Below are 72,089 nucleotides of genomic sequence, written 5' to 3' on the forward strand. Positions count from 1 at the left end.
GTTCCTGGCTAAGCTCTGAGAAGGTTTGAGAAATTCCCCTGTTAACTGAGAGTCAGTTCATGACAGTCCTGGAGAGCTATCCTCTGGACATCCCCTTTGAACTTTTTTTTTTTTGCCCTTTAAAGGGGTTCTTGCAAGGAACTGTGATTCATAGAATATTCTTTCCCAAAAAGAAAGCATCCCCATGGACCACTTGAAAATTTCCAGTAGCAAGAACCTTATTGGCATTCATTTCTAGTCATTTCTAATGAGGAAGCCATGAAAAATGTGAACCACCTACGGGGCCAGGGCCCGAGAATCCGTTGGTCTCGCTGAACCCCCCACCTCATGAACTCCTGGGAAAACCTGGGAACTGTCTTCCTTCCTTTTCTCTTTCCTTTTTTTATTTTATTAATTTTTTTCAATTGCAGTTGACATTCGATATTATACTAGTTTCAGGTATACAGCACTGTGCTTAGACATTACAGTACAAAAAAATAGGATATCGTAGGCAAAAACAGGAGGGAACAGGACACAGGGTGAGCTGCAGCAGGTGCCTCTCTGGATGCGATTTCTGTCTGAAAACCCGTATTTTAGGTCTGCATCACAAACATGACCCAAGATGGTACAAAAGTGTGAACAGACAGGCTGACGGCAGCCCGAGGAAGGACGACCTGTGTCCGTGGACTGCCTGCAGCGCTCAGTCACCGGGTTATCAGGTAAATCATCAGGGGAAGTAGGAACCACTCCCCAGTAAGCACAGAAAACGATTTTAATATCTCAAGGTGGCTTCTGAGAGCAGCAGCAGTTTGGGGCGTCCTGGCTCCATCGGAGACCGATCACAGAGATTTTCATTAATGTCTGAAATGCTGATGACATCCACACCCTCTGTGCAGTCCTCACAGGGCAGTTGCTCATCTGTGAAGCAGATGCCGGAGCCTCCTCGGTGCATCTGCAGTTTCTGTTTTTCATGTGGTCAGCGGCAGCACTGCAGGCCCTTTGGCAATGGAAAATGTTGACAAACGTTCTGTGCAAGTGCCCTTTACCACCAGTTTTCTTGAGAAACTGAAATAACCCAATTTTTTCATTAAACATAAACTCTGTTAGCTTATTACTGCTGAGTTTTGTTGCAAAATAAAAAATTTTAAAAAAATACTTGTGTTTATACTGTATGATGAATGCAAAGTTAAACCCTTTGGCAAAAGCATTCAGATGACCTTCTATATATGTATGTTCTTTGGCAGGATTTCTCAACTTCTATTTTCTGGCTGGGTGTCACGTGCCACTAACTTTCCATTCCCCACATTTTCCAACGACTTCACCAACGTGAGTTCTTGCAGTTCCTTAGATCTCACAAGCATGATAGAGGCCAGGGCAGGGCACGAATGGCTGGCGGGTGCAAAAAGCCACCAGCTGGGAACAGACCTGCCAACACCTCTCCTGCTGCTATCCAAACCCAGAGGAATGCAGCTATGTCAGCTACGGCCTGCGTCTGCTACTCCTGATAAGATGTAGGAAGAAGGGACAGCTGCGTTATCACTGACTGCTTTTCAGATGTGCCCGTGTGCTGAAGCACAAAAACTCTCTTTGCTGCCATGTGACTCACACACCCTTAGACGAGATCAGGAGAGGCTGGGGATATAAGCTAAAAGGTCACCAAATCCCCCTTGTTTCGTTTCAGTGCAACAATGAGTAAGGATATTTTATGAAAAAGTGAAAAGACGTGGGAAAATGCTAAATCCGTGGGGATGACTGGGCCTAAACATAAATATGGAACATGAACCAGAGCTAGTTAAGTAAACCAGTAATGAAGGTGGGAAAAGATATCAGAGAATTAGTATGGGCATGAATCACAAGTGAAGTCGTATGAAAGGAGGTGATTAAGACTCTGCGTGTGTGTTTTCTTATTTCTGAAAATGAGACTTTAGTTTCTAGACCAGTTTTGGGTTAGAAGCATCAATGACCAAGCAGCATGACCTCTCCTGGGTAAAACAGCAACAGGAACAACCTGAACCACTCTGCCTGCCTTTCAGCGTGTGCACGGCGTCCTGAAGAACCGCCTCAAACAGAACTGACGAGAGCAGCATCCCAACCCTCAGACGTTCCCTGGAGAAGTAGAAACAGCACTCTCTCCCGACCCCCTCTTTCACCGTGAAACGCTGACTGTCTCCCTGTTCCTCAGAAGCCTTCAGATCGCTTCCTAGTGACTAAATGTTTTCACCAAAAGAAGAAAGAAATAAGTAAGAAGCTTCTAACCTGCTCCTGTCGCTGCCCTACTTACAGTTCATCAGAAACCAGGAGCCTCCCTCGAGGCGGCTGGCAGCAGCCAGGCCTGGGGGCGCTGGGCGAGGAAGCCGCGGTTTGCTCTGAGCTCTGAGGGCCTGGAGCCCTGAGATTCACCAACACACACACACACACACACACACACACACACGCATGCACACACACGCACACGCGCGCACACACACACGCACGCACGCACACGCACGAGGGCTTTCCCCTCAGGCTTTGCAATTCCTCCAGCCAGCCCTTCAAGGTCCTTGGACCCACAGAACTCAGCGTCCACTTTCGTAATAAATAGCTAAGCAAATCCCCTTTTAAGAGGAGCTTGGAGGGTCCAGACATGGAGAACTGCTCAGAGTAAGCCCTGCTGGGGGCTGATTCTGCTCCAAAGTGATGACCCGGCCCTAAGGTATGTCCCCTTTAACCTTACTGATTAACACACACAGGGGAAAAGTGTCTTTATATAAAGTTACCCAGGAGAGGAAGGAAAGCACAGTGAAGAGGGCAGGAAAAGGGGCCCAGAAGGAGGCCGTGTGTGTGCAGGGAGGGGGATTACAAGTCAATTCCTATTTAATTCATAATTGTATCTATGATATATGTTGGGTTTTTCAGCCTGTATTTTCAAGGTTCGTGTTTTCTGTAGCATTTGCTCCGCAGCTAAAAAGACATGCCTCCCAGGCAGGCACTAGCTTACGCACCAGGCCGCCCGTCTGCAGCCACAGCTGTTCTCAAGAACGGCCCGTGCGCCGGGTGAGGTCTGCTCCCGGGGCACTCAGCCGAGGTTTCCACCCTGCAGCCCCAGCACCGGGCGGAGCACGTTCGGATGCAGGTAAAAGAGCTGAGGTCTCTCTGGAGCGAGGGGCGGATGACTAGTGGTGGTCACTAGCTTTCACATCGACATTTTCCCAAGAGTCGGAGCCACTGCTTTAGTTGGAGGTGGGATGCCCTGAGTTGCCACCCTCCTGAAAGAGAACCTGTGGAAATGTCAGCTGACACACTTCCCCGTATCAGATGTCACGGGGGAAGTTCGAGAGTGAGACTGAGAAGGAGAAAGACCCCTGGAGACGGGGCCGTGGATTCAGGACGTGTCTGACCTCCTACTCGCAGCTCTGAAGTTGGCTGCGGGGAAGTGTGGCCTCAACGTACAGGGTGGTCGTCCCGGATGACCCGCCTCCACCTCTCTCGCAGGTTTCTGTGCTAACTCAACACAAGGCTCTTCCAAGGACATCGGGTACATGCTTAAAGGGAAGGGAAGTGCCTTGGAGAAGTTTTATTATAATTATGATGGGTACTTATTTATGGTCACAATAGCAAGAGGTCACTCTCCCAGGCATCCTTTTATCTTCTTTTTTTTAATTTCTTTATTATTTTATTTTTTTAATCTTCAAGGAGGACGTGCTTAGAAGAGAGAGAGAAAGAGACAGGAACATCGATGTGAAAGAGAAACATCGACTGGTTGCCTTCCATAGGTGCCCCGACTGGGAATCGAACCGGCAACCTTTCTACTCAACCAAATGAGCCACTCCGGCTGGGCCAGGGCACCCTTTTAGATAAGAGGCTTTTCCAATCGTTCATATTGAGCTACTAAAACACTCTCAGTCAAGAATATGTCTCAGGGGCAGATGTTTCTGCAATTTTCCTCTTATGAGCAATAAATAAATCATGCCAAAAAATTAATTTTGGTTGTGGAACTGTTGCTAACTCTATGCATCCACTTGTTGAAACTTCTACACCAATTAAATTCTTGTACTTATGAAACTGGTACATCTTAGAGTGGGTACTCCACCGACCAAAAAGTCAGTGGCCCTGGGTGTGTGTCCTTGCTCTGTCCCGATGGAGTCATGGGCCAAGGAAAGGAAATGTGGCCGAGCAGAGAGCCATTGGGTATCAGACACCCAGTAAGAATCCCAGCCCTAAAACTGGCTCACAGTATAAACTCAGGCTCGTTGCTCAACCTCCCAAAAGTATAGTCGCCTCATCTGCCAAATGGAAATTAAGTTGTCCCTTCCCCCTGGGGTCACTGTGAAGACTGACGAACATTCAGAAAACAGAGCACATAGCAAGTTCTCGTCTCGACATGTGTATTTCTTGTTAGATCTGTGACCTTAAGCAGATTTTTTAAAAATCTCTGAGACTAGGCTTTCCACTGTGAAATATAATAATAATAATATCAATTTCATAGTATTGTAGTATAAAGATGAACTGATACATGTGAGGGGAAAAAAGGTGTTTATGCTCTAAAGATCTGTAAGTCGATAGTTTCGATTTTAAACCAAGGCGCCCTTCTAGCAAAGACCTTTTGAGATTCTTTCAGAGAAGTGTAAAATATCGGAAGGGACATGTAAGCCAAGTGAATTATCTTGAAATGTTTGTTGAATGATCTGCCAAAAGAGAACCATGAGAAAGAATAACATTCAGGTACACGCGTCTGCGCGTCGGCCTCAAAGGTAAACACAAGGACCTGTGACTTCACCAGGGAAGATGCCCGAGAATCTGCCTAAATGCGGGGACCCTCCCGACACTGTGTTTTAATAATCAGCCACTGGTTCCTGGAAATGGCCACATTAGTATAAACGAGTATACAGAGCGTCCTGCAAAGCTATTTTATATCTTTTTCATCTTTATCTTTTTTGAACCTATTTCCTGTGCTGAAAAAAAAAAAACAAAAAAACAAAAAAAAAAAAACTGACACAGGATGCTTATGAAATGAGATTTAATTTTTCAGTCCAGATCTGTTACAGCTAAACACCAGAAAGCCCCTAGAGTTCACAGAACTACATTTTAGTATTTTTTCTAATGGAAACCCCCATCGCCTGCAGGGTTCGCGTGAACTGCTTTGGAACCCTATTATTAAAGCCGGTCTCTTCCTTTTCACCTAGCTTATTGCCATCAAAATGTCTTTTTGCATTTTCATTTGGTACAAAATAGGGTCCCACCAGTGATCTCGAAATGTTAACTCTGAAAAACAACGCCCTCTGTAAGGAACCCTCCTTCCCTATGCAACAATTTACAAGGCACACTCCAAGTAGCTATGTCATAGATGGACTGCAAACCCCCCAAAAGAGGGATTTTTCATCAGGGATGTTCAATGAGCCAGTTCCTAAAAAATCTGGTAAGATGACACACTGCCGTTCTAATTTTGAAGCGAAAGAGCTAGTTTCTGAATCATGTGAGCATCAGGTAAAGGTCTTAATACACTGCTGCTCCTTCACGCACTGATGGGAATGTCTGGGAGGAAAACCGCCTAGGAAAAGAAAGCAGCCAACGAGGCTGACTAAGCGAGCCGGGAAGATGCTCTCAGCCACGGAAGATGCGTTGATCGCGAGCTGCGGGTCCCACACATGGGGGATAAGTCCCGAACCAGATGCCACCTTGGGAAAGACACAAGTAAAAAGAGAAGCTACAGGCGTATAGGCCTCAGGGCCACCCACGGAGGGGGGGACCGATGCGGATTGAAAGGTTCCCTCTTTGTGGTGCTGAGAGAGTCTTCAGGGCGCACCGGGCTCCTCCCCTTAAGGGAAGTGGCTCCTCCAAGCACTGACCACTTCAGTCATCCCTAAGCAGCAACTTTGAGAAGCAGCTTAGGCCCATGAAACAAGCATGAACTTGGAGGTCACGCTTCAAGGCTACCCCGAGCTTGAGACATTTAGAAAAGGTCCTGTCTTGGAACTCTGCTGTCTGATTTGTCAAAAGTAAATGGGGGAGTATGTCTTCAAGCGGAATGGAAAAGACTGGATCAAGCAGACCTCAGTGTCGAGGTGGCACTACACCCGAAACCTCACTTCACTATCAGCTGCCTTATTCCTTTCCTGAGCCGTGCAAAATTACTTCTAAGCCCAACCTGAAGGGGGGAAAAAGTGGCGTGAGGGTCGCCTGGGGTACTATACGCTATATCACGAGTGTGTGTAACAAATGAAAAATCGACAGAGTTGGACCACACGAGAAGCCTCCTGATAACCGGCAGGTTCTAGACCTCGGGACCCCTAACTTTACCCCCTTCCTGATCACACCACCAAAGGATCTCTCCATGAAGCCAGTCCCTTGAGTGTGGTTTTCGTTGTCAGACGCCTGGACTACCCCAACCTTGCTGTGACGGGTCGAACTGCTGCGAATACCACGGGTTACCTCTGGCACAAGGACAGAACCAGGTGTGTGTGCTCATTATGCGAATGAACTCCTAGCTCTGCCCGGGACACATCCGAGCCTGAGAGTCACCGTTTGACCGAAGGACCCTTAACAACAAGCGCGGTGCTTCCTGAACCGTGTTCAGGGTTTCAGTGATGGAAGTGTGGTCTAGAGGTTTGGACCAGTGGTTGGAGTCACGCTGCCGGGAGCTGGCCCTGGCTCCGCGTGTGACGCACACAGTGGTTGTCCTCAGACCAGTCATTGGACCAGCATGACACAGTTTGTGCATTTACATTTCTCCTCCCAAGCTTCAAACAGCATCCTCTAGAGGCACAAATCCGACTTCCCGAGATGGAAGCTAAAGTACACAAAGTGAAAAACACACTGTGTGGAATAGAATCACATTAGACAGTTAAGACAAAACCTCAGAGGAGAAAATGGAGTGTGTGTCTGCGTGTCCCATTCAGCCCAACTCCAGAAAAAAATTACAGGCAGAGCCTCCAGAGAGGAAAACCTAAGATTTTACAGAGGAACAAAAAAGCCTTGACTGGGATTTAAAATGTCCTGAGACCAAAAAAAAGAATAAAAAATGTTTTAGATGAGAGGTGTGTGTGTGGTGTGCATGTGTGCGCCCGTGTGTGCGTGCATGTGAGATGTCTGTGCATGTGTGTGCTTACGGGAGACGTGTGCAGGAGAAGTGTCTGAGTCTGTGCTGCTTTCCCCTCCAAAGGGGAAGGGGTAGAAGATGCGGTGGGGCTCAGGGAAATGAGAGGTCTGCCCCGGTCAGGAGCGTCCTCACCGGGGCAGGGCCGGAGGCACTGAGCAGACGACCAGCGAGGGGAAGGAAGACTGTGTCTCGAGAGAGCGAGTCCTTGGCTCCGAGGACAGGTCCAGACAGGGCCTGGGGCCGGGGGTGAGGGCAGGTTCTCGGTCCCTCTCTGTCAGCCACCGAGCATCAGCCGTGTGACCTTGAACAGGTCACTGAATCCCCTTGAGCACCCGCATCGTGCCCTAAAACGGGCGTAATTACAGACACCTCGTGAACGGCTTTAGATATTCCTGCACTTCTCCTATTCAGGCGGCTCAGTACGATCTGTCTTCTGAGGTGGGGCGGGGAGGGCAGAGGGAAAGGTGAGCTGTGACCACCAGCCACGCCAGACGCGGGTCCCGGCACGTGGAGGGAACAGTGAGCGCAGGCCGACGCTCAGGCTGGCTTCTGTAACCCTTGCTCAGCCCCTTTTCTAGGTCCGTTCTCTTGAAGCCTGACGACGTCGCCTTTCCGCATTTCTTTAGACACTGCAAGTGCTACGATAGCAGAGAGAGCGATTCTTTTAAAACACCGTTGGCGCGGGAAAGGCGGTTTCGCCAACCAGAGCCGTGAGGCCGATCCGAGAGGCGAGGCAGCTCCGCCGAACCCCCCAGTCCGCGCCCACGGGCTCTCTGAACCCCCGGGCCTCAGACGCCTTTCCGAGGAGAGCAGAACAGGCCGGGCTCCTGACACAACACTGAGGAAAACAGAACCGACAGATGCTCCAAACATCATTTCCTGTAAGCGCTTCTTAAAAGATTCACGGTGTAAGTGCTTCGTTTCTCCCGCGCCCCAGCTTTCCCGAGACGCAACTGACATACTGAGGCATTAGTTTTCGGGGCGCACACGGGGATCCGCTGTGTGCACACATCACAGACTGACCACGACAAGCTCCGTCAACGTCCATCACCTCGCAGTTACAGATTTTTTTTCTTGTGATAAGAACTTTTAAGATCTCTCTCAGCGCGTTTCAAATGCGCAACACAGTGCCGTCAGTTACGACGGGCGCCTCGCTGCGCGCCCCGGGCGCGCTTATCCTGCGGCTGGGAGCTCACGCCTCTGACCTCCTTCGCCCGTTTCCCCCACACCCCTCAGCAACCACCAAGCTGTTCTCTGCATCTCTGAGTCTGGTTTTCATAGATTCTATATGTAAGGTTACACAGCATTCGTCTTTTTCGGTCTGACTTATTTCACTTACGCCTAAAGCCATCAAGATTCATCCGCGTTGTTGCCAACAGCAGAATCGCCTTCTTCTCTGCGGCTGAATAATATTCGTGTGTATATATGTACGTGTATACGTTTCCTTTATTCACCCATCAGTGGACACTTAGGCTGCTTCCATGGCTCGGCCGTTGTAAACACATCTGCAGTAATCATGGGGACGCAGATATCCTTCCAAGACAGTGATTCTGAGAATTAAAAAATCACATTTTTAAGATAGGCCAACTGCATAACTCAGAGTAACGCACACCACTCAGGACAATACAAGATGAGCTGTGTTAATATAAAGCTGCTGTTCTAAAGATAATCCCTAGGACAGAAACGCAAACCTTCGAACTCATCGGGGGGAACACAAACCCCAAGCTGAAACAGCGGCAGCGAGCCGTCGTGGGAAATAACGGGGACAGGGTGACGTGCCGTGGCGAGACCACTCCGTGGGATCTGTCCTCCTGCTCAGGGGGGAGGTGCTGGGGTCTGCTGGCCAGGCTGGGGCGGCGTCTCCGTGATTGCGTCAGGGCTCAGATCCTTCCCTGTTCCTTTTGACCACCCTGAGGCCCAGGCTGTCACCCTCTGAAACCTCATGGTAGCAAGAAGGTTTCTCAAGCCCATGGAAAAAAAGGGGAAGGGCGAAGGTCAAAGGGCAAAGGGCACAGGCCAGTTCAGCCTGCCCTCTCTCAAAGGCGTAACTGGCACCCGATAAGTATTACTTGTTGAGTGGATTAGATGAATCCATTTTTCACGACCCCGATCGTGGGTTAGGTGCCACGTAACATCCTACAGGAACACCCTAGGCTTAACCCTACGTGGCACGCTGGCCACACGGCTTGAAATTTCCCACTCATTTGTCTCTCTCCGGTATAAGATTTGTCTCCAGAGTCCCGAACGCCTAGCGGAGTGACAAGAATACATTAAGCCCTCAATAAATATTCGCCGAGTAACTGAACACGTGAGTGTGGTCTCCAGTCCCCAACCCCTTACTCAACAAGCTGGGGTTTTTGTTTAGTACCTCACATGTGCCAGGCACTGCTCTGGACATTTCATTCTTAAACTCACGCAGAAAAGTGTGTTTAAGAGAAATGGGCTTTGCATGTAGAGTAGGAGTAAAAAACAAAAACAAAAAAACCGACAGATTCTACTGGTGCGCAGGAGGCAGAGCTCACGGAATCCCTGAGCTCTCAGTGACCAGGGACTTGGACGCTCCGAGGCCAATGACGTGAGACGAGGGGAGGGGAGGGGAGGGGAGGGGAGGGGAGGGGAGGGTGCGGAGGGAGCCAAACCTCAAGGGTTTTAACAGAGAAAAATAAAAAAAAAAAATAAAACAAGATATTTTAAACAAAATATTTTAAACAAAAATTAAAAATAAAATAAAAAGAAAGCTGGATAGTGCCCTGCTTATTACATAATGCGGGCACAATTCTAATCACTGTTTAGCATCAGTGATTGAGGCCGGGCCAGGCTGCGGTTAGAACAGGCTTTAATTTGATGTCATCTGGGTGCTGTGAGCTTCCTACGAGGAAACACCTGGGTGGCATCGCCATCCAGGCAGCTGTGCACAGCCAGCCTGGCCCTCAGCTTCGCCCACCGCCGCCCAGGCCTCCCTCCTCGGAGTGAGTCCCTGATGCTCCACCTGATGGTCGGGTGTGGCTTCTGCCATAAAAAAACAAAACAAAAAACAAAAAAAACAAAAAACAAAAAACCCAAAACTAAAAAATATAAAACAAAAACAAAACAAAACAACACCCTCAACATTTCAAGCCTCTTTCATAGTTAGTTCTGAAGTGATATGCTGTAAAAAACTACTTTTCTCATAAAAAGGGAAGTGAGACGGTGACCTTCTCCCTGACATTACTCCTTTGTCTCTGAAACTGTCCCAAATCGGGGGAAATTCTGTGTAAGGAGGGGAAAAATCCTAAAGCACTCGATCATTTTTAGGTTTTCTCAGAAGCCCTTCATTTTCTGCGCCTGGGGACGGCGTTATATTTAAAGATGCAGAAGTTGAGCTATAAAATGCCACTGTGCACAAGGCACTTGTTGTAAAGGATACAATACCCGGGGCCGAGTAGGGTCGTTATGATGCTCGATGCAAGTGCCCTGCTCTAGAGAGGCGGCCGTTTCCTCAGCAATCAATTGCCGTTGCCTCGTGGGTGGTGAAGGGACACAGGGACAGATCAGGTTCAGAGTCATCACGGACAACGCCAGCGGCACCGTGCCGCGGGAAATCCCTACCCATTCCAGCCTGGCTCCCCTGCTTTCTTGCACCCGTCCGACCTCCTGCTGTAACTCAGTGCAGCCTCACTTTGGGGGAGGCCTTACTTAAACCAAACGTGAGAAAGCAAACCCCAGGCTGGCTGGATGGAACAAACTCCCACACACACACCAGGCTGCTTCGACTATTTCTGTGCACTGCCTTGGATGTGTTAAGATCTTACTGCCTCAATAAAGAGCCTCGTCAAAACAGAATCACCGGGGGGGGGGGGGGGGGGGGGGAGCCAAAGAGTCTTAAATAAGACAGCAAATCAAGATGAAATAGGGCTTAAAACTTTACAGTGACAAAAAAACACACAAAACACACAAAATAAATCAAGCCTCGTTGAAAAGGCCAGAGCAGGCACAGGAAACAGGTACATCACAGGCCACGTGGGCCCCCAAAAACAGCAGAATCGCCCTAATAGTGACCACTCACTAGTGACCTGAAGGTGCCAAACTACAAGGAAGAGTATGACTTGCATCTAGAGTGTGAATTTTATTTTATTTTTACTTTTTAACCCTCACCCGAGGATATTTTTTCCATTGCTTTCAGAGAGTGTGGGAGAGAGAGAGAGAAACATGGATGTGAGAGACACATCCATAGGTTGCCTCCCGCACGGGCCCCAACCGAGGCCGGGGATCACCCCAGGCGCGTGCCCTTGGCTGGAACTGAACCCAGGACCCTTCAGTCTGCCGGCCGAAGCTCTAACCACTGAGCGAAACCGGCCAGGCCTAGAATGTAACTCTTATTATGAAGTCAGTGTCCAGTAGCTCTGACACCAACACGGGATTAAAAACATAAATATGTAAATAAACACAAAAGCAAAACATCAGAAGAGATGGAGAGAAAAGCACCGTCGGAGTCATCATGAGAAATAAGCGCCATGGCTTTGGGAAAAAACAAAGCGTGTCAGGCAACCTTGATGGATTTTTCTAGGAAAATCACAGGATGGGGAGGGAAAAACAAGCAAAGAGGCCACTGCTGTTAACCACTCTGATGTCCAGGAAAAACAAAGGCAAGTCGCTGGAATCGTGTTCCAGCTACGCCCTGCTTTTCAAAAGCCGGCTTTATAAAAGATGTTCATTAGCACCTGTTTTCTCTAATGGACAGAAATTGAAGAGGAATTTCACTCTTCGTAGAAAGAAAATAAAGGGAGACGCGTGTCCAGCGTCTGTTTTGCAGCGAGCCGTTGTAAGGGCAGTGAGGCTGGCCCAGCCAAAGTCCTTCCCTGACAACTACACTCGGCGTCTCCGCATCCAGCCCTGTGGCTTTGAACTGTGCCTGTGGACATCTGTGCTTTCTCTCGGTTTATTTCGTGCATCTGTTAGCAAGATGTGTCCTGAGAAGCTTCCTTGGCTTTGGACTATTTTGACTTCCCAGAGGTTTCACTGAATGCTCTAATTCCAGATAGCAGGGGAGCCTTAAGTTGTTCCCTGGCAATCCAAATATACTTTCCTGCCCTGGCTGGTGTGGCTCAGTCGGCTGAGCATCGCCCTGTGCACCAGAACACTGCTGGTTCCATTCCCGGTCAGGGCACGTGCCCGGGGTACGGGCGTGATCTCCTGCAGGGGACGTGCAGGAGGCAGCCAATGGATGTTTCACTCTCACATTGATGTTTCTCTATCTTCCTCTCTCTCTAAAAAAAGCAATAAAAAATTATTTTAAATATATATATATACACACACACACATAACACTTCCTTTACAAATTGCCTCTCCATGCTGACCTTCGAGTATCTTTGCTTTTCCATGTTTGCCCTGTGCTTTGTAACAGAACATCCCAGCCCAACTGCAGACAGTGTGTCCATGTTCTCATAGGAGACTTTTCCATTTCTCAGCTTGGGCACGAGACGCTTGCTTTAGGACTTGCTACATTTCGTTTGCAAAGCACAGTCAAATGGAGCCTGACATGACTACTCCCCCTTGTTGAAATGATAACAAATCATAAAGTCATCATAAATGAAAATCATTCCAGTAGGGAGGGAGTGTGTGAGAGGTGCTACTGATCAAAGACGTCCTCAGCGCTTTCAACAAGGACCTCGCGGTGCACCCACTCACGGGAAAGGTACTGGTTAAGACAGGATCTGTGAGGGTGATAGAATCACAGGAACTCAGTTCACTGAAGGTTGGCTTTCCTATAACCTCTTAAATTACAGAAAGGGAGGCCCTGGTGTTGACTATAGGTACAATATCACAGGATGAGACAAGGAAACCAGATTCTTATCTTGTTCAGCCTCCGTCAACCGAGGCCATTGCACTTCACTGAGCTGCAAATCTCTTCTCTTACTAAAGCCTATCAGCTGACTCGTTCGCTGAGAAAAATAAAGTCGTAAAAGCAAGCCTGAAATGCTTAATCCTTTTATTCATAAATAATATAAAGTCAGCATCAATGCCCCCACCAACACTCTCCCTGGACAGAGAGAAAAGTTCTTCTAAATTCACCTCTGTTGAAGCTTTTCAAATAAACTCTACAGAATGTGGCTGAAAAACACTATTGGTGGCCCCACCTATAGGCCTGGAGCTTGCAGGAGCCAAAAAAAAAGACCCTTAATTCCCTAACTGTAGAGCAGTTATGCTAACTTAACAGTCTTTCAGCAGAGCCTCTTTTAAACGCTGCAAAGCTTCATGTTTATATACAGGATCCATTCTTCCACAATTTTTATGCATGTTAAGAGGTGTCGACCTGCTCAAGACCCATTTCTCTTATTGCGGTGTTTTGTACTTTCCAAGGGGAGTTGACTTCAAATGCAGAAACAGGCAGGGAAGAGATCAATGTTGATTTTCTAGCAAATGACAACAGGACTTCTGTCTCACAAGAAGATGTGGCACATATATACTATGGAATACTACTCAGCCATAAAAAAGATAAAATATTGTCATTTGCAACACCATGAGTGGATCTTAGAGTATTATGCTACGTGAAATATGTCAAATGGAAAATGACAGGACCATACAATTTCACTGACATATGGGATATAGAAGAGAAAGTAACAATTTGAACAGATCATACAAACAAACAAAAAGCAAACTCAGAGACACAGACAACAGAATGGTGATTACCAGAGGGGACAGGGTCGAGGGAATGACAAGGAGAGTAAAGGGGTCTAATACATGGTGATGGAAGGAGTCTAAACTTCAGGTGGTGAGCACACAACAGAGCATCCGGGTGTCGTATTATAAAGTTGTACACCTGTAATTTAATGTTAACCAATGTTTCTCCAATAAATCAAATATAAAATAAAAATGCAAGCCAATACTTTTTTTTTAAAGATATAATTTTGTATTCATTATTGTCGTTGTTCCAAAAATTCCTAATGCCCACAACAAAACTTCAGCAGTATTATGAAGGTTCAACATCTTTTTAATCAACATTAAGCATGAAAATGCCATTCAGGCTCAGTGGTTGAGCATCGACCTATGAACCAGAAGATGGTGGTTCAATTCCCAATCAGGGCACATGCTCAGGCTGCAGGCTCAATCCCTAGTGGGGGGTGTGCAGGAGGCAGCCGATCAATGACTCTCTCATCACTGATGTTTCTCTCTCCCTCTCCCATCCTCTCTCTGAAATCAATAAAGATTTTTTTTTTTTAAATGCCATTCAGCAAAGCTCTCCCTCCTAGGATTCAGGCCTTTGGTGTGATTAGAATCAAAATACAAAATCAACTCAGCAACTCTTTTCTTCATGAACGTCACACAGAGGAGCCAGGAGGGGACGTTCTGTATGCAACTGAAAGGAAACTTTTACCGCCCTGCCATGGACTCATGCACCCTTGCAAATACGACTTCCCCAAATTTGCCTAGTTCTAGCACATACAGCTTTGCATGTGCCAGCAAACCGCCCCTGAGAGAACAGCTATAGTGTTGTACCACTGAGGCGGCTTCATCGGCCCACTGTGACCCAGGGGTTTCAGATGCACCTGCTCTATGCGGGGTTCAATTCTCTACCTGGGCTTCGAAGCAGGCGACTGTAATGACTTGCAAATGCCTGCGCTCGAAGGTTTATGCTGAGGTAGCAAGACGGAAAGGAATTAGGGGTGAACATTTATCTCTGTGTCAGACCAGAGTTTCCCAATGTGTCAAGGGGAAATTATTTCTGCAAACTATTTTCCCCACCTAATGAGGGTTCACGTCTCAGAAATGTTAGGAAACCGCTGCATATCCTACCCTCCTTTGGGCATTGACAAAGGCGCATTCACATACTGAACGCTCTCGGTAGACCTGCCTTGATCAACTGAAGAGCCTTATTTACCTCTGACCCTGTATTTCCCAAATTTGTGTGGCCACGTAGCCTTTGCTGCTGCTGCTATTTCAGTCCTTGTCATGCTTACTAACAACCAATCATTGGTGTTGCAGAAACGTCCTTTGGAAATCACCAGTCCATATGGATGGTAACAATAGTGGACCATTCAAAATGAACGTTCATTTTTTTCCTCTAACGTAAATGACCCACAGTTATCTAGGGGAATGAAAAGTTACTGATAAACAAACATGAACAACGCCAGAGATTTTAACAGAAAGCTTAAGTATGGCCCGAACCACAAGAAACACAAACAAATGCCTTCGTGCCTTCTGCCGCTGGGCCCCATCGGTCCTGTTTGGGTCACAATGTGGTCAGTTCGTGTCACCAGTTTACTTTCTTAACGCACCGTGATGTTATCTTTCCAACATCAAATAACGCTACGTACAATGAATGCTCAGTGGCTGTGAAGGAAGTGAATGATGAAATGTTATAAACGTGATTCCTTCACATATTTTTTTATCCTGACGATACAATCAAGTTGGGGGGGGGAACGCCCTGTTGCCTTTTGTCAGTTTTACCTAATAAAGCCAGCTGATGCCTCTATAAGTCAGATTTGTTCTGTCTTTTCAGGGGCAAAACCCAAAGGAGGTTTAAGTTAAACTGGGCACTCGATAAATAAACGCAGTCTATATATAAACTCTTTAAGAGCTTACAGTGTCCTCTGCGGTGACCAGTGATCAGTCATCTAATTCCTTGGGATTTTTAAAAAATCCTTAATCTTAATTGAAGCTAGATTTTCATCTGCAGAGATACTGCCAAAACGTGGAAGATGTACACATTACTGGCCGGTCCAAGTACACTCTTGTTTTACCATGAGCAGCTTCCTCTGAGACTATGCGATTTTTACTATCGGTAAATACGTACATAACATGCCGTATTTTTGTGTTGACTGTGCTTTCACTTGGTCATAGTTTTTTTTAATTTTATTATTCATAGCCTAAGCAGCAATATATTAAAAAATCTGTATGATAGGTTATGTATGTTCCTAATAAATATATGAAAACCCATGCACCCCTTACAATTATCCTGTGACTCAGCAGGAGAAAGTCTCGCACCCACCTGGGAAAACATTTCTTGCCATGAAAATAGGGGATGAGAGTTGGAGCAAGGAAACATTAAGGGAACCCCTCGTAACTCTCCTTCCTACCAGATCCATGCACAAATAATCAAAGATGTGTTTACTTTATACTGCTTCCTGAAAGAAATAAAAAAAGAAGTCTTTACAATGCTGTGGTCGGGAGCCTTTTATAGCCGAGGACTAGCCAAAGCACCAGGGGAATGCATCTCTGCTGCTGAGTTTCTACGTGATTCGATACATGCACCACACAAGACATCTTACAGAACAAGGCAGCTTTACGAAGACACAAGTGTCCCCTGGAACCAGAATGCTGATCACTGCTAGTGCTTCAGGCATGTGGCCTCCGTGTGTTCGATTTTCTTTCATTCTAATCAAGTGACCTGTTCTCACTTGGTTAAGTTTCAACCACAAGACATCACTGTGTGCTTTTTTTTTTTTTCAAGATCCACGTCACAACCCGGCGAGAAAGGAGGAACTTGCAGCGCCTGTGGTAACACCGCTTGATAAACAGACTTGCTGAGCAGCGCGGGCCTGTCTGCCTTCACTATATAAAGCGGCGGGGACCGGGACAGACAGACACTCGCCCCATGGGACCATGCGAGCAGCAGCCATCTCCACGCCGAGGTTACACAAGATGCCAAGGATCTTCTCCGCGGCCCCAAAGGAACTGAAAGACTCGGATCACTCGCTTCTAGACGACAAAACGCAGAAGAGGCGGCCAAAGACCTTGTAAGTCCCTTCAGCGTCTCCCTTGGGGACCTTTGTCTTAGTTTATCTCCAACGGCAGAAGGAGTGAGAATGGGTGGGAGCGGCACGAGCGCCCGTTTAGCGAGCTCAGGGAGACTACCCGTTGCGCGTTCTAAGCACATGCCGCTGCATGAAAAAGCGAGCCATGATTGGGAGTCACATCGGGGGGGATTTTTCTGGACTTAAATTGGCTCGACCTTAACCTAACAGCATGTTGTGTCAGCTGCTGTTGTTCCAGCCTTACTCCTTGGAGGGTTTATTTCAGGCTCTTCGCTTTTTATCAATGACACGCATTCTACCGAGGAGACAGGGTTATTCATGTTCGTGTCTTTTGTAGTGGGATGGACGTGAAAGCGTACCTGAGATCCATGATCCCACATCTGGAATCCGGGATGAAGCCTTCCAAGTCCAAGGACATGTACGTACACTGATACACTGAACTAACATCGTAAAAGTGGTCTGTGCACTGACTGTATTCCAGCAAGAGACTGACACTGTGCATAATGGACTTCGTTTACTTTATGTAACAGCCTAAGGAGATTAGCCACTAGTAATAATGTAAATGGAAAGCTAACGTGTGTGCATATATCTGCTATTTACCTCACTGTTGCAGGATATGCACTTGGATTTTTTTGCACATTTTATTGGCAGATATTTTTCATACAGCGATTCTCTGTGAAATTTCATTTCAACAGTAATTCTAAGGGGAATTTTGTTTTCTTATACATTTTAATAAAATGTATTAAGACTAGAGTCTTAGTCTGTGAAGTTATCAAAAGGCAGCAGCCATTCTGATTTCATGTGTGCTTAGGAAAAATATGTTTTACTAACGTATGCAAATCTTGTCCCCTGCAGACTGTCTGCTGATGAAGTGATGCAATGGTCTCAGTCCCTGGAAAAACTTCTTGCCAACCGAAGTAAGTGTAGATTAACTACCGAATGTGTCTGGGGTTAGCCCAATACCCTAACAGACTAAATGGCTTAATTAGAATACAGGGCTCTGGACGGGAGAGTGTGTGAAAAGGTGTATTCCATTTCTCTGCAGTCACTGACAGCCCAGCATGTTGTGCCTCATTGCTGTGTGAGGATCCCTTAGCACTAAATTCTGCCACTGACAAATTTCCCAAGACAATCAGACGTGTCCACAGATGGATCATTACAGGAGCAAAATTAACAATGATGCTGGGGTTCTGAGGTTTAAAGTTTTTAAAGGCCAACCAAAGCTCTCAACATGCAAAGGGCTGCTCTAAAAGCTACCTAGAGAATGTAGTTTTTGCGAGTAGGAGCCAGTCAATTAATCATTTTATCATTCAGACATTCACTAACTCACTCCGTCAGCCCTCCTGCCTGTGGCAAGCACTTTAGAAGAGCCATGATTCAAAAACAAAGACACAGGATATAACTGCATTATGTATAATATGATACATGTAACAACACAGATATGATCAGAACAATTTTCAAACACAGAGTCTTGTGGGGCATTTCTGATGAGAGGAGGTAAAGAATGAAATCAGCTCCCTTACACTCATCCTGGCCACTGCAGTTCTGCTGGGGTTCGGACCTGGCAGAGAGAGGTGGAGATGAGACAGGTGCCGCTGTCCAGAGTGTGAGCTCACCCCCTTGTCCCCACAAACACCTTAAGGAGACTTACCCCTAACGTAGCTCAACTGGGTTCATCCATCTCTTTACCTGATAAGTCAAACAAATAAACCATATAGAAGTGGCCCATTTGAAAGTCTCCGTAACACTCGCAAAAACAATCAGTACACACACAGGTGACGTACAGGCCTCACACTTTCTGACTCCTATGAACTGGATGGGGAATTATACTTGTTAATAATTAACATGATATGAATATCCTTTGTCAATGTTTGCTTCCCTAAGATACTCTATGTAAGAAAAGAGATTGCTTTGTAACCAGGAGAGCAGAATTCTCAATTAATCAGCAGACAGAAGCAAAGTACAGTAGTTTTGTAGCTACCACTAAGCAGCTATGTGGCCATGGACAAGTGGGTCTGGTCCCAGATAAGCCATAAATGAAGGAGTCTCTAGGGCCGTTCCATCTCCACGAACCATGACGCAGCTGCTTCAGCAGCCATTTCTCATCACAGTACACAGAGAACCCAGCAGTATTTTCTAGCAAATTTCTTCTTCAAGTTATTCCCTTACAGGCTCTTGGTTAATAAAAGTATCTCGCCTCTCTTTCATTTTAGCTGGTCAGGATGTTTTTGGAAGTTTCCTAAAGTCCGAGTTCAGCGAGGAGAATATTGAGTTCTGGCTGGCTTGTGAAGACTATAAAAAAACAGAGTCTGATCTTCTGCATGGCAAAGCAGAGAAAATATACAGAGCATTTGTGCACTCGGACGCCGCTAAACAAGTGAGTATCCAGTTCGTTATCACCAGTGTATGTGAGGAACTTAGATACAGAAATATCACTCGGCACACGGAGCAAGGCTAAGTCCTTTCTGAGGGTGAGGGTTTCACGGCTATATATTGAGGGGATATCATACAGTTCAGTGCAATGATCATCTAATTTTATGTATCTGTGGAAAGATTGGATGGAAGATTCGTTTTGCAAAACTAGCTAACGGGATGGGGCTGGGGAAGGGAGCGCTGGGTTACTGGCCAGAGCTCAAGTTCTTAATGAGCCAGCTCATCTTGGAGGAAAACAAAACACAGATTAGTGTAAAACGTATGATGCAGCAGCAAAAACATTTCCAGTTAGCAGTGGTGCCCACCTTCCAGTTAAACATGTTTGCTGCAAGCAAAAAAACAAAAAAAATAGCTGCACAAAGAGCCCTCTCCCCGTGTAAATCTTAAATGTCCACCCGGCTGTTGTTGACGTGTGTCTCACCTTGCATGGACATTTAAGTTTTCCATGTCTGCCTTGTCTGCATCGCTCAACTATATGATAACTTGGAGAAGAGGCCTTCTCGTGATATTTCTTTTTAATTTCTCCACACCTAGGGTAGGTCTGGTCTAGAACAGGTATTCAAGAGATATTTGAACTGATTTAAATGAGGGCTTAGAGCCATTATCTTGAGGTGCTTCCAAAAATATATATATATATACAGTAATGTCATAAACGATGCAATAAATAGGAAATGCCTATTAACTAATGAGACTCTCCCTTTCAGATCAACATTGACTTCCGCACTCGAGAGTCTACAGCCAAGAAGATCAAATCTCCAACCCCCACGTGTTTTGATGAAGCCCAAAAAATCGTATATATGCTCATGGAGAAGGACTCCTACCCCAGGTTCCTCAAATCAAACATTTACTTAAATCTTCTCAACAACCTTCAGGCGAATAGCCTGAAGTGACCGCTTCCTGGCCGGAGGGATTGCACATGCTATCAAGTGCAGAAGGAACGTTCCCGGGTGGCTCCCTGGCTGAGCAGCTTCGCCTTTTTTTGGGCGACTGGACAGGCCCAGAGAAAGACCCAAGGATTCACAATGGATTAACGTGGACGTTATCCCGGTGCCGGGTGGGGGACGCTGTAGGTGAAAATCGACGGACAGTGGCAGGAAGGGCAAACTCTGGGACTGTCATAAAATAGAGTGGACCCAAGGACTAGAAAACCCCTCGGCACCGACAAGGCCCCGTAGTTCTAGTGACACAGAAACTGTGAATACGGGTTTGAAACTGATTAAGAATTAAGACATGCTATAAGCTTCAAGGTCAACTGACGTCTATGCTGCATATTATTACACGGAGACTGTCCTGAGCTGCTGAAGTCTCTTTCACTGGGACGACTCTGAACAGTGTGTGTGGTTGCTCTTGTGACACACAGTGGTTTTGGTGGTGTTTTGTCGTTTGGTTGCTTTGGGCCTGAAAGAGATAAAGACAGAAACAATGTATTTAACTTAAGCTATTGCTCTTAAAACAGGGAAGTTGGAATATATTTGTAATTTAAATTATCAAGCATCTATAATAAAATGTGAGTTTTGTATTAAAATACACAGAAGCAGTTTCTGTTTAATTTTCCTTTATATATATATATATATATATTTTTTTTTTTTTTTTTTTTTTTTTTCACTCGCGTTTCTTGATTCCTCAGTTTTCACAAAAATTCAAGCAAGGGTCTTCTACTTTCTATCATTTCTCCAACATCTACAACTACCGTCCAATTCATTCTGGGCCATCTAAAATGATACGACCCAAACGGTTCCTGAAAATATTTACAATCCCAGTTAGGAATTTGATGCACTTCATTGGGTCCATTCACCTTTGGATAACCTAAAAAGTTTACTTAGTAAGTATTCAGGAAAAGATTTCATGGGCATATTAAACTATTAAGGGAACAAACAGTTAACATATTTTTATATGTACGTGGCTGTTTTAAAGTTGCAATTAAGCATTAGTTATTAAAAAATAAATTTAATAAAATAAAACTATCATCCAATTAATCCTATATTATGTGTCTGTATTAGACAGAATTTATTAGTTTTATTTTTGCTATCAGAAAGCATAAAATAAACAAACATAATATGCTCTCAGATAGCAAGCTTCAAACTGATGACAAATTTAAGAACTCTTTTAAAAAGGAACAAAAAAAGTTATTTCAAGAAGTAACCTAATTCACGACTGACTTTTTATGGTGGTTGAAAGTTTATAAAACCCAGATGTATTTTCTCATTTAATGCTCATAGCAATCCTGTGAAAGCTGAGACGCAGGAAGATTAAATCACTACTTTCCAAATTTAGCTAACCTTCAAAATTACCTAGAATGTGAACAAAAAACAAACAAACACCCTTTTTCAGGGCCTTCTCCCAGAGGGCTCATATATAAGGATCTATATAGGGTGTCCCAAAAAAATGTACACACACACTTTGAATAATTATAAAGGCAATGTTATTAAAACACATTTCACTCTCAAAACTGAGCTGTCAGCTGTTAAAGTGTGTGCCCACTTTTTGGGACACCCTGTATTTTAAAAGAACACCCCAGGTGAGTCTGAGGATGACATGGCACAAATCTCCGACTTCACAATCTGGGCTCCTTCTACGATGGGACACTGCCCCCTACTGCCCGGAGGCCTTTCCTAAGTCACTCAGGTCTGCAGCAGTCCTGTCACCTACGTCCAGCAGAATAAGACCACTCTGCGGGCGTCACCTACAGAGAGCAGGAAAACAATCCAGACGATGCAGAGTCCAGCTCAGCCTGTAGAGCTACGATTAAATAATCAGCCACCCGCACGCCATGCTGAAATACTGCAGGTGTCCTCCGTACGGGCTTGTCCCGTCACCTGGCACACAGGAGGACACGGGCAATGTGTAGGTCAGATTTAAAAAGTGTTGCTCTTGAGTGTCCATGGGACGTAAGCTTTATTCTGTGGCTGAGCAGGTCATGTTACAACAGAGGCTTGGGAAGGGAGGCCTGTCTCTTCGCCGTCACCATCATCATCATCAGGCATTTCCTCCCCCGTTCATTCCATCACCAATGTACCACCTGGGTGTGGGTGTGGGTGTTTCTATTTCTCCGGCCCTAACAGAGGTGGTCACTCCTGGAAGCTCGTGTTCCTTGCTTCCCCCCCTCTTCGGCCTCGTCTCTCAGTCCGTCCTCTGAGCGGCCACAGGCACCACCTTCTCAAACACAGATCTGGACGTGTCATTTTCCATGACATACAAATTCCTCCTTCTGGAACTCAAAACACTCCCATTACTCCCTTCTGGGTATCTTTCCTACCTTGAGGTCACGCTGGATTAATTACTGTTTCTTTTCTTTTTAAAAAAATATGTTTTTGTTGATTTTAGAGAGAGAGGAAGGGGGGGAGAGAGAGAAACTTCGATGAGAGGGAAACGTCAACACTGATCAGCTGCCTCCTGCGCGCCCCCTACCGGGGATCCAGCCTGTGACCCCAGCATGTGCCCTGACTGGGACTCGAGCCAGCGACCTCTTGGTGCCTGGGTCGATGCTCAACCACTGAGCCTCACGAGCCGGGCTCATTACCTTTTCTTGAACAAGACCTGGTCATCACTCTCTCCAGGACTTTGGTTAATCTCTACCTAAAATTCCTTTTCCTGCCTCCTTCCAGGTTCCAAAGTCCAATAATTCAAGGCCCAGGAAGAATAACTCTTCCATAAAAGCTTTCTCACACCTTATGCCACTATTTTCCATGTCTACTGGAGGTGAGCTGAGTCCATATAAACACGAGATACTCTGGTCCTATTTCTAGTCCTACTGTCACGTTAAATAATCCAGGCCCTTCGGACTGTGCGGCGTGAGGAGTCCAGCACACACACTGGTCATAAAATGAACGTTCTGGTCTTTGTCTTGATAAGATGCCATGTTCGAGAGCCATACAACTTTTGGACAGATGGTCAAAGCAAACATTTAAGACACCTCTTCATTTTCAGAAAGGAAAATATTATCATAGGCGAACAGATCCAAGATGTTCCACGATAATACATGAAGAGATCGTTTCTTTTCATCGGCACTGTTTGTTACCGTGTGGCTGTTTTACAAGAAATGCGACTAGCTCTGGGGACATCTGCCGTTTAAAGGAATCTGATCCAACGCTGGAGCTGAGGTTCTTGTTCAGGGGCTGGGTTCTGTTATTACACTAAAGCTGGGCAACTGATCATATGGATGATTTAAAACTCGTTTGTTTGGGGGGAAGGGGAGGGAGTTGGAGGAGGGTAATGGGGGATAAATGATGACAGAAGGAGACCTGACGGGGTGGTGAACGCACAATACAGTCGGCGTACACGGCTAGAAGCACAAGACCCTGACAGTGTAAAGCCACGTGAGGGAATGACTCCCACGCTCAGGACAGTCATGAGGCCCAAACAGGCGTCTGTGTGAGTGGAAAAATAAAAGCTGCTGAGATTCAGGGGTTGTTTGTTACAGTCACTAGGGAGTTTTGTCCTGATGAATGCAAAGATACCAATGTGTGTATTTAAGTTTCCCACAAAAAAGGAACGATTCCTTATTTCATCTCCGAAGACAAATATGGAGCCATCCTGGAAAAAAACAGGGCGACCTCTGCCCTGGCGGGTTTTGCTCAGTGGCTAGAGCGTCGGCCTGCAGACTCCTATCGATGTTTCTCTCTCTCTCCCCCACCTTCCATGCTCTCTGAAAAGCAATGGAAAAAATGTCCTCGGGTGACGATAAAAAACAAACAAACAAGACAAAAACCAGGGCGACTTCTCCTTCGGTACGTGGCGTCCTCCAGTCCCGCACACACGAGGCCCGAGGTTATCTCCCTGACCTGGCGATGTCCTCTGAGACAGAGCTGCCTGGAAGGGGGGATGCGAGCTACGCCACGGACAGTATGTGAGCAGCTTATTTCAGATGCAACGGAGGATCAGAAATGCCAAAAGCAACACAGACAAGGGGCGGCGAGGGCTCAGAAGCCGGAGAGGAGAAAGCGTTGGCAAGTTCTGCGACTGATAAAAAACACTAAGGGAACACAAGTCGGCCCAGTCGCCCTGACTCAGTGCAGGGCCGGGTACGGCGCCCACATAAACACGCTGAGGTGTACGTGGGCCGGCCGCCGCGCAGTCGCCGGGACAGCCAACCGACCGGGCGGGGGCCCCTGCAAAGCACGACTGAGGCTGAGGCGGGATTCAGGCAAAGCGCGAATTCAGTGCACACCGGGAAGCCCGAGGGCTGACCTCACCGGGGCCAGAGAACTGGTTATGAAATAAGTCGTCTCTAAAAAAAAAAGTCAATGGGAAAAAATATCCTCGCTCCTTGAAGATTAAAGAAAATACAAGGCGCGGAGCCCTGCCCCACGTGGCCTCGGCGCACTGACGAGACGCGGCCCAAACAGGCGGAACCAGACGCCTCCGCACCTAGAAGGAGGGGCAGGGCACCTCCGAAGATGCCGCCACCTCTGTGTCACACGGCCGTTGCTGAAAACACTGGCCGTACATCACGAAGGCTTTATTTCCACATGAAATAACTCTTCAGTATTCCAAATATTTAAAAATCGGAGTTATGTGGAATTTTTATAAAACAAAATGACAAAGTGTTGGCTACAGATGTAACACATACATAGGTGGGTGGGTGGATGGATGGATGGATGGATAGATGATAGATAGATAGATAGATAGATAGATAGATAGATAGATAGATAGATAGATACATAGATACATAGATAGATACATAGATAGATACATAGATAGATACATAAATAGATACATAGATAGATGATAGATAATTTATAGGGTATCAAAGCGACAGAAAAATTTTAGTGCCAAGTTTTCAATCATCTTCCAACATAAATTCTATTCTGTTGTTAGTGTTTACCTAGAAAATGTACATTAAATAGACTAAAGACAAACTGCAGAGGGTAAGCTATTAAACCCTATAACGCAACAAATTTTATAGGAACTGCTGAAGGTTACATTCAATCTTAAGAAATTACAGGAACTGTTCCAATATATGGTGTTGGAACTTTCTTATACACTAAAAAAAGTATTTAGCATCATATGGCCAAACTTGCTTCAAACTACATTTTAATATTTTTTTACAAATACGAAGAGTTAAAATTTGGTTTTGAAGGATTAACAGAAAGGAACCAGCATTACAGCACAAAATAAAATGAGACGGCCAGGCTGGATTTCTAGGACCCAGGATCTAGGATTCTGTGAAACACTAAATCATCTGCTGACAACAGATTCCTGACGTAACTTTCATTCAATAATAATGCAGACTGTGTGCAAAAAAAAAAAAAGTGGACCTGGATAATGCTTCCTGGTGGCTTTTTTAAGACTAGAGTCTTGATGATCAGATGACTAAATTAAGTCTGGGCTCCACCAACAGCGACGTGACCTTAGACAAGTCACTTAACCTCTCTGAGCTTATTCCCTCACTTATAACACACGGATAATGGAAATAATTTCCCTTTCTTCCTCAAGATGATATCATGAAAAACACATGCGATAATACGTATGAAAGTGCTGCACAAATAGTGAAGTTTCATATAACATCTGATTATTACTTTATGAATGAACACAACCGCCTAAAAGCTAAATCCTTCAAGATAATATTCATTCAACTTGAAATAACTAACATGTTGTATTAACGTCAGAAGACGTCTTCCTGCGTTGGTTGCTGGTCAGTGGCCAAGCTTGTTGCTGTAAATAGATGGGCAACTAGGATGTTTCTAAAAAATACATGTGGCTCAAGGTTAGACTTGTTCCGCTTTGTGGTCTCACATGTCTGACCACAGCAACTATTTTTAATCCCGGCCTATGCTTTTTAGTGACATCTAACTCCACACAGAGGAGTCATCCTTCTCGAGACGTAGAGATACATGACGTGTTTGACTACGAGTCCTCTGTTATCTGTTTGTTTGGTTTTTTGGTTTTTGCTTTCTGTTTTCTTTACCCTTTCAGCATGTGTTTCTGCTTTGGTGATTTTGAAAATACTCCAGTTACCTCACAATATGGACACAGGCATAGGCCGCCGGTTCTTCAAGTCTAGAAAAAGGACAGCTGCTCTCGACCTGACGCATTTAACCACTAAATATGTTTCCAAAGAAAGTTCATAAAATGACAACAAGTTGCCACTATCTTCAACTCTGAATTTTAAAAAGCCACCAAGGCCGAACGATCGTATTTCAGCAACTACGAGGAGTCCCAGCTTGGGTTGGGCTTCTCGCGTTAACGCGTGATGGGTGCTCTTTGCCTCATCAACTGCTCACAGTCTTGTTGGAGAAGACATGGCAAAGGCTCATGGACCTGTGGTCAGCTGGATGGGCTAAAACATCATTAATGTTATAAAATGATGAGTTTTGTATAGTGTTTGAAAACAAAGGGTTTACACATGGTCCTGAACTGAGCACCGACATGGAAGTTCAAACCCAATCATCCTACCTCCCAGCCCCAAGAACTCAGGCAACGTAATTATCTGTAAACAGGAGATAATATTTACCATGAAAGATTGTGTTAAAGCGTCAGCAAAAGCTAAGTTAAGATACTTGTAGTAGTAGCTGGCATAGTAATAAAATGTTATTTTCCCTTCTTCCTGTTATCTGTAGAAATTAGGAGCTTAAAAAGGGAGGCATCCTGATTAACCTCATTTATAACAAGACTCAAAGTTTTATGATGCTCTCAATGTCCTGCTGGTTGTAACCAGAAAGGGGACAAGAGTCTAAGTCTCCCAGACCAAGCCCAGGGCTCTTGACAATACATCAAAATGCTAATCTGTTTTTCTTGAGCTGATTTTGTCATCGGAAATCATTTAGCCTCTGCCCCCAAAATACTACCAGTCACTGTAAACTCTACGTCACTGTAATCTCTATGTGTGGCTCAAAACCATGAGAGGCAATGGCTGTTATGTTCGGGTGTGGGTAGAGATATAATGTAAATGGTTATGCTATAAATTTAAATAATGTAACACGTTATCTCTCCATGTATCCTGTTTCTAAGAACTGATACAGAAGCTGCGTCTCTAGTTTACTATGACTGAATGAAGATGCAAGACAATGACACCCATTAGAAATAAACACATCAGAGGCCAAAGCTGTTAAAGCCTCAAAAAAAAACCTTTCCCGTTAAGAGTTTTTACAATGTGTAAAAGCATCTGTTATAAAACTTCATGACTAGGAGCCATATTAAACTTCCTGCTAAAATACCTGTGAAGGTAGGTCACAGGAATGGATGTCACACACGCTGAATCACGCAGCCTTTTTTTGAACTCCATCAACTATTACAGAGAAAATTGTTTTGACAAAATTCTCTGGGATGTCCAGAAAGAATCTATGACCCCAAATAAAACTCCTGCAATCAGACTCAGGTCCCCAACATATGCAGGGCCATCTGCTTCTGCCGTTATATGTGCATTCGGAAACCACTGCTCCCGGAACACCAAGGTCGTAGGAGAGCTGAGCATTCGTGTTCCTGCATGAAAGACAGTCCCCTGGCTACAGGTGCTGTAACTTGTGTGCAGAATGAAGAAAGCACACGGCACTTAAACAACTGCACGCCATGGCCTCTAATGGCAGAAACCGCTCCCTGTCACTAAACACACACACGCCCCATCGCCACCACCATCCATCACCATTATATCCGGCTCACCACTGACTGCAAAGAGGAAATCTATGATGATCTGGTAAGAGAGAGCGGCAGGCCTCATTCTATCACAATACAGGCATCGATGTTTTTGTGTCTTAGAATATGGAAGTATATAATTCGGCATTCTTTGTAAAAAAAAAGACAAAACATAAACCTCATGAAGCACAAAAGGAATGTATGTAGGAGGAGGCGCTCGGAGGCCAAGAGGTTGGAAACTCCACCCAAAACCCTGCTGCAAAGCCGTCCCACAGATTGGTCATCCCCCCCACCTCCAACCCAGGGAACATGCGCTGCTTTCGGTGCCCACGCTCTGAGCACCAGGCACCACGGCGGGCACCGGATCCCACAAAACTGCTCCCCCTCACCACTCTCACTGGAAGGATTCTGAGGTTCCCCTTTTTGGGGTGACTCACTTCTGATTCAAGTTATGGCGCAGACCCATCTGACAGGCAGCTGCTGTGTGACCGGTACCCAGCCCCTGCCTACAAGAGAGGCTGGAATATTTTTAAGTTTTATTGTATCAGTGGGGGATGGGCTCTAGCTTACCAAGCAAGGGATTCTACAAGGGGGCTCGAATATTGGGAAGTCAAACAGAATGACAAATATCAACCACAGATATGGCAGAGATGAAGAGAAACCAAAACATCATTTCCTATCCTTATTTCCTGTTCTGAAACAAGGAACTTCTAAAGAAAGAAGTCCACGATGGACTTGACAGACCCATTCTGAAATCTCCTTAACACCTTCATTCTCAGCCAAGAGTCAGTGAGTATTTTACTTAAAGAAAGACGACTTTCACATGCAGGTAGAGTGTAGCACTGAGTACTGGTGCACAGGAGAGGAGATGTCCTGCTGGCTCCGAGGCACCCAGTCACCCAGGCCCACTAATGTGACCTCAGCACCAATGACACCCTTGTAATTAGCTAGTTATTAATAACAGGAAAGTAGCAAAGGGAAGGCTAGACATCGTAGGCATGTCGGTTTGGGCAGCTTCACCAGGAAGCTGCAATGTCACACTCCCCAGGGAACCACACAGGCAAGAGAGATGCATGTCCGGCAAAGTTGGGGTGAGATACTTGCCTGTCAATCACACCTGGGGACAGATATGGTTGGCCAGAATGGGAGTGGCGACTGCAAACATGCAAACATTTTGGAATATATAATCCCCTAAACAAAGCTGTTCGCTCTCCTGTTGTCCATGTGGCCCTTGACTCCTGGCTCTCTTATGTTCACCCACATGACCCACGGCCATGTGGACCCCACAGAGTGGACTGATGGACTGCAGGTAGCCTGATGCTGGACTGGACCCGGCTCCAACATGGAAAGAAAACTCTGGACACTGGCTCTGATTTCACCTCTACTGAAGCCCCAGCTACACATCTTCTATGACCGGACTAAGGGAAATGAAACTTTGGAAACCCAGGGGTGTCATTCCATGGAAATAAATCTTCTACCCCACCTCATCCTCCCGTGGGGGCCCCCAGAAATTATTATTCCAGCGGTACCCCAGGAACCCCACTGCCACTAGCGACCGGGGAGACGAGCCCCTCTCCTCTCTTGACACCGAGGCTGCACTTGGCAGAACCACCGGTGAGACTGTTCCTTCCTGGCAGCCCCCCAGAGAACCAGTCCTGAACAAGAGCAGACCAGTGAAATCCAAGACGTAACGAGTGTCATCACCGCTTCACCTGGATAAGAACACCATGTTTCGTTCACTAAAATCCTCAGTATTACAACTATTCCTCGTTTGTGAAAATAACTACATAAAATCTATTCCATCTGTCCGCCTAAGGCTTTGATATAGAATCACAAGGGTGAAAAAAAATAGGGCTGGGCGTCCAGCTCCATAAAAACGTAGCTTCGTGTTTCGGCAAAAGGGTTGCTGTTGACGTCCTGAAAAATCACCAGGCTGGCTTTTAATTACAGTGGCTCTGGTGACACCTAGTGGCTAAGAGGCACACTTTGAAATCTCCCGTTTGATCAAATTATCAATTTTCTTTCTTTCTGGTTTTTGGTGTTCCCCCCACACACACAAATTCAGTCATAGTGTTTCCATTTAAGAATTCTGGCACATTTAAAGAAGTTACAGTCTTGCATAAATGTTTCCTAACTGTTAGCTATCAAATAAAGTGATGTTACCTTTTTAATGTTTCCTCAACTTGCTTCACTAAAATGAGCAAGGGACAAACCCCTGACATCCTTTACTTAATATTTAATAAACAGACCTAAAATTAGACTGTGGTGATGGCTGCGTAACTGTACACATGTACTAAAATCACTGAATTTTACAATCAAAAATGAAGGAAGGTCACAGCACACAAATTATTCCTTAATGAGGTTGTTGAAAATAATAATGATCCTTTTAAATACAGATGCATCTCTATACTACTTGTATTTTCATAGCCAGCAACACACAGCTGTAGAAGAAGCTTCGGGTTGTAAAAAAAACCAACCAAATAAACGAAAAAAGCTGTTGCCATAATACAGCTAATTAACATCTTTAACATCCATCTACTTTCCTTCTGTTACCAAAAGCACCTCTGGCCATCTCGCCATGGAAACACTCCTGGTGTTCGATTACGTGTGTCACATTAATATGTTTTACAATCTGTATGTAAGAAAAAGCCAGCCAACCCCAGAGAGGGACTGATTGCCTAGTATTTATACAGCACCCACTCTATTTAACATCCAAGGTATTGCTTTGAGAAAAGAGCATTTACTGTGACAAACCTTAAGTGGGAAATGAAAGAAAATTTAACTGGAAAGAATGTTTCTCGGCCAGAGTCATACGCGCGTTGCAAGAGGGAAAACAAATTTCCCTTTAAAGTGGTTTTAATTACGCAGAGCCTCTGACGTGATTTCAGTATAATCCAACCCAAATGCTGCCTGAGTCTCGCCACCAGTTCCGATGCGCAGTGCGGCGACACACCCCGCCGTCTGGGCAAGGCTCCTTTCCCTGTCCAGACATCGTGGATTCCACGCTCAGGGCTCCTGGTTCCTGTGCGAACGGAGTCACCAACTGGAGCGCGTTCCCTGGGCTTCCTACGCGTCTCTCAAGCCCCTTGAGCTTCCCTTTTAAGGCAAACTTTTAAGGACGAGATCAACACAGTCTGAAATCCCTGGCTCCTGGGCTGCCGGCCACCTGCACTGGAAACCTTTACTACTTCCCTGGAAGGACACAAGTCCCGCACGATCTTCTCAAGGTTACGTTGCATCATTTTTTTAAATACGTTTTTATTGATTTGAGAGAGAGGAAGGGAGAGGGAGAGAGAGATGGAAGCATCGGTGACGAGAGAGAGTCACTGATCAGCTGCCTCCTGCGTGACCCCTACTGGGGATCGAGCCCCAGACCCAGGGATGTGTCCTGACAGGAACTGAGCCAGCAGCCTTCTGGTGCACAGGGCAGTCAATGCTCAACCAACCGGCCGCACCGGCCAGGGCGCACCATTGCTTCTTCATTGCTCTCTCCAGTGCACTGTTCTCTGACCGAAAGCTCCAGGGGCCTTGGCTGTTCTTACAGAAAAAGACCACGTCTCTATTCATTTACAAACGTCCAACACACACACCATCAGATAGATTCCACCCATTCTCCCAAGAGCCACCCCACTGTGACCCCTTCCGGAGTACATTTCCATCACGAACCAGATATAGTCTTACTCTCTTTATATTCTCTCTCTCTGTTGCACCACTTTTCCTGTATTTATTGGGTGCATTTAACACACCCGTCACGTGGTCATCCGACTGCTCCTACGCTGCGTCCCGTAAGCTTCTGGCTGTAAGAGGTATAGTGTCCTATCCTGTGTTCTCCATCCTGCCCCGCCCTCAGTCTCACCCAGTATCATGCTCAGAATTAGAAAATGGTCAGTAACATCCTTTAGACCAAATGCTAATGTTTACATCACCCTACCTGTCACGACAACGCCTGTGGGTATCAGATCAGATGGCAGAAACAATGCACAAACATGCTTTATCAGGTTTGTCTGAGGAGCAACGTGCACTCAGTGGAAAGAACTTCTCTATGAAAACCTGAAGGGGCTCTCTCTCTACCAACGCCCCTCTGCCAAAGCACCTGCAGGCCTCCTGTCTCTCACGCTTTGCAAGTTTCCACCAGCATCGGGAGTGACCTTTCAATGCCTCTACCCTCTGATACACAGAGCAGCGTGGGGTGGCAGATACGGTGGACACCTTGCAGTCGCAGGGGCCCAGTGCCTAACTGCATGGCCGGGCCGGACGACCTGAGCGCCCTGCTTACCCCATCTGAGTTTCAGATTCCTTATCTGCAACGCGAAGACCACAAACACAACCACGTACGATTACTGTGAGGGTTACAGGAGAACATGTGCTAAGGCCCTCTCTTCAACGCCTGGAGTAGTAAACGTCCTGAAACACATCAAACCACAGGTACCAGCCAATCAGACAAATGTGGAGCGCCCGGTGAGGGTCAAGTGCGGATTTGTTCTGAGGACCTAACCGTGGACCAGAGCTGCCTGGGCTCTGATGTCAAAGAGCTGGGAGCCGAGTGGAGGAAACAGCTACCTGATCATGCAAACCCAGGACCTCGTGACAAGCCTGTAATTCAAAAATAAGCACAAAGTGCTTTCAGGGCACACAGGACAGGCACCTATGGAATCAGAACAGACTTTTTCCACTCTCCTGAAACATTCAAATCAGTACCTGTAAAGGGGAGTCATTATTAAGAATGAAATCTATGGACTGGTCCAGCTGGGGCCATAGTGCCAGGGGCCAGGTACCACAGAACCCGTTAGAGGATCCCCGTGCCCGCAGGACACGCTCATTCCTCCAGCGCAGTGTCGTGGAGGAACAGGCATCAAACCTGCCCACGAATCTCCACCCTTCAGACAGAAGGGCCCCGGGTAAAAGCACAATCGGTGCCCATGTCTTGCATTTGCATACTTTCCTATTTTGGGTAATAACTAAAACCCACTGTAGAGAGACAGGGACTGATGTGTCGTTTCTGCTGAGCAGATGCCCTGGTCATGCTTCTGAGGCTCTCTCTCTCCCTTTTCTAAAATAGCACGTTAATTTTAAAAAGGCAAAACAACAAAAGACATGCAGGGCGATGAATGGAAAAGTTGCAAAGCTCACAGGGCCAACTTCTCATTCTAAGCGGCCCCTGGGGAGCGGGGAGAAGCGTGGCCTGGGCTCCCCACACAGGAAGGAACCCATGAGGCTATTTTCCACTCGCTGTCGGCAGCAACCTCCGCCGAGCAAGAGCGTTATGGGGGAGAAACACCACGCGTTTAGGTAAATGAAGTCTAGTGGCTTCGCTGCTGAACACAAACGCCCCTGAACAGGGCGGCAAAGAGCTGCAGGAAGAGGGCACCCGCTCCCCAGACGCCCCTTAACTTGGCCCCCTCCTTTCTGCACCCAGACTAACTCTAAACGTCTTGGGCAAGAAGGAGCCTAGAGAAGATATATTTCCCTTTGTCTCCTTCCACGTCTGGTCGGCTCTGCTGAAACCAATCTCGAATATCGTCCTTTCGTATCATCAGAATACGGCACTTGACTACACCTCCCAGAAAGCTGACAAACATACACAAGGGACCATGGCTTTCCATAACGTGATGCCTCGGCGCGGCTCCTTTCCATGCCCGTTTCCTCACCTGCGTGCCTTGATCGAGTGAGCAGGTGCTCCTGCTGGGAGAGTCGGCCAGGAAGGGTAATTCGAATCTTCTATGTCATCAACTGGAAAAAAATAAGGAAATTAGATGTCCTGAGTGATGCAAATAGCAACAGGGCAGACGCCGTAAGGTAAACACCCCGCCCTCCCTGCCCGGCAGCGAAGGGGAGATGGAAGAGCTCCCGCCGCTCGGGCGTCGGCTCACAGGGGGACAGCTGCCCGAAGCCCCTGGAAGGCAGGCGAGGTGCTAAAATCCATCTCATCACGAGCTGTAGGATACTGAATCCCAGCTCCCTCTGAGCACCACGCGAGTCAAACGCGATGAATCTCCCCAAATCCCACCCGCTCCCTGGGCCCTCTCATCGGGGCATCTGCAACGCTGACACCTCCTGGGACAGACCTCTCACCTGGACGGAGGTCACCGCCAGGCCTGTCCCTCTGAGACGCCTCCACCTCCCCTGTCCCATCGGGTGAAATCCAACGCCCACCGGAGCATCTCGTCCACTCCGCCATCATCACCCCCTCCTCAGCAGCACCGAGGTCAACTGCCCTCCTGCTGTTTCTTCCCAGCATAAAGTTAGGAGGATTCTTTAAATGCCTTCCCTCTAGACCCTTACATTAAAAGTCATTAATAAATATGAAGGCAGTGACGGTTAAGCTCTGGCCCCGTGTCACTGTGGGACATGTCACATGCACTGAAGCAGGACCTGCCTTCCCGTGTCTCCTTGGGTTGTAAACGCCTCTAAAGATGCACCCTGTCGTGTCTTCAAATCTGTTCTCCGCCCATAGCAACCTCCAGGGACCTTTTCCCCTCCCTTGGCTCTACGGGTTTATTTTGTGCACCCCTGACATTTGTTGTTCTTCTGTCTCCACCCAGAGAGACCAAGCTGTCAGCGAGCTAATTCACTAGATTAATTTTGCCGCGTGTCACCCAGAAAGTCATCCTCGCTTTCCCACGTCAATAGGCCTCCATCACCCTGGCTGGGCTTATGGCTGGCCTGTCACTCACCGACTCGGGGAAACTGCGTGGACACTGGGAATCTCAGTATTTGTCGAGTGGTCCCCTTAGGAACCGGGCTTGACCCTGGGGAAATTATCCTCAGCAAATAACCGCTGTCTTTTCTCCGGGATGACAGATGTTTCATTTCTTATTATCGAGACCCCATAAAACATCTGTAGGCCAAGAGCAACCTTGCCGGCGAGCACAGACACAGCCTGAATCCATAAACGGGAAGCCTAAAAATAAAGCCGCATGGCCACTTCGGAGCACTGCCCGACTTAAAACAGGCCCAAGTGGAATATTCCTTAATTGCTGCCGTCTCGAAATACTTTTCTGGACCCTCTTTTCTCAGGCATGTCTGACTCTCCAGGGTATTTCTAGGCATTTCCATTTAGCAATTAAATCCATTTCCGATCTGCAGATAGCATCGTTCGTCCCAGTGCCTAACCCTCGGCCCTGGCAGGAAGCAACAGTGAAACTCTAAGGAGTGTATCGAGCACACTGCTGCTCACATTATCTGATGGAGCCAGCGTTTGGAACTGTTCGAGCTATTTAGAAAAGCTGGGATGTTTTTCATTTGTCGTCCAGTTCAAATACGTTTTGCTCTACTGGAACCACTATCGGGCAGCAACTGAATTTCAGATATTCAAGCCAGAGGAATCCGCTAAAGGCATCCTTACGGAGTTCCTCTGGAAAGCAGATCATTATTTCCAACATAAAGGATCCTCCTGTAATCTGTTTTTCTGCAGGATGTTTTGTTTACTCTGGGGTACGCAGCATACACTGTGTTTCTATAGAGAATGCTGCCCAGGCCACACCATTTGAGACGGGCAAGTTACATTTAGAAGCATCTCATTCCGCTTATTCCACCCAACAGGCCCCATGTTAAAGACTCGCAAGTAGTCCGGCCGGCGTGGCTCAGGGGCTGAGCGTCGACCTATGAGCCGGGAGGTCACAGTCGAGTCCCGGTCGGGGCACAGGCCCGGGGTGCGGGCTCGATGCCCCGCAGGGGGTGCGGGAGGCGGCCGATCAGTGACTCTCATCACTGATGTTTCTCTCTCTCTCTCCCTCCTCTCTCTGAAATCAATAAAAACATACTTAAAAAAAAAAAATTCGTGCGACTGAGGCTGTGAAGCGGGTCCTCTCCAAGGCTCCTACAGGCTCTCGGCGTCTGTGACAGAGCTGACCCTCTGAAGCGAGGCAGGAGCAGCTGTTTCAGACACGAGCTCTTCAACGCCCGACACAGACAACGAGGTTTAAATACAGAAACACCACCCTACTGCGAGAGCCCCTTTCACAAAACCGCTCGGCAGAGACAGTAAGGAGCCGGCCGACGTGGAAGCGCCGCGTCCTGCGTGCGCTCTGCCCACCCACAGAGGCGAAAGCAACGGGACGGAAGAAGTGTCCACTAACCTGGGGGCACCAAGTGCCGGTTTTTATGAATTACTATACAGGGTGTCCCCCCAAAAAACCACACACACTCTAGCAGCTTGGTAGCCATCGATTCTACTACATGTTGAAAATGTATTTTAATAAACACAGCCTTCGAAGGGTGTATACACTTTTGGGGACACCTTGTATTTGAAAATGTTTCAGTTCAGTTCAACAAGTTCCAGGTTCTGTTAAGTACCATTTTCTTCGGTACCTGAAACGCGTTTGGGGAAACATGGAGGTTCCTGCACTTCCTATCCTTCCAAAGGTTGTAAAATACAGTTTTTCGTCATGTTATTTTCAGATCCTCAGAGCAAACCCTAGCTCTGTGTTTCATTCTAGTTCCGTGTTTGATAGAAACACAAGGGCTCCATTGTTTAAATTTGCATGCCTCATAAAAATACTCCTTTGGGTAAATTATACTTACAAATCGTAGCAGCGTCTCATTAACTACGACGCTAATTGTGGGTTGTAAAAAGGTTACAGCGGAGACACAGGCCCATCTCCAGGGAAGGTTTATGAGGTGGGAAAACATACAATATAATCCTTCCCAAAGTCCACTCCACAACTTTTGTATTAGTGGAAACTGGTTAAGAGAACATCTGGGTCGTTTATATTTTGGGTGAATCTTGTTAGAAAGGGAATACTACGTATTCACTGTTCAAATATTCACTGAGCATCTACTATGCCCGTCTCAACGCTGTGCTCACATAATGCAGTTGAGACACGCATGAGAAAAGCCGGAGATTCCCCTGGTAAAGGAGAGAGAAACCACGCAGGCTACTCCTGAGCTCTCTGCCTCTTATGTGCCACCTGTCAGCGGATGGGAGGACCTGTTTCTTCTTAACCTGTCCTTGCCTCTGAGTCACTGCCTGGCTACCTGCCTCCCTGGGTCCGGGACAGGACAGACCTCCACGAACAGGTGGGGCTGTGCATCACCATTCACCATCGCCCTGGGCGCAGGCTTGTTCCAAGACTGTCAACACGTTTTTAAATATCGATCTGCACAAGCCATGTTCATCCCGGTGATTTAAAATAATAATGAAATAGGAAATGTGGCACAGGTGTGTTTGCTCACCGCCTCTCCTACAGCACAGAAGTCAAAAACCCTGCGGAAATTGAGTAAGTCCTTGATATGTCATTGCTTTTAGTTTTATTTAAAAAGGAATATATCACATAATTTCATATAAAAGAAAACATAGATTGTAGTAGGCAAGACATACCTTGAAAGATCTGCTCGCTACCAGACACCTCAAATTACTAGAAAACAATCTAACAAGTACCTCCCCCCATTTAATTGCATAGTTAACTTTGCAAAATGAAGGAAAGTCTCCAAGGAAAAACAGAGGGAGGCTAAAGTCTGAGGGGTGAACTAGCATTTAAGGTGTAGCTGAGCTCAGCATTTGCTAACCTCGGTTATCTACAGGGCTGGCTCTTGGGAGTCCTTTGCAAGCCAGCAAACAAGATCCCGGCTGTCCAGGTAGGAGGCTGAGCCAAGGGCCCTCAATGTGCTACATCGGCAGCGAAAGAATAAACAGGAAAAACGAGTTACCTGCAAAAACCGATGACAAAGAAGCATGTCTGAGTGAGCATAATACCAGGTGTACACTCTCCTGGGTTTATACTTTAAACATACCCTACCTGTGTGGTCCAGGGACCCACCAAGCCAAGAAAATAACAAAGCAGCCCCGGGTCGGACGTGCCTGGGCTGCCTGAGAAAGTCAAGGCAAACCAAATTCGGAGAGAGAGGGACCCTCAGCCTTGTCGTCAGAAGGTCCACAGATAAACGCCATGAACCTCCTAAGAGCTAAGACACAGCCCACTCCCAATAAACGACTGTGGGCCAGGAAAGAGCACTGCTTTCCTAGCTGTTAGTGTTGCCTTAAATGCATGGTGGGGAAACCGTAAGGTACTAACTGATCTGGAATCTAGTGGGTAAGCACAGAATGAGACCAGTAAGTGCCCAGGAGAAAACGGGAACCAAGTAGGACGGCTGTTCCCTTTCAGTTACAAACTGGAGATCAGAAAATCTGAGAACATTACTGATTTCCTTGAAGGGCCGAGAGGATGGATTCAGAGCAGCTGCCGAGTAGAAACTACGGCGACTGGAAGTCGGTGGTGGAAATTTATAGACTGGCAGAGCCATGATTGTAGTAAGGCGTCTTGAGAGTAAGTCATTTGAATAAATACAGACAAAACTGGTATCTAATTTTAATTGCTATTTAAGTGCACTTGTGCTGGCAACAGTGTCGGGTGTCCTAATGTATGTTGTCACTTTGTTTCTGCCTCACTCGGGGCAGAAGCCAAAGTTAGATTGTTTCTAGTCGGCAGCGAGTGAACTGAGCCCCCAGGCTGCAGGGCGAGGCCGCACCCCGAGATGCGGGCCCTGGGTCTGCTGAGACTCACGAGGTTGCTCTGCAAAGACGCGCCCGGGAAGGCAAGGCCACGAGCTCGACAACAGCCACTTTCTAACATCTCACTCTCCCGCTCCTGTGCGCACGTTCATTTTGGATTTTAACCACACAAATGCACAGTATTAGGTATTCCTTAATTCTGCACATTGAAGCCTGTGTCCCTCTGCAGCACTTGGTCTGGCTGAGGCAGGAACGGAGCAAAAGGACTCAGGGGTGCGCAGGTCTCAGTTCATCACAAGCTCAGGACGTTACTTCCAGGATCTTCCCGCCCCGCTCCCTGTTCCCACGCCGGGAGGACGGGGAAATATCCCTGCATCTCAGGTACGGTGCCAGAGAGGCACCCGAAGGTCCTGAGACAGGGAAGGGAGTGGACAACCAGAAGCCCACGAACGTGGGTGCATTCGGCAAACAGCCTGAATCCTGCCCAAGGAACCCGACTCGGGCCCTTCCCTCCCTGCGTCACCTAAGGAGCCTCAGGCTTCACGGAGTCTGTCGGCCTTTTCTAGTCCCAAACATATGGGCCTCAAGTCCTGAAATGTAAGGAAAGGGCAGCTTCCACCTCCTCCGGCTCCTAAATACCCTAAGCAGCACTCCGCCCGTGACATCTTGTCTTCCTTCCCACTGTTTCACTCCGGCGTGTCTCACCCCCACCCCTCTGCTTCTCTCTCCCACACAGACACGGCGGGATCAGACGCAGCACAAGGACATTAACAATCTCCTCGTATTTTGCATTCATTAGTCCCTCTCTGGAACACTGTGTTCAGTCCAGATTTTAACAGATAATATTAAGAAACTCGAGAATACCAGGGAGTTCAGAAATGGCCCCATGAGGCTCCGTGGAAGCAACGAGAAGGGCTTAACTAGAAAAGGGGCCTGGTTCGGTCTTTCCATTGTTACTTGTCCTGAGTCATCTTAGTAAAACTGAAAGACTGATTTTAACAGTCCCCAATAACCGGAGAGCAAGGGCTGGCACCGGCAGCCTACTTACTGGTACTCAGTCCCCGGTCTGCTTTACAAGAGAGGCTTTTACTTGAAGCTACACATTTTCTGAGACCGGAAAAAGTGAATTCTTTGGGGGGGAAAGAAGTCTGACTATTACACTGGAGACTTCCAATCATAGGACACTTCAGATGGGCCGATGCCGTCAGATAAAACCTCTTTATCAGCAGCGGCGCACTGGGGGCCCCCAGCACTGCTTTCCATATTCAACAAAACCTCTCTTTGCATAGATACGAGTATAAACACGGGACGTTCGTGCAGGGACCAGAGTGTGAGCAAAGGTGATCACAGAGGCAGCAAGTTCTTTAATCCCAGGAAAAATAAAATGCTGGGTGTCTCGTGACATTTCAGAAACTGACTTCAAAAGGATCCTACAAAGAGGAAATACTAAAACTTAGCACGGTGGACCGCTCCACGGGACGTGTGTGTAAGTACGAGACTCTCTAACGCGGCTGATGGAGACAGAAATGCTGGCTTGGTGTAAATGACTAGTGGATTTTTACTTCAACGGCAGGGCTGCCAGAAACGTTAGCAGGTTTCATCTAAGGAAAAAAGACCAGGAAACCCGTATGTTGGCCTGGTCTAGGCTTTCTACACCTAAAGCAAAACAATACAAAATTTACAGTCACATATGTGTAAATGAAGCTTCTAAATTAGGCAGTAAAAGGAATATTACAGTTCTAGAGGAGGGTATCTATGGTCTTTCATTTTATGGGGGTTTTGTGTGTAGATATGTGTACGTAGGTTTGGATAAAGAAATACAGTCAGATATTTCAGACTTGTTTGTTTTGAAAATCATGCATTTACCAAATAATCAGTTCCATCATTTAATGGGCTGTACTGATCCCAGGCTGTACGGTTTACAGGAAACATTGTGAATCTTGACTTTACAGAATGTCTCCATTCCTTAATGCTATGGCTGAGCCCAACTACACACAAATTACTTGCTTTTTTAGAAGGCAAGAATTTTGTGGGCTGTGGCAAACAAAACCTCACAAAAATGTAAGCAGCTCTAGGTTTTTCTAAATTTTATGTGACTTGTTGCATCATAATATAAAGCAGCATACCTAACGACAGATACTATGTATAAACAGAAAGGATTGATCGATTGCCTATCAGGATAGTAAAAAAAAAAAAATTAAATACGTGAAAAGGCTCAATTTCAGAAAATTCATTTCTATTTTCATATCGCTTTGAGAAAGAATTCATTTAAATGCTGGTGGAAACCTGAATCTATTTCTGGCACGATACATATTCAACTCAATTCGTCACTAATGCACTGATACCCACTCTAAGAATTAGATTCTACAGGTGAAATGTGTGTTTTTTTAAAAATAATCAGAAGAAAACACTGAGGGGAAAAAAACTATGGAGACCTAAATTGGTTCTAAACACACGTAAGCTGTAAAAGTGCCCACTAGTGAATGTTGAAAAACAAAAAAGACAGGCAAGTGGGTGAACGATGTTAACATTAAACAAAAAAATACTTGAAGAAAAAGCAATGGAACGCAGAAATTAAAACTATAGCAAGTTTTATAACAGCCGTAAAAGTAATGAATGTCTAGATAAGAAATTACTAAATCAAAACACAAGGATCGCCCTCACCCAATACTTACAAAGTGAGCAAACTATTGACTTAAAACGTGCGGCGGGGTATTTACAGAAATCGCTGCCAAATAAGCTCTCTCCAGGGAGCACATGATCATCTCTCGTTTCTGCTGGGTTTTGTCACTTTATCTTTAGGTTGATGGACTGTTTCCACGTATCTCACCACCGACATCCGAGGAAAATGACTGTTGCTCTGCAGCTTGGTGAGTTTCTCCAACCGAAATCAATTCTGCGTCGTATGGGCTCAGGTCGTCCTTTCACAGGGACTCTCTCTTCTGCCCAAGCAGAGCAGCAGGCCTGTGGACTCTCAGAGGCTGATCGGGGCACTCACCCGGGGCGGTAACCTAACTGAAGGTCTTAACTGGGTCTGACTATAACCCAAACAGATGTGAGCTTGTCAATGGAATATTTTAATCAAATTCTAATCCTAAGAACTATACCTTCAAAAAAAAAAAATTTAGAATTCACTCTTTTTGGAATTACCAAAAATATTTCCTAAAAGTTCCCGGCAGTTAAGTGTTGAGCGTGTTCCACTCCGCCCTCTACATTTTCGTGTTTACAGATGTGAACGCAGGGCTGCAGGTCTTTCTCTATAAACCGCTAGTTACTTCGGAAATTCTTTGTCCTCAGACCGTGAATTATATTTTCTTCATTTCTGTCCGATGAAATCCCAAAGCCTACTACTACCCCTTCTCCTCTCAAACGAGAGGTATGAGGTTTTTATTTCCATCCCATCATTCTCTTTCTCAAATTAGTTTGAAATACTTTGTTGTTTTCTGTATCTTTATTTAATCTCCCTTCCCCCCCTTCGTGTCATTTAGTACATGTCAGCAGTGTTTTGGCTGAAGGAGGTAATAAACTTGGGGGGGGGGGATATGTTTTATTCCCAGAAGCTGGGTTCAATAGCGTGAGTTTATCTCCTGGTTTCAGCGTAGACGGCATCAGGAGATCACGGGGTGGGCTCTGCGACGCCCCGGGAAAGTAGCGGAGCACAGTGAGAGTGAGTCCAGGGGTAACCAACGAGGGGGTGCCCGCGGGCGGGTGGACACGGAGCCCCAGAAACCTTAGAGGGCAGGCGGGCAGCCCGGCTGCAGGTGCGGACGGCCCAAGGGGCAGAACTCCAGCCACTGGGGCGCCAGCAAGGCCCATTTCTCAAAGGGCCAGAAAACCAGAGAATTTCATAAAACAGGGCTGCTTTGTGGTCTGCTTATTCCACGCATAACACACAATTCTGTCGCCAATTTTTAGTTTAATTGTCGACGCTCTTATGTCACTACATCCTACCGTATCCCATAATTTAATACACCTGTGAACACGTGACTTAGACGACATACTCGACTACTCCCAATGGTATCCAACAGCATTTGAACATAAAACCTCAGGGAGTCTATACAGTCTCGCAAGAGTAGGTGAGTCAGAGACGTAAATACCATGACTGTTGCACAGTATTTGTATTTATATTTATATTATTTATATTACACCCCTTTGCCAATGTCACCCCATCAATGAGAGGCTTGGGCCCGAGAACCTCCTTCTGATTCAGTTCACAGCCGGGCGCAGGGCTGTGGCTGCTCCCCGCAGAGCCTCTGCCGGGACTAAGAAAGGCGGCCGTCCCCTGTGGACAACGCCACACCTGGGGCCCGTCGCTGGCAAGGGGAGTGTGGGGGAACCGAAGCCTCTTCTCTCCTCCAGAGCAGGCGTCTCTACAGAGGGGACACCCTGCATGACCGCACCCACGGGGCGCTCTGCCCGGCTGTCCTCCCACCCCTTTGCCCTCCAGCACTTTGCCCGAGCTCTTCAGACCAAACAAACCCTTCCCCGTGGCTCCATCTCTTCATAGGACACACGCACCCCAAAGTGCCTGAGGCCCTGTGGCAGACCCGGCTCACCCTAAAGCTCAGACTCCTGCGACTAACATAATACGCGAACAACAAAGATATCTGAGCACAGCGACAAAGAAAAGTAAAAATGAGCGTGGCAGGGGGAGGCCTGAACACGCGCCCCGGGAAAGCACGTGAGGGCCTGAGTGAAATTTGAAAAGAGGAAGGAATGCGGCCTGACAACGTGCGCTTCCTGTGCACACAGAAAAGCTTAGGAAGTGTTTCCTGAGCGACAGAGCGCAGGAAGCTGCATGGGCACATGATTTACTGGAACAGGCGGCTTCGGCACGGACTTTTCTCATCTCAGTCTCCTTCAGAGAAAAGGAGACTGAGAATCGGAAACGTCCGAGAGCCCGGACTCGGGCACGAGTCTGTCCGGCTTCAGAGCCCGGAATTACTCTAATGGACCCTGTCACCTCCCGGGAGCTGGGGCCCCCCTAAGTCCCGGTGCATCTGGAAATCGCTTTACCTTGGCTGTGCTTCTGACCCCAGTGAGCGATGCATATTAAGACCCATCTGCCTTTGCTAAATAATTCCATTAAAGTTAGAAAAATATGGTAACGTGTAAATAGGCATGAATTTCAGGTACAGGAACCACCAACGTGCACACGTAGCTCTGGTGGATCAGTGAGGAGCCGGGGGGTCTGAACACTCCTGTCGCAGGCAGGCAGTCGGCAGGGAGAAGTCCAGGCCCAGCGGAAGGCGGGGGGACGAGTTACACCGACAGGAGAGGCCCGAAAAGAGGAAGTTCCTGACCACCCCCCGGCTTACAAGATAAGCAGAGAGCCGTTGGCTGATCTGCGTCTTGGAGGTGATCGGAGATGAGGGATCCTAAACCTTGAACTATGTTAGTGAGGCGAAGGGTCCAATTAGAGTGAAGACCAGTGTGGACCGGGGGTCAATGGGACAGTCTTCTCGGTCTCAATTACTATATTAATCATCTTTGGTCAGCTGCATCTTGCTAGAAAGGGCTCCTCTCTCCACCCCTCAGGTGGGTCCTGAACTCACAACTCTAAGCACCTGCATCCCCATAAATACTTGTGAGACGGGTCCTTCTAGTCTCCTGCCGCCCCCCCACCAGTGATTGTCCCCCCCAACTTTAAGCTTTTTAACTCCTGTGGGCTCCTTAGAAACGGACTCACATATCATTATTTTAAATGGCTCAATTATGCTAAGTGACTGCTGTATTTCTCTAGAAAAATGAGCAGGCGGACTTGCTGGGTTTGCAGGATGTGTGGAGACGCATCGACGAGGCCCCCTTCCAAGTAAGTCGCAGTTAAACTCGGCCATTATAACGCATTTCGCCGCATGATAAACGGAGCTCTGTCTTAACACAGTTTGTTCAGAGAGTGAAATTTGCATTCACACGTGAGTAAGGCCCCCAGGAGAGCAACCGTGCGTTACACCAGGTTCCGCGTTCATCGTTCATGGTTTACACGTGAGAATTCAGCAGGTTACGTGTTTTCAGAGAGTCTGTGATGAATAAACATTCTTAGATTTTTTATTTTTTTTTAACTTTTCTATTATCTTAGAATGAGATTCTTTGATCCAACATATTTTCATGGTTCAAATCCCACACCTGCAGAGGGTCAGAAATCTTCATCCCCGGTCAGAAGGGGTGAGACTCGGGCGGAGCCAAATGCTGGCCAAGCTCCCAAGTCTGTTTGACACGGGAGCCGTGTGGGGGCCACACGGTGACAGCATCAGAATGGAAAGTGGAGTGCCTGAGAAAGGGAACAAGCCAGGGACTGGACTTGCTCCGCTCAGGGAGCCCTGGGCTGAGGGTCCCTGTCAGGTCAGCGGTGCCCAGCCTGCCCGCCTGGAGGCCTCGGTGCTGGCCACAGCTCCTGGGGTGCGTGCTCGAGCCCTGAAGCAGCAAAATGCCCCAAAATGTGTGCAAGCACCGTGTGTGGGCGGAGGCGGCCGTCAGACCCAAGGCTGAGCGTGTCCCGGGCCAGGTGTGGCTGCTGCGGACGGGCACAGTCTGCTGAGGACTCCCGCCCTCAGCGTGTCCCCGTGAGGGCTCCCGTTTCCTCCCGCCTGCCGGGCAGACCCGCCCAGGGAAGGGAAGGCCGGGAACAGGTTCAAGGGCAAGCCGCTAGGTAACAGTCATTCGACAGACGCTTTCCCTTCAGGACCTAATGTCATTTCCATGATCCTATCTCCGGGAGACAGATGTGATTACCCCCATTTTACAGATAACAAAACTGAGGCTGGCGATATGAGGCAAGACCCAAGCAATTAAGTCCAGCACTGGCATCAGAAGCCAGGACGGTCAGATTCCAAACACTCATTATTCTTCTCTCCCTCATGATGTCTGAGAACGTTCCCGTATCTGGTATCCACTGTCTACCTGTCCAGAAGAAAGGGGGGGACACAAAAGAGGAGAGCTTTTATCTAAAAATCTGGGCGCTGAAGGAGGCAGAGGTGATTAGAACAGTTCTGATGAGGGCACCTGGACGGCCACGGGACAGTGTGAAATGTGGGAGATACTAAGGAAAAAGTACACGCAAAATGGGATTAAACCAAAAAAAAAAAAACAAACAAATCTCATTTCACAACTTCACCCACCACCTGCAATAGTGACCTGTCTCCATAAGTCTCAAGAATCTGAGGCGCAAAAGGATTCTCCCTCCGACCACGCGCAGCACCAGACTTTAAGCGAACCCGAGGCCGTCCCGGGGGTCGGCTCGTGCTGCGGAATTTATTCCCCCTACGGGACGGGGCTCGGAGGGAGGCGCGGCGAGCGGTACAGCCCCGCCGAGCACCTGCCCGTGTCTCGGGACGGCAGACGCTCTCTCGGCCGCTGTTCCTCCAGTTCTCATACGGCTACGGGACAGTGAGTCAGGGGCCCCTTCATGGAAATGGGGTTGGTTTTTTTTTAAAAGCAATCTTCACAGCAGTGCACTGTTAAGCCTCGGTGCTGATGCAAACAGTCCGTCTAAAACTTTCAAGAGCCGCCTCAATTTTTAGAAAACAAAGCACAGCTGGCCTTGGCTTGGGCCTCTCCATATCCCCCCGTGTCCTGGGTACTGCAGAGCCTCCTTGGCTGCGTCAGGTACCTGCTAATGCTGACGGCTGTCCTGTCAACACCAATTATGGGACTAACTGTACCGGAATCAGCCAAAATTAGCCAGCTGTGTCTAGAGCTGTCTTTCCATATATGCAGCTCCCAGACACAGGAAACAAGAATGGGTCATGCACTGGACGGCAGTGAACACAGAGTATTGTAATAGAGGGAAGGCAGGATAACTGGTGCGTAAGCACTGCCAGTTCACCCCAAAAGCCCACCAAAAAGAGCAGAAATAAAGCCCCAAAGTCAGCGTCCTTCACAGACATTTTCTAAATGGTAAATGTTTTTGTTTTTTAATACTGTTTAGGTCAAGTGTAACTGGACATGGTATTCACAGTAATAAAATTAAAACCCTCAACATGTAAAAAATTGTGGCAATTAATAGAGAATATCTGCATAAGAGAGCTTTTTTGTGTGACTGCACGCAAACACGGTGCATGGATAAGCTAGGAGTCCAGTGGGTAACCCTGCACACACACTGCTGCACACAATGCCTGACGCTCTACAAGCAACCTGGCAATTTGTACTGAGCCCCCTTAAAAGGTGCCTCTTTTGACCCACGTGATCTCCTTCAGCTCCTGTCCTCAGCAGGGCCTGGCAAGCCTTAATCACAGCCGGGCCGCGTGGGGCTTTGAGGGTGAAGAACGGGGAATAATCATAATGCTCGCTGAGCATGGTTACGTAACCTCCGAGAGGCCGCTTGGAGAACAGTCTGTGCTCACTATGCGTGGTAGGCAGTGCCGATGATCATCAATCACAGCACTACCAACGGTTATTGAGACAGTCGTGAAGGCACATAAAAATCTCATTACGCCGATATATATTACACACGGGGTCCCCCAAAACTGGATACACACTTTAACAGCTAAAAGCTCAATTGATGTTTCTCTCTTTTCTAGATTTAACCCACTGGAATTCATAATGGCAGCCAAAGTGTGAATATATTTTTGCAGAGGACACTGTGTGTGTGTATATATATGTGTGTATATATACACACACACACACACACACACAAATACAATCAGAATGTGAATACTTCTTGCTTCAAAACATACAAACACGCGCACAACAAAAAGCCTAAAAAGAAATAAATAAAAATATTTCTAGTGGCAATTTGGAAACAAGGAGATTATAGGACTCTAATTCTTTCTCGTTTTAAAATTTGTTTTGTCACATTGTCAAGTTTATAACACGTTTGTAATTTTTTAATAGCTTTAAGCATTTGGGAAGTAAAAATAAAATGTAAAAGCATCACAGGAAGGTTAAGTTCCACCCCCAACCTCGCACAAACGCAGTGCGGTAACATTCAGGTGTCACGTTCCAGACACTGTATTTACACTCAGCTCCGCAGGGCCTGGGGAATAGTGTAGTGCGATGAGCCCCTCTCGTTTCTCGCCGCAGCCTCAGTCTGGAGGAGGTGCTGCAGTGGGCCCAGTCTTTTGAAAAGCTGATGGCTACAAAATGTGAGTATTCCGCAGGCGTCACCTTTGAGTAAGTAGCTGGTTTCCTTCCTGGGGGAAGGGCGCTGGGTGATGGCAGCGGGCCCCCTTCTCACTACCTGCTAAGTGGGAACCGCCAAGGTTAAAAAAGGGAAACCTGAAAATAGTCTGTAGTGTCAACCACCATGATTTTCATGGCTGTTAATTAAAACAAGATTACTCACTGTGAATATTTATTCTTCACAAATCTCTGCTTCCCTTGGAAAACATGCTGAAATAGTAACATGGACTAAAATATTCTGCTTCGCCATAACTGGCTAAAGTTAGAATTTTTTTTTTTTTTTTTAAATTAACAATTTGCTTTTCTTAGTGCCTTCAAAAAGCAGGAATAAATCTGAGTCGTGATGTTCTAAAACTCCTCAAAGTTCGTTTCTAACTTGATCAGTGTCTCGTTTAAGTGAGCCTGTACGTAGTTGTATATAAGTATCAACATTCAGACGGATAAGTGCAGGACAGCAGCCATAAAGTCAAGGGCTCGACGCAAGAAATACAAAGGAGCACGTGCATTCCCGTGGGCAGCTGCGGTGAGTGTCAGGTATCTCTCAGTGACGTCAAATGGCCAGTCTGTGCAGGAGTCCCCAGGATTCGGGGTGAGAACTGGTCTCATAAAAAATAAAAATCTCCATAAAGCCCGGCTGGCGTGGCTCAGCGGTTGAGCATCAACCTAGGATCCAGGCGATCGATCGGGGTTGGGTTCCCGGTCAGGGCACAGGCCCGGGTTTCGGGCTCGGTCCCCAGTCGGGGGCCTGCAGGAGGCAGCCGATCAATGACTCTCATCATTGTTGTTTCTCTCTCTCTCCCCCCTTTCCTCTCTCTGAAATCAATAGACATATTTTTTTTTAATTTTTTTAATTCTCCATAATGAATTAAGCAGAAAGTATCCTGCAAAATTTTCAAGTCTACAGATGACAGGAAGTACTCCAAGTTTCCAAACATCAAAGTTTTTAGGAAAGAATTATTTTCAAGTGGACATAAAAGTCGTAGTAAGTTTTTAAATGAATCAGGAAAAAAAAACTGAGCTATTAGTCATCTCTTCATGAAAATACATGAGGATTACTAAAGATTTTTTCCTGGAATAACAATGACCCAAAACACAGCATACAGCCCCAAAACACCACCGACGTATCAGGCATACACCAAGAAGAAAAATGGGGAGGAGGGAAATCCCCATGGGTGTTTCTGATGGCGAAACCTAGCAGGACTAGAAAAGATACAGACACATGCCTTTAAAATGACAAGGAGACCAACCACCCCCTAAAACCCAAGGGTCCTTCATATTAGAAAGGTCAAAACTGGAAAAAAATCAAAATCTATGATGTCAGAAAAAAAAATACAGAAGGACTGCCACACATATATTTATGGGCCCAAAATCTCAGAAGAGGAGAACAGAGGGTGTCGTGTTTTGAGCAACGTATGTTTATATAAACAAAAAGTGTAGTGAAGCCGAGACTCACTCAGCCCGCCCTGCGCCTGGCCCAGCCCCTGGGCACTGGGACAGGGTGAGCGAGGCCCAGCTCACGGGCTCCCCCTAGAGGGCGGAGGCACAACCGCCCAAACGCAGGGGTAGTAAATTGCAGGACGTGGCACCTGGCTTCTTGGAAGAAAGTAAAGCCAAGCAACGCGACAAAGAAAGGCAGGTATAAGAGGGCGATTCAACTGAATGATTAGGGAACTGTCAGAAGGGACACAATTTAATTTATTTTTTTAATGTTTTTAATTGATTTTACACAGAGAGAGGAAGGGTCAGGGAGAGAGAGAGAGACAGCGATCGGCTGCCTCCTGCACGCCCCCGACTGGGAATGGAGCCCACGACCTGGGCATGAGCCCTGAGTGGGAACGGAACTGGTGACCTCGTGGTTCATGGGTCAACGCTGAGCCACGCGGCCCGGGCAGGAGCACAAGCTGAGCTAAGAGCTGAGTGATGGGCAGCAGCCAGCCAGACGGGACCTGGAGGCAAAGAGGCCCAAGCAGAAGACAACCATGGTCAAAAAGCCCTGAGGTGCGAGTCACGTTAATGTCTCCAAAAACACGGTAAGGAAGTTACCCTGCCAGGAGCCTCGGGCCTCCTAGGTGCCGGGAATGACCCCCGAGGCAGAGTAACAGGAGTCAATGCGCTTTTACAAGACCCCCTGGTCGTGTTCTGAAGAACTGCAGCAGGGACCAGGGAGAAGGCTGCTGCAATAAGCCAGTAAGACCGCAGAAGGCCAGGCGGGGAGCAAGCAGCACCCCTAATCAAAGCCAGGGCTCTGGGACCACTAGAGGGAGAGGCCTGCGAGAGGACAGCGGAGATGGGAGCCGGTGCACGCTAATGCTTCCAAATCCGAGAAGGGGGCGAGCCCCTCCCAGCTCTTCTTCTGGGAGAGATCACGCGGCAGTGTTCTGTGGACTGGCAGCTTCCCGCACGCGGCTCTGTCCTAACCTCGCTCATCACTGCCGTTGCTATGGTTCCCATCCCCAGCCCTCCTAATACCTGCAGCCCTGCCTCAGCCTTTCCCACTTAGCACCTCTGTCTTTGTTCACTTCTCATGCCCTTTGTCACCCTGCAGGGAAAAAACAACAACACCTGGCCTCTCGGAGGCATCGTTGTTCGATCAGTACATTTTGTCTCGCTCAGAAAACCAAGAAGTAACAACGTGCCAAGTGTAAGCCTCTGGTCTTTGGTGCTTTCTGGAGGTTTATAATTAGGGTCTGATTCACTTTTCAAAACCTATGGGAGTCACTACTTTAAAATATAAAAGCACCCTGGCCAGTGTGGCTCAGTGGCTGAGAGTCAACCTACGAACCAGGAGGTTGCTGGTTGGATGCCCGGGCTGTGGGCTCGATCCCCAGTCAGGGGCGTGCAGGAGGCAGCCGGTCAATGATTCTCTCACGGATGCTTCTCGCTCTCTCTCTCTCCGTCTCTCCTTTCCTCTCTCTGAAATCAATAAAAAAATTTTTTTAAAAAAAGACAAAATATGGAAGGAGGAGGGACCCAGAGGCCAGGAATGATGGGCATTTATTTGCTCGGGACCTGCGTGTGCTGTACGTCGGGCAGTGCGTGGGCACTGGGCACCTGCAGGTGAAGAAAGTGCAGTTCCAGTTCTCAAAGGGTGTGCCGGGGAGTGGGAGTGGGAGAGAAATAAACCAATAAACGTAGTAGACGGTGGCACGGAGCGAGATGTAATTAAAATGTGTGCACTAGGGGCTCTTTGTCAACTCACAGGAGCGTGGCAGGTTCGGAGAAATTTTTCCAGAAACCGAAATACCCAAGCTGAGTGTTAGGCCAGGGTATAAAACACGCCATACCGAAGGAACTCGTCTACCACAGCACGGGGGCAGCGCCCTGCCTGCCCAGAGACAGGAAGTTTCCATCAAAGACCGAGTCCAGGAGGGACAAGGGACATGCTGGACAGCGCTCTACCCCATGGGCCTGCCGCCACTGGCCAAGAGGTCAGGTGTTTGCCATTTAGGGCAATGAGAAAAGCTTGGAAGATTTTTGTTTTACAGATTTTTCGTCTAGTAAAAGGGCAGAAAAAATAAAGTGCACAACAGATGAAAAGCAGGGTCCGATGGATGAACTGAGAGGGTTTTTTTATAGATTAGATGGTTTACAAATACTCCTGGAAAAGTCATACACAAAGAGACCATGGGAAAAGGGGACAGATGATAACGCTGTTCTCAGTATAACTGAGTCTTTCGTGTATAAAGAGATGTGAAAATCTCAAGCAAGCACCAACGATGCAAAAGAAAACTGAACAAAAGATCCGAAATTCACAGAAAGAAAAGAAATGATCCGGAAGAAAGAAAGAACGAAGGCGTGAGCACACCGCCGACCGGTGCTGTCGACCCAGGCTTCAGGGGCAAGCAGCTGCGTGTGGCGTGGGGGGGGAGCGTGCACGCGTGTGCGTGATAGTATGTAATATTCACTTGTGAAGTAATTTGGGCGCTTTGATTCAGGCTTTATTTTTAAACTGCATCGCGTATTTTTCAGCTTTTAATGATTCTGCCTCATGAGAATAACCGGGTTTCTCCGTTACCGTCAGATGGCCCGGCGGTCTACGGCTCATACCTGAAGGCGGAGCGCAGCGACGAGAACATGCAGTTCTGGATGGCCTGCGAGAGCTACAAGAAAATCGCCTCGCGATGGAGCAGAGTCTCTCGGGCGAAGAAGCTGTATAAGATTTACATCCAGCCGCAGTCCCCTAGAGAGGTAACTACCCCGACAGCGACAACACAGGGAAGTCGGGGTGTCAGTGTCTGTCGAGCACAGAGGCGCCAGGCACCTCCCGCCCGGCGGCCCTGGGGGCTGACACAAGTCCATGTTGTCCACAGACAAGAATCCAGAGAATCGGAGGTTAACCACCTCGCCCGGCGGCACGCAGCGCTTACGTGGGAAAGTTAGGACTCCAAGTTAGGTCAACGGGGCTCCCAAGCCTTTCCTTATTAAGTGATTTTAATTCCCTAAATGAGATATTTTAAAAAGGAGAATTGGTGTCCTGGCCGGTGTAGCTCAGTAGTTAGAGTAACATCCCCCACACCAAGGGGTTGAGGGTTCGATTCCTGGTCAAGAGCATGTACCTGGGTTGCAGGTTAGATCCCTGGCCCCAGATGCCCGGTAGGGGCGAGTTCGGGAGGCAGCCCATCCATGTGTCTCTCTCACATCGATGTTTCTCTCTCTCCCCCTTCCTCCCTCCTTTCACTCTCTCTCTAAAAAAAAAAAAATCAATTGAAAAGATATCTTCCAGTGAGAATTCACAGAAAGAAATTTTTTAAAATAATAATTGGCTTTGCTAAAAGAAACTACAGTTACATAAACGGGCATGCTGACGTCCCCAGTGGTGCTGGGCCGAGTCTGTGCCTCCACACCAGAGCTCACGCTCACCTGAGCTTAACGCCAGCAAACCCCACAGATATTCACACTGGTGTCGCTGCCCATCACATACCAGAGCCTGAAGAAAACAGTCATGGGGGAAACACACACACTCAGGCTCCGCCTGGTGCGGAGACAGTGAGGAATGAATGAACAGCCCTGTCGGGGGACGGGGAGAGCTCCGCAGGCGAGGCTCCCGTCGCCCGGCACAGCCCCACCCTATGGATCTGCTCCGCAAAACCCTCGCCTGGAAAATAGCTGCTTTTCTGAACTGACCACTTCTCTCTTTCTCCACCTGCCTTCACTTTCTTCCCCTTTCGGGGCGTGTTCAGTTAAGTCAACATGCGTGACATTAAGGAAGGCAGCGTTTAAAATAGCACCGACTTCCCTTTTTCCCTCGCAAGGACCTCCGTCCAGTAAGCTTCTTGCTTGTAGGCTCCACTAACAAATTCTGTGCTTTCAGCCTCCTAGATAAGCAATGGTTTCGGCCATTTCCGGGGTCCTGGGCCTCCTGTTGTTTTTATCTGGGATGTGGAGGTGGATGTTTCCTTTCAAAGCAGCCAAGAGTTTGCCTCCTATGTCCGTTGAGACACCTACGAAGCTGCAAACAAAATAACCCCGTTCCACTGAAAGGAGAGGGGGGAATACGGCAAAGCTTCCCGTTAGGTGCGCATCTCTAACCCCGCCTGCCGCGTGACTTCACTTTGCAGATTAACATTGACAGTTCGACGAGAGAAAACATCATCAGGAACATTCGAGAACCCACCGCAGCGTGTTTTGAAGAGGCGCAAAAAATTGTGTACATGCACATGGAGAGAGACTCGTACCCCCGGTTCCTAAAGTCGGACATGTACCAGAGGCTTCTGAAGACGGCGCAGTCCCAGGACCGCTCCTGACGGCCACCCGAGAGCTTAAACTGAAGGCGGGTTACTGAGAGCACTGCCCTTGTTCTTTCCATTAGCAATCCAACTATAAACTGAGCTCTAGTTCCCGAAAAGAAAACAGATCCCCAAAGAAAGGGACCCTCCAGAACTCCGGCCACATGACTCACACAATTTACGGCCCACCTAGGCAGTGGCCGGTCGATACCTACAAAAAAGGGAAGGTCTTTCCTCAATACTGTAACGTTTTCACCGGAGTCGTCAGCTCATGGGTGTGTTCTCATTAACGAAATGCTGTCCTGATGCACAGATTAGTCCTATGAAGGCTGCAGCTGTAGGAGCTGTGTCTCCAGCATGAATGTAATCTACAGGTACAGTGCTCGTAATAACGTGAATCGGTGGACAGACTTAGTCCCCACAGTACAATCACTTGTGTCATATCATGAGCAGTATCGAAAAGAGGGGTCCTTGAGGGATGTTTCACCTGTAAAATTTCCCTCTTTGTTCATAACTGAGCTTCTCTCTGCCATATATCTGCCACGTGTGAGAAATTCCTGATAATTCTAAGCTGTTAAAAACATACTCGTTTCTTAATTCAGTTCTATACTTTTATTAGTATAAGGGTAGAAAATTCAGTTCCTATATGTTGAGATGTTTATTTTCCTCACGACGTGAATTCATCATGGTCCTGATAATCAATAAACCCAAAGATAAATTACAACCTTACGCACGTGTGGTTTTTTTCAAAGACACAATAAGGTTATTTTTCCACTAAGAGACTGTTTTCAGTCTCTCCTGTCATAGCAGCGTCTCAGAATTTGTCAGAAGATTCCAGAGGAAAGGACTCGTGCCTCTTTCAAATTGTCCAGCACAAAACACAGGACAAATACTCCCTACAAATGAACAAATAGTCTGTGCTTTTAATAAAGAATAAAATACCTAAAAATATTTAATGTCATTTTCCCCAAAAATTAACTGTAGGAAAATTTAGTTCAAGATCTTTAGTTTTACCATGAAAAGTGTTTCTTAGATCTCAGATTTGAAAAGAAAAAAAAAAGCATAACTATTGTAAAATGCCTAGAAACCTATGCTGTAGCACATGAAAAAAATATTCACTGGAATTCTCATGAAGTAGAGGATTATTCCAAACTGAATAAATATTCAGGGGTTCATTTCTGAGAAAGAGAATTAGCTGTGCAAGAGAACATTTTTGTTTAAAAGGATATGGCTGATTAATGCAGACTCTAGTTAGCTGTAGAAGGTGTTACCACAATAGTCCAAATTTATCTACTCCACTGAATTTTATTTATTTTCTCTTAAAATTGCCAACATAAGAATACAGGTTGAAGTCAGAGATATCCGAGCGTAATGATGATCCCCAGCTACAGTAAGCGAGGGAAAGAAAAAAGTTTCCACGTGTTTCAAATCATCTCCTCACGTCCCTCCAGCAGCCAGTGAGCATGTTTACGGGCAGGAGCAGAGGCTGTCCAGACACGGACATAACACTGCAGGCAGTCTGAGCAGGTCAGGGGCCTGGCCCTTCTCCTATGGCTGGCACTAAGTTGGCCACACACCGGCATAACCAAATGGAATTAGGAAAGCCAGCTGCTCGACTGCGTAAGTCTCCCCCTCACTGCCAACAGGACAGGTCCAGAGCATTGTTTTGCTTACGTGCTGCTTTTACTGCCCAAACGCAGTCCCTCTGCTCAGCCCTCTAGGATCTTGGCCTCGTGTTGGTAGACACGGTGCCACTCATGACGTCAAACAGAAAGCCGAGGGCTGAGGAACGAAGCCGCTGGGTTAGCCCGTCCACCCACGTGACGTCCTTGTGCCTTTGGTCCCAGGGAGCCTCAGTTCCCCCCCATGAACTAAGGGGGCGGGACTCGTGGAACGTGGGAGTCACACGCGGCATGCGTTTCACTACATCCCGTTACCAACGTATTCGCCATTTTCCTCAAGCTTGGGCCCATTCTAGAGAGCAATGCCTCCGAGGACCGACGTCATCGTGACGCAGCGGATAATGGACTATTTGTTTTGTGTCTGACGCTGGTTAAGTGAGTTCTGAGATGTTGTTACTGAGGAACAGAGAATTTAAACTTAAAGTGCTGCCTGTCCTGCCCGGCCGGGCGTGGCTCAGCGGCTGAGCGTCGACCCAGGATCCAGGAGACTGTGGTTCGATCCCCGTCACTGCACGATCCCAGCAGCGGGCATGCAGGAGGCAGCCCACCAAGGACTCTCATCATTGGTGTTTCTCTCTCTCTCCCTCTCCCTTCCTCTCTCTAAAATCAATAAAAATATACCACAAATTCCACGTGGAAGGAGGCGTTTCATGTTACTGACAGTCAAACCGGTTTTCAGTCATTTTAATTTAATAATATTCTGAATCCTGTTTCTTCTCAGGATATTTTTAAATTAATAAATATATTATTATAACAACTCAAAAACTGATAATATTCATCAAATGGCTACGAGGATACGTCCACATTAACACAGTTTTACAAGATACTCGTTTAATCTTTAGTATGTTGAGATGAATGTATTAAAAGCACAGTGTTGGATTTCTGAGATCAGAACCTGGATGTATCATGATTTCCTTCTATGTTTAGATATACATTTTCAAACCCTGCAGATGTACAAGATAAACCTTCCTTGTCTCTGCATAAAAACAGTCTTATCTTCAAAAGGAGGTAGTGACAGAGATTTGCACAATTCAGATTCGAGTTTCTTGGCAGAGACGAACACTTTCCTATTTATAATTCATCAGTCACACCATCCTTTTATTGACTGCAAAGGGCTTTCTACCAATTCTGGAAGAATCATTACAGAAGAGAGATACACAACACTGTCTTCAAAGGCATGAGAGGGTGTGATCTGAAGGAAATCATACGATCCCACTGTCCAAAAATATCTTCCTCAGCTCTAGGACCTGACTTTCCCATCACTAGTCACAGAAGATAAAATATCCGAATTCGACTTTTACATGAGGAATGAAACACTCGTGCTAACAGTTCACCTGCAGCCGAGCAGAAAGCAGGATGGACACACAGAACGCGGGCGCGTAGGGCAGCCCAGGAAAATAGGCGGCGAGAGCGGGGATGTTAGGGTAACTAGAGGTCACCAGATACCGAATAGGTGTCCGCTTAATAAGCAAACAAACTGCTTATGAAAATCTCCCCATGCTGGTAACAGAAAACCAAAGGGGAGAGGGGCTTCGACCACCCACCTAAGTATTTAAGAAGCATGTTTATGAAAAGGATTTGACCAGTTAGCATTTTCAAATTTCACTGCCTCAGAAAGAACAATTTATAAAGTCTTCAGAGTTTATGAAAACGCTGATATGCATTATTTTACTTGAGCCTGGAAACAATGGGATGCATGGTTAGCCGTGATGCACAGAGGCAGACATGGTCAGACCCAATGAGCCGGGCGTTTGGACATGGTCAGACCCAATGAGCCGGGCGTTTGCTGCTACTCGGGCCAGGGGTCGAGCCGTGAGACTCAAGGACAGGAACCAAAACTGCCTGGTCACAGGGAGGTAACAGAGACTGCCCTGCAGGTGCCACACGAATTAAATGAGTCAATGGATTCAGATGTCTAGACTGCCTTTCCTGGAAGATCCTAGAAGGTAGTTACTAAGAGAGAGTATGTGACTTTTATTTTTAAATATATTTTTTTTAAATTTCAGAGAAAGGGAGAGGGAGAGAGAGATAGAAACATCCATGATGAGAGGGAGTCACTGATCGGCTGCCTCCTGCAGCCCCCGACTGGGGATCGGGCCTGCAACCCCAGCATGTGCCCCGACCGGGAATTGAACTGTGACCTCCCGGTTCATGAGTCTGGTGCTCAATCACTGAGCCACGCCAGCCGGGCGAGAGCATGTGACTCTGGAGAGTAATGGGTGTGAGTATTGGCAGCCTCAGATGTGAGCCACTAAGAAGAGAAGGAGACCAGAGTAGATAAGCCCCGGGCAGAGCCCCATCATAGTAAACACGACGCACTTAGGACGGTAAACACCTTCCTTAGAGAGCTCCACTCTTAATAAGGAGAGGAAACTTTTCAATGCAAGCCGGGGAGATGCCAGGTCTATAAACATACTTAGTCTGAAGCTTATACTTTAAAAGGAATGGTTTACAGAGCGAGGTGGGAAAATCTGCGGGATAATTTGACTTCTCGACAGGATTACAGCTCCTCTTGCAGCTGCCAGTGAGTGATGAGCTGAGCTACGTTATTAGATGCTCACATGTGTTTCTCTGGCGGCCCTGGGAACAGGGTTCTTTCTCACAAGCTTCTGCTAGCGAGGACAATAAAAGGTGTTTAAGGTGAATACAGTCCGTTCTTACGCCGTCAGGCAGTCTGACAGCGCCCAGCTCCTCCGTGATTCATACGTAAGGTACATCCCAAGCAACCGGGTCTAAAATCAAAGTGTGGATGTTGGTGGGGTTTTCATGTCTCCGTCTGGCGGTTTTTTCCTAGAGTTGCCACAAATGAATGTTATTATTCGCTTCAAGTTTGGGTGAAAAGTATTGTCAACGCTTATTCTTTAAGAAGAGACGGGGGGGGGGGGATTCTGTCCCAGCCGGCGTGGCTCAGTGGTTGAGCATCGACCTAGGGTCCAGAAGGTCACAGTTCGATTCCCGATCAAGGCACATGCCAGGGGTTGTGGGCTCGATCCCCAGCAGGGGGTGTGCAGGAAGCAGCCGATCAATGACTCTCATCATTACACTAAATCACTAGAACCCATGATGAACTAGAACTCTACAATAAATAATGACAACTATAAGACAAGGGTTTCTAAATATTTCATAAATATTAGACAAGTATTTCTAAATCTCAGAGCTGGTGATAATCCTGAAAAACAAGTAGGCAGTTAAAAAGTACACTGTGCAATGAAAGAATTATTGTCCAATAAATCACTGTAGGGTTGGAGCTGGTGAAGCCATCTACACATGAACCATAACTAGAAAAAAAAGAGAAACAAACAAAAAGATTGTAAAGTACTTTGAGTACAGTTCTATCCATTCTTGGTTTACAGCTTCTGACAAAGAATTCTTAAAAATAAAAGGACAATGTCATGCCTGAGACGTTTTAAATAGCTAGGGTGCCTGATAAAACATCTCAAAACTGTTCCATCCAAAAATGAATTCTTGGCCTTCCTCCAAAACCCATCCCTCCCCAACGCTCCTCATCTAAGGAAGCACCATTGTTTCTTCCCAGTTCGGCCTTTTACATTTCATTCTCCTGAGATGTCTGCCCCTCCTCTTTGCTTTAAAAATAAAAATCCTGCTTCTCCCTCAATATCCAGTTCGAATCTCTACACCACGGGTTGTGCAGAAAAATCAAAACCACCTCCTAAAGACCCAGAATATCAGGGTCCTCGTTGCATTATGGGCTGTCTCCTTTCCCATATCACACCTACACATGTCGAGGTGTTTGAAGGATCAATTTCCAGGACTATTTTATTTCAGTAAATATGTTTATTCAGACAGTATTGACTTTACCTAATGTTTCCTGGAAACTCTGATTATTTAGAAAGAAATCAGTAGATCCTGTGCCAATAGCTCAGGCTAGTATCCCCTGTAATCTAATGTTTTAGGAACCTTTGAGCATTTTTCTAATTACAATTCAAATTAAACTCAAAGAGTCGAGTAGCACACAGAGACCCCATTATCGGGTTTTTCTGACGACTGAGAGGGTAATATAATGAGACGTGTTAATTATTTTCTCTCCGGCAAGTCTGGTTGATTCGTTTGGACTGGTACATCTTGCTAATGTGATACAGTACAGCAAATATTAGGGCTTCTTGTTTTTCCCAGGGCGAGGAAACCATGGTGTCTGATGACTTGTTTCATTTACAGCTTTCTCTGCTATCTGCCAAAGTGATTCTGGACCCAAGTTAATCTCTTTACCAAGTGAATTTCAAGTCAGGAGACCCATCATCAAGCCTAGTGAGTCTGCTAAATTCCCAAAGTCTTGGAAATCTCTCTCTTTTTTTTCTCTCTCTCACACACACTCACACACTTCAGCTTCTGACCTTAACAACATACAGAACCAATGCTATAAAGGTACTAAGGAATCCCAGCTACCATATGTACACTGCCTTCTTTCTACTTAAGAATATAATTTTAAACAACCAAATTCATTTTGTGAATCCATGAGTGTTTGTACCAGATCCAGTATTAGATTTTAAATCTTTGGACTGAATATGAAGAGTTTTGAATCACAGCCAATCTAGAAGAAACTATAACTAGGGCCGTGCTTCTCAACTTTAAAAAAAAAAAATTACCTTTCCCCAAAGGAATCTTTCATATACTGACTAATACCTCTGGAGTACCTATTCCTGATGGAGATATCTAAAATGCTAACTAACTGATGTTAGGGTGTAGATGAAATTAACCAACACCTTCTATGCTGAAGTATTTTAACAGAAAATTGCAGAATATAACGTCTAACTTTATCTTGCCCTAGTCTTCAACTCATAAGCTCATCTAGAACAGGGCTTCTCAACATTAGTACTGCTGACATTTCATTACTTTTGCTTATATAGTGGTCCCCAGTCTCAGAAGTTACCTTTTCCACTCTCCTACTCTAAGGTGGCCTATCCTTTAAGACAAGGCGCCCACAAGCACCTCAGCTACCTGGTGAAGCTCTCAGACGCGATTTCTTTGGTGCACGTAAATGGAGTTCCCAGATCAACACTGTCCCCACAGCTGATTATCCTAGAGTTTCCCACTTTTCCTATAAACCTCATTTGAGTTACCTGCCTGGCCCTGTAAGAACTTACTTTAAAACCTATACCTTCTATGAAACATAAATCAGTATTCCATGAAACTGTCAACTCATTACACTAAGAAAAAAATAAAAATAACACAACTCAGGTACCAAATGTTCTACAAGTTAATTGGCTCCAGTTAACAAAAGTAAACTATTAAACCACAACTTACAAAGTCATTGAAACGGTCACAGAAATCACAAGTTGTTAGGCTGGCTACAAAGATTGTTGACCTGCGCTATGAGCTGTCCTGCGATTCTTAAGGAATCGAGGCCCATAGAGGAGGACACAGTTCTTAATAAAAATGCATGTGGAAATGCCCATTCACATGCCAATCTATGGAGTTGTCTGTATTAGGCAAAGGGTATAGGTAATAATTTTTGTGAACTACTAGATAAAAAAAAAAATTTTAACTCCCTTTAGTTTCTAAAAATAAACCCTATTTTATTACATCAAAACTGTCATAAAAGCAAGTGTTGGCAAAATAGAGTTAGGTGAACAGAGGGGTGTTCTCAACAGGCTTGAGAAAAATAACAAGTTAATAATTAATAAAAGCACTTGAAAAATGCAGTAATAGATCTGTGCATATGTTATAGATATAGGTTAAATCATTTAAAAGTGGTTCTATGTGAATCAAATTTGTGGTATGTAAGGAAGATTTTATAATTTTCCCCAAAATACAAATGAGGTAAGAAATTTGGCAACATCTTATTAAAACATCTCATTTTCCTATTTGATTTATCTCAAAAGTCTTTAACAGCGCAAAAAAAAACTCTTTCCCAACCTCAAATAAACATATCAGGAAAATATATATGTGTGTTAAGAAGATCTTTTGTGAAAGATCTACGTTTTATAAATATGAATTATTTCCATTAATTACCTGACCCCTTTCCTTTTCCAGGTGAAATCATCCCACATCTTTTAGCTGTGCTTACATCCAACACTTTCCAATGTCAGAGCACAGCCGGGCTCCCCTGAGAAGAAGTTCTTTTTTGAATTACATGGCATTCGCTAATCCTCACGGCCTGGTGGGCAGAGTCAACCCATGGGCAGGAAAATGAAATCTCGGAGGACTTAAGACTATCATCTCACCTCGTACGTGGAAATGCCGACCCCAAACCCAGGTGGGTCTAACTCCGGGTCCACGGTCTTCAGTGGCTCATGCTGCTGATCAGCTTTCTCAGTCTTAGCAAAGCAACTCTGACTGTGGCGGTCGGTAGGGTCCACCCAGTTCAGTCATCGATACATAAGCATCCCAAAGGGTTCTTTTTAAAAAAAAAAAAAATTGGGGGGCATTTTATAACTAAAAGTTTGAGAATGTAAAGAGTAAATCATCCCTAGTATGAGCAAGACATAGATGAATGTGTGGAGATATTACCATATATAGAATGCATTAAACAAATTATATAGTAGCCATCACATGCATAATATTTGCTACACGTATTCCGTGATGAAAAGGAGAGCCTGCCTTTCTCACAGTAGGACTGCTTTCGCACTTTAAGGTGGCTAAGAAGTCTCTAGTCTGGCTCTGATTTCTCTTTTTTTTTTTTAGCATTTTCTTTTTTTCTTTTAATGAACACTTCACTGTTTTGTGCCATTCTGGGCTATAAAACGTAGGATTATGGAGCATCTCTGGCTTTTCTCACGCTGAAAGTTCAAGTATGAGACCTCTCGTTCCATTCTAATGATATTTACTCACAACGATGGCTCGGTATTTGCCAGTTGCTATGCTCAATATATTTATTATTTCATATAAAATGAAAGAACCTCGCAAGGTAAGTATTCTTATTGCTTCTACTTTACAGCTGAAGAAACCGAGGCTCACTGGCGTCCTGTGAATTCTGAAGCCACACAGTCGGAAAACGGTGGGCCGGCCCTCAGACGCAGCCCTGGCCCAGGCTCTCTCTGCAACCACGTGGCAGCCGCAGCTGAGGGGGAACTGTCTCTCGCACAACAAGCTTTGCAAAACGTCAGCCTCATGCTTCACCTGCTAACCAAGACTTACTCTCTTCCCCGGTGTGTGTGGCATCCCGAGCTCTGGGTGAGGCAACTCCTCCCTGTGCCGAAGAAAAGAATGCTCTATTCAGTTCCCTCTGAGGGAGAGGAGAGGCCTAACGCCACTGCTGGAGGAAAGCGTAACTTCCAGATTAATTATCAGTTTGGAAATGGGACACCCGCTGGACGCACATTTCCCGTCCTGCGGCACTAAATGTTCTTTGGTGACAGCGCTCCGGGGATGTTCTGCGTTAATTCTATCTCAATGGAGGTGACAATTTATCAATTTACACACTATGCAATTTATATCTTTATGTTCCACAAATTATTTAGTTCATACCACTTTCAATGGATAATGTAAAACAATCTTGGCTGTATAAAATAAACATTAAATGACACAACTTAATTTCACTACAAGTCCGACGTTTCCTAGATGCGAGGGTATCAAAGAGCCTTAAAGTTGAGCCAAGTGGAAACTTGAAGTTCTAGTGGGAAACACGATCGTTCACATACTGAAAAAGACCTGACCTGTGACCTCTTTCAATGGGCTACGTCGAGTTTCCCAAGAAAGGGGAGGAAGAAGGGTCTTGCTAATCCGTCTCCACTTCTCACCCAGTTCCTACTGAAAACAACGGCGGGTGCTTCTAAAAATGCAAGTCTACATTGTTGTGGAGCTACCTGGTCTACCTGAGCCCAATTCACAAACTCAGTTTTCTCGACAGCATACTAAACCAACGGACTGGTCTGGTTTTCTAAGCAAGAAAGATTTCCCCTAGAGGAATCACTACATAGTAATTTTTTAGGGTTTTGTTTTTATCCTAATTAAATAGTTTTAAAATTTATATTGAGAAATCTGTTTTGCAGTGGAAATTTACCCTCTGGATATCTATTGAAGTTTGGTTTTTTCCCCCCTAAATATTTACAAAGCTACAGTATCCTAGAACTCATATATGAGGGATCTGTTGTAATACAACTTTTAATAGGCACGTGGGCACACTTCAGCCAAAATCCACATACTTGGCTGAGTATGAATACATCTACTATTTACAATTAAATACTTCCTCCACCTGGAGTGATTCCTCTCCTAGAAGCTATTTTAGAACATAAAATATATCCAGTTTAAAAAAAGGTTGAGTGAATCTTCTAAAGTCCTTGCCAGGGAGAAGAGAAATGCCAAATATAGACCTAGAAACTCGGTCTAATTTGGGAGATTAAATCATACCTGTGGAAACACCTGAAGCCATAGAAACCTTCCACCACAAACCAGTCGATTGTTATACTTTCAAAATTCTCTACTTGCTGCATGTTAGTTTATAGCGTACTTTGTAATCATTGTAGGTTTCCCAACCAATCCCCAGGCCCCCCAAATATTGCTCTTTACATAAATTGATAAAGCTCAAAAAAAATTGATTCACTAGCTAAAAAGGGTACATATAGATTAACACACAAAACAGGATTAAAACAGAAACTCAGAGTATTCTAATAAAAAGAAGCTAGCAAGTGTTCTCACTTAAGTAACCATATTAACTAAATTCAAGTATCATATAGCACAATTCTAACACCCAGTGTCCCCCCATAACATTGCACCATCTTTCTCACGCACGAACATGTTTGATCTTTACAGCCATTCCTTGAACAGACCATTATTATTGTGATCTCCATTTTATAAATGAGTAAATAATAACTTAGAAAGCTGAGGTGTCTCCTAGGAATCGAACTCAGATGAGATTCTTTGTATTTTATAAGACAGGGAAGCTCCATCAAAAAAGAAACCCTGTGGCCCTTTTCTCTGAAAGAATTCAGAGCCAAGATCCTTGAGGGGGTTGTGATAGGCAGTTAGACAGACATGAGCAGAGCAAGGTCAATGGGCCAGGTACAGAAGGTCATCAGGGTGGAAAGCCCCAGGTGCACAGCAACAGACAATTGGAGGGTGGGACCTCGCCCCCAGGGTGGCCTTCCCTCCCCTAGCATTTCACTGGTCATGTGGTTTGGACCCCTGACCTCTCCTCCCCAGAGATAACATCTAGGCCTCAGTCGTAGTCCAGCTCCAGGCCCAGAAGAGCAGCAAAACCAGCCACAGCTGACCTCAGGACCAGCTGCACTGAATGACGGCCGGGCCCCGGCTCTGACCGATCAACCAAAACTGCACAGGGAGGCTGCTGTGCATCCCAAGAGACTCTGAGAGGGACTCTGTCTGATGACAGATAGTGATGTGCTATTCAGTCTTAGCTCACTTTCCCTTTCAGATACCTGAGAAAACTGGGAATCGTTCCATGCTTTAAATTTAGTGATGATGCTCTGCATCAAGATTCTGGATTTCAGGCCCAAAGCTCTCGTATTGTCCCTGCACTCGGAAGCCCAGTCCTCTAACATGAAGTCACTGGGGACTGAAAGGTTGCCTAACACCTACTCAGTCATTACAGTGCAGACAGACAGATGATGATAGATGATAGATGATTGATGGATGGATGGATGGATGGATAGATAGATGATAGATGATAGATAGATAGATAGATAGATAGATAGATAGATAGATAGATAGATAGATAGATAGATAGGTAACAGATGATAGATGATACATAGATAGGTAGGTAGATAGATAGATGATAGATATTTTTTTGTCCGGTGCCCTCTGCTCACTTGAGCATTTTGTTCTAGAACAGCCCAGAGTTGAAGAAAAACTGCCCCACAGCAGTAAAGGCATCTCCCTGTCAGCCATCTGTGAGGCTGCAAGACGCATGATTTTTTCTCTCTTCCCCTTTTCTCAGCCAAATGATTTCAACACAGTCTACTAACAGATGGCCTCTGTTTCTGAACAAATAATGATAGGAAGCCAGGCCTGTCTATCCACAAAGGCATAAATAGTGGATAACCTTGGCCCCACTCAAAGGGTAAAGCAACAAACTGCGGTACCGTGAACTCCGCGGCACGCTCTTCCATTTTCTTAGGGGCATTTCCTATTTCCCAAGGTTATTCTAAGGAATAAGAAAAAGTCGTATGTTCAGAGACAAACAGATGGTAAACGCTGGCTCTATTTGTTTCTGTTACAAGTATAAAGTTTTCCTCGGGATTTATACAGTACTCATACCTACGGGACGAATTCAATACCATAACCAAAGATGCCTTAAGAAAACGCCCACATTGGCCCTGGCCGAGGTGTCTCAGTGGTTAGAGCGTCAGCCTCCAGAACCATGAGAAAATAAATCTCTGGTTTTTTAAGGGTCTCAGTTCATAGTATTTTATGGCAGCCTCAGCTGACTGAGACAGACACAGACGGTGTCAGCACTGAACCACGAGCACTGTCTGTAACCCTGCGTGGGAAATAAGCAAACCCCACTTTGTATTAATAAGAGTAATTTTCAATTCTTACACAAATTACTTGTATTGGTCAAATGATTTACACCCCTCCTCTTTCCAGAAGAACTGAAAATAGATCACAGCAGCCCAACTGGCGTGGCTCAGTGGCTGAGTGTAGACCCACAAACCAGGAGGTCACAGTTCGATTCTGGGTCAGGGCACACGCCTGGGTTGCGGGTTTGACCCCCCAGTAGGGGGCGTGCAGGAGGCTGCGGGTCGATGAGTTTCTCATCATTGATGTCTCTCTCTCTCTCTCTCCTTCTCTCCCTTCCTCTCTCTAAAATCAATAAAAAAATTTAAAAATTTAAAAAAAGAGAGAGATCCCAACAGAAGGATGCAACCCAGCGCTGTGAGTGACTCCTGTCGTTACGGGGAGTGACTCGAACCCCGGCTTTTTCTCCTCAAGTCTGGGAAGACTCCGAGAGCCCCAGCTTCCTGGTCCTTTCCCGCATCTGGAGCAGAACTGTTTGTGTGATGCTCATCTCCGAAAGGTTCCTGCTTGCTGCGTATTGTTTGTTTGGTCTGGACTCCACGTCTAGATGCCTAAGTAAGACGGGTCTCATCCTTGGTCCTAACCACATGTTTTCGTTTTTAGGCTGCGACTTACAAAACCATGTCATCCGCGTCCTGTAGCTGAAACGTTGTGGCTGTTCACCATAAACTCCGAAACAGAGTTTTCGTAAACAAAACCTACTTTGTATGCTGTTTAGAAGTTTGCTGCAATCTGTTTGGCATGTGGGTACGTGTGTGCACGTATTTTTAAATGGCATTCTCAGAGCTTTTATTTTTATTAGGGAAAATAATGTTTCCTTCCAAATAACTCCTGGTGCACCCTGAGGAAGACACTGCCATCCTCTCGCACGTCCGGCTTTAAGAGGGATGCTTTGTGCACAGAAGTGGCTCGACAAATAATTCTTTTAAAAATGAACGAGTGGACGAGTCAATGAGTCGATGGGTGGAAAAAGAGGCCAAGTCTCTCCATTCCTGTTAGCTACAGTTCACACGTTACCATGCAAAGATTAGGGGGCAAAGGGGCAGTTGGTCAGGGAGAGCAGTTTTCTACTTTAAAGGCAACTTCAGAACCAAATTCAATGGGTGGTGCTTAACGAGCTCTTGTGGTGGTTTTTTGGGGGGAGGGGCAGCTGGGGAAATTTCCAATAATACGGGACAATTATATTAATATGTAATGGTATTATGGTTACGTAAAAAATATATCCTTTCTTCTTTGATAGCACAGTGAAGTATTTGGAATAAATAGAATGTGTACTATTTATTTTAAAATACCTTTTAAAAAAGATGATAGCAAAAGATTATGATCTATGTACATATGGGAAAGAAGCTACTGCTAAAAGGTATTTGTGTCCAGTAGGTACATCCTCGCTTAAAGTTGTCGATAGGTTCTTAGAAACTGGAATATCTTTTAAAGAAATTAAGAGAACATATGTCAGGCACAGTATCCAGAGCTTAGGATAATTCACTAACCCTAATTCATACATTTATTCCTCACAGTGAGCCTGTGAAGTGCGTGCTGTTATCAACCTATTTTACAGGTGAGAAAACAGAGCCACCATTCAGCTGGTCTGAAGTCACAGCAATATTAAGGACTGCAGCTAAGTTTCACCTATAGGGCATCTCGCTCTGGAGTCAAGAACAACTTAAATGTGGGGCCTAAAATGCTTTCTAGAATTGAATCAATTATCCCTATGACGATAATTTACTACAGGTTCCCGAACTATGAACTTTCATAAAAATTATATTCTCTATTATTCAGAAATTGGTGTTAAAATCAAGAGCATTATAAAGTAATAGAACATCTAGCACTATTAAGACATTGATATTAATATCAATTGATAGGCATCTAAAACTTTATAATTTACTCATTAAATAAATAGATGTTAAAACATCGGCGAAATACTTGCATTTTTAAATCTGTAACAGGTAGAACTTTTTCTAAAAATAGTTTTTATTTTACACCCAAATGATATGCCTTTACAAGAACTAAAGGCTTTTTCCTTAATATCCAAAAATATCAATTATCTCAACGTTGCTTCTGTATCTGTTCCTTGGAAACACGAGCACCATTCCCACCCCAATATTCCTTTCAAACGTGCTCTGTATCCTGAATTTCACAGTGACTTCCAGTTGGATACTTAAGTTCTACTGTTCACCATGAGTCACTTCAACGACAATAAAACTGAAGTGATTATTGTCAGGTACTTAACAGTTTTAAAAACAAGTTGTAGCCTTCTGAGAAAGCTAATTTTAGGCAGTAGAGCTCCATGAAAATCAGCTTTTGGAAGAGGTAATAATTTATGTGAATCAAGAAGTAGGACAGCAACACCCGTCTTAAGCTAAGTTTAGAAACTCCCCAAGGGGAGTTACCTCTTCCAGGTAATTACGTTCCTAATGTGCGCACAGCAACCGTTTTCATCCGTGGACTCCCCAAAACGGCACTGCCACCTTTTCCCTTGTTCCATCTGAGCCCAGGAGGCAGACTGCGGTCAGATAAACTATTTCTATAATTACCAAGTGCCCTCGATTTCCAACAAGGAAATGACTGAGGAAACTAATGAAAGAAACACAAAGAGTGAGAACACACGCGGTAAGCATGAGTTAAGCTTCTTGGCACCGGAGGCTCCGACACAAAGCTAAAGCAGGCGAGCCTCCGCGGCAATCAGCTCTGATCACTTCTTACCACAAGTAAATTCAGATCTAATTAGGAGGGGCATTCACGTCAAGCGAAGTAGCTCTAACTTTTCATTTGGGGCGTGGCATTTAGGAGGCAACACAGTGGATAAGCCGCCTTAATATTTTTTTATTTTTTTATTGATGAAAGAGAGAGAGACAGAGAGAAACACTGACTAGTCGTTCCACTTATTTATGCATTCATTGGTTGATTTTTTTAACATGTTTTTATTGATTTCAAAGAGAGGCAGGGAGAGGGAGAGAGAAACATCCACGATGAGAGAGAGTCGTGGATCGGCTGCCTCCTGCACACCCCCTACTGGGGATCCAGCCCGCAACCCAGGCAGGTGTCCCGACCAGGAATTGAACTGTGACCTCCAGGTTTATGGGTCAATGCTCAACCGCTGAGCCACCTCAGCCATTGGTTGATTCTTATATGTGCCCTGACTGGAAATCAAACCCCAAACCTCGGTGTGTCAAGACAACACTCTAACCAGCGGAGAACCCGGCCAGGCCTGATAAGACCGCCTTCAGCTGCGAGTTGACCGAAATGATCTTGACTGTTGCCACTTCATTTCCTGCCACATACCCTTCACTCTTGCAAAAGCTGTTCTATGGACGTCTTTAAGCGCCTGTCAAGTTTTGTGTGTGCTTTTAAACTCTGGAGCTGAGATTAAGAAGTTAAGCATGTTGGTACACGCGGAGATAATCTTGCCATGGCAGCTTTTAGAAATGGATTCTTCCCAACCCGCAGCCCCCCCCACTTCCCTAACCCTCCTAAATAGCCTAATACATTCATTCAATTTGTATCTTGGCCAAAGTTTCTCCTCACTTGCCCAATTTACAACCGAGCCCCAAGGTGACTAAGTTTAAGACCCCTAAGGGAAGAATTCTTTCATGGGCTATTGTTTACGCCCTGTTGTTGACAGTTACCCTGGAAGTCAAGATGCTACCCTGGGTCTCTAAGGAAGAAGATGAGAGATAAGATTGGTCCAGTGTGAAGAAACGCTGACTGGTGTCCTGGAATATGTGAGTCACACCGTAGATACCTCCACCCTAACTTTCCGAAGTACAGCTCTTGGCACCCACAGTAAGGATCAAGAGTGAGACGTTTTAAAGAGATGATGTAAGCATGGTATCACTGTTTCACTTAGCAATGGGCACACAAAAATAGTTATGCACATAGAGATCCTCTCCATTTCCACTCTATTTGCCAGGGACGCGCTGCTATGGCTTTAGGTCTTAGACATTCGTTTACAAGGGGCTTGGAATAAAAGGCAGAGCAGCCTTCCCTTTACTGGTGACGGCATAAACTGAAGGTTGCCGACGTCACGTGTTTCCCAAAAATATTCACACAGATTTAAGGAATTTAGTTTTTTGACAACAGACTTTCAAGGTGGTAATGAGAGTAACTGGCATCTTTAGAAGCATGTAGATGACGTGTGTGTCTGCCCTGTCAGATTTCATTTTCAGACAGATGTACAGGGCTCTTTGGGTTTCAATGCAAAATGTAATGGTTAATATATTTTTACCTCCTGAGGTCTCTTAAGTATAGGAGGGACACAATGTTAAACAGAAATTGCTTACTGATTCGACTGTGTGTCTAGTCTTGAAAAAAAAATGTCTTTGGTATTACATCACTCTGATTACAAGCCAGCTACTCATCAGATCTGATTAATTAGATAAACATACCACATTAAGTTTCATAATACAGTAATTTCAGGGCATACCAAAGGTTCCTATATGTTTTATGTCTTCTGAAATATTAAAAATAGAAATGAATGAAGGGACGTTGTTAGTTTTTAAAATTCCAGAACTCTTAAAAATTTCAAGTTCAAAACCTAATACGAATCTCCACGTGTTCCATTTTGGACTTATAAATATATCCTTTCTGTCTGTGATGAACTAAGAAATCTTAAAGCATGGCATCGGTGTCCTTTGATTTTGGTAATTCCATGAAAGAGGGTACATGAGCCATGTGGACTTACCTCTAGTTTGCTCATATGTTCCAAAAGCATAAGCACGTTCTAAGACTGATGCCCTCATTTCCAAAGTCAACAATTGTAGGAATTCAGAGTGTTCTCTCAAAGGATGGGCACTGGGTAACTCAGACAACTTCTGGGGTTCGCTCTAGAAATGCATCTGCAAAAACCTGAACATAACTGACACTCGAACCCCATGACTCATCTCTAAAACACGGGACTTTTTCCCACTGGAAAGCTCTGAAATTCTCCACAGTGGACTGTTGCATTGGAATCAAGACATTTAAGCAACGAAAGAAAATTCACCTTTCTATTAGCGTCTGCTCTATCCACACACCCCGTTTCAGCCCCAGATCCTGAATTTCCTTGAACAAATGAGTGATCTTTCTTTTTCTCTGCCATTTAAAGTTCACTGTGCTCAGATTTCTGGTTATATCATAGCAGGGTACAATTTCAGAACCACCATATCCATCAAATTGTCTCTCAAAATCTTTCGGGTGAAAAAAATACTTGATCCGGAAAAAATCAACTCAATAAGTATTTTCAATAACTTCCCATTCCCTGTCCATCTCACGCCACATTCTACTTCCGCTTCTTCCAAATATGCCATAAACGATGTAAGATGAGAAAACAGTGCCAAACCCGATCGCTTTCTCCATCTGTGCAATGGACCTGGCCTGTAAAGTTTATTGCAAACTCTGATAACATATATAACACAATGGAAGCTGTGCAAACCAAGGACATTTTCTTTTTTCAGTGAAGATGCCCTGTCTGAGGCAAATAAACTCAGTTTCTATTGCTTCTGTGATGAAAACGTTCTCTCTTGATCTTGGGGGTAGTTAAAATGTCAAAAACTTTTATCTGTAGAGAGCGTTAAAAGGCTGCACACTTAAGACTGAATTTTTTACCGTATGTTAATTATACCTCACTAAGAATACATTCAAATCCTAGACAGATCGATCTTTACAAAATTAACCCGGGCCTCTGTTTTCACATATACAAAATAGTCATAATAATGCTAATTTCATCTCATATAAATTTTGCATCATCTGACAAGTTGTTGTTTTTCCCTGTACAATAAAAATTATGCTAACACCAGGTGTCATTTAGTTTGAACAAAGGAGATTTTAGTTTCAGTCGCTTGGAAATGTCTGCATAATTTTCATTTCCTCTCACCTCCTTTCTTCTGCCCATGGAATACATTTTAATCCGACCCCCTCCGATACCTATTCAGCCCAGGAGAGCTGAACCTGGCACCGGCTGTGCCCCTGAGATTGGAGGCGGCTGGGCTCCAGGGCAGATGCAGGACTCTGAGTGCTGGGCAGGGCACCCAAAAGCAGGCACTGCCTTCCTGAGCCTACTTTTCATTACAATATGGGCCTGTAACAAAAAGACCTTTGTATCCCAAGGGCTGTGTCCTAAGTGATTCTCTGGGTCGCTGTTCTTGGCGCAAAAGAGAAAGGGCAGGACACCTGAGCTGGAAGGCCACCCTGGTGAGAAAACGTCTCCCCTTTATTTTGGAACTGGGAACCCCTGTGAAAGCAACTCTGGGCTGACTGCTAAGGGCTGCTCTGGGCTGTTTTGGGCTCTAACGTAAAGAGCTGCAGTCACACTCCAATGACTAGCATTAAGAACCTTTTTTCTGGAGAACGCTTTCCTTGCTAGTCCATTTTCCCTCCCTCCGCAACACTCAACATTTACACATAACAGGACAAGATTTAAGGACTTTCCTCGAGGAGAGCAAACATTTTAAACCAAATCTGTCTGTAAGATAAGCTTCTCCTAGCACCTTCCTTTGAGTAAGATTAACGCGTCTTCCCACTGCAGCAAAGTCCTTATAGAACAACTTTTCTATACATCGGAGGCTTAACGATATTTTCCAAATGGTTTTTCTCCCCACTGGTTTAATTTTACGAGCCGGCCCTATTTATGGCACACTTGCCAAACCGTTGCAATGTCCAGTAAATAGCAAACTTCAGCAAGCGACTGACTGCTGAGAATGAAACCCAGTAGTCCTCTTCAGCGCGAAAGCCTGCGACAAACAGTGATGGCGTCTCCCTCCGCGCAGCTTCAATACTGGCCTGAAGCCGAGTCGCCGGGCCAGCCCCTGGGGCAGGAGAGGTGGCATGAAACGTGCAAACGCTCCCAAGACTTTCTGAGCTGACTGAGTTGTAGCCCTAACCTACTGCCCATCACGCATCACAGACTCA

The 72,089-nt window shown here is 45.9% G+C and overlaps 2 protein-coding genes across 2 annotated transcripts; both read left to right on the forward strand.

Moving 5' to 3' along the window:
* The first annotated feature begins 16,636 nt into the window (after nucleotides 1-16,636).
* On the forward strand, nucleotides 16,637-20,111 carry RGS1 (regulator of G protein signaling 1). Its single transcript, XM_016221164.2, has 5 exons — nucleotides 16,637-16,770; nucleotides 17,126-17,206; nucleotides 17,644-17,705; nucleotides 19,002-19,165; nucleotides 19,926-20,111. The coding sequence occupies exons 1-5, from the start codon at nucleotides 16,637-16,639 to the stop codon at nucleotides 20,109-20,111; spliced, it is 627 nt and encodes a 208-aa protein (XP_016076650.2).
* A 23,878-nt stretch (nucleotides 20,112-43,989) lies between these two features.
* Nucleotides 43,990-53,106, forward strand: RGS13 (regulator of G protein signaling 13). Its single transcript, XM_016221132.2, has 4 exons — nucleotides 43,990-44,054; nucleotides 47,264-47,325; nucleotides 51,384-51,550; nucleotides 52,921-53,106. Exons 1-4 carry the CDS (start codon nucleotides 43,990-43,992, stop codon nucleotides 53,104-53,106), a joined length of 480 nt encoding a protein of 159 aa, XP_016076618.1.
* Nucleotides 53,107-72,089: the final 18,983 nt, after the last annotated feature.

The sequence above is a fragment of the Miniopterus natalensis genome, chromosome 21 (assembly GCF_054644295.1).
Source record: "Miniopterus natalensis isolate mMinNat1 chromosome 21, mMinNat1.hap1, whole genome shotgun sequence".
Classification (NCBI taxonomy): domain Eukaryota; kingdom Metazoa; phylum Chordata; class Mammalia; order Chiroptera; family Miniopteridae; genus Miniopterus; species Miniopterus natalensis.

Excerpts from the sequence above, each read along its gene's own strand:
- RGS1 (XM_016221164.2), top strand. The coding sequence starts at position 16,637 with ATGCGAGCAGCAGCCATCTCCACGCCGAGGTTACACAAGATGCCAAGG. Across the intron at positions 16,771-17,125 it reads AAGAGGCGGCCAAAGACCTT|TGGGATGGACGTGAAAGCGT; the intron begins GTAAGTCCCTTC and ends TGTCTTTTGTAG. Across the intron at positions 17,207-17,643 it reads CCTTCCAAGTCCAAGGACAT|ACTGTCTGCTGATGAAGTGA; the intron begins GTACGTACACTG and ends TGTCCCCTGCAG.
- RGS13 (XM_016221132.2), top strand. The coding sequence starts at position 43,990 with ATGAGCAGGCGGACTTGCTGGGTTTGCAGGATGTGTGGAGACGCATCG. Across the intron at positions 44,055-47,263 it reads TCGACGAGGCCCCCTTCCAA|CCTCAGTCTGGAGGAGGTGC; the intron begins GTAAGTCGCAGT and ends TTCTCGCCGCAG. Across the intron at positions 51,551-52,920 it reads AGCCGCAGTCCCCTAGAGAG|ATTAACATTGACAGTTCGAC; the intron begins GTAACTACCCCG and ends TTCACTTTGCAG.